The sequence below is a fragment of the Zea mays genome, chromosome 1 (genome assembly GCF_902167145.1).
Source record: "Zea mays cultivar B73 chromosome 1, Zm-B73-REFERENCE-NAM-5.0, whole genome shotgun sequence".
Classification (NCBI taxonomy): Eukaryota; Viridiplantae; Streptophyta; class Magnoliopsida; order Poales; family Poaceae; genus Zea; species Zea mays.
The window spans coordinates 244,233,446-244,305,534 of NC_050096.1; the positions used below are offsets into that span (position 1 = coordinate 244,233,446).

Consider the following 72,089-nt stretch of genomic DNA (forward strand, 5'->3'; position numbering starts at 1 on the left):
TGCATCAACTAGGGAATCTATCCTTGGTAATAGAAACTCATCTTTCGGACAAGCCTTGTTGAGATCAGTAAAATCAATACACATCCTCCATTTGCCATTGGCCTTTTTTACCATAACAGTGTTGGCTAGCCATTCTGGGTATTTTACTTCTCTGATGACTCCGGCGCTGAGGAGTCTTTTTACTTCATTCCGAGCACCTTCGGCCTTGTCATCAGACATCTTCCGAAGCCTCTGCTTTCTGGGTCTGAAGGATGGATCAACATTGAGCGAGTGTTCAATAACATCCCTGTTGACTCCGCAAAGATCATTAGCTGACCATGCAAAAACATCTTTGTTGTTGAACAGGAACCTTATCAAGGTTTTCTCCTGTTCTTCGGACAGTTGAGAACCCAATAGCACCTTCTGCTCTGCTATGTCATCGCATAAGAGCATGGGCTTCGGCTGATCGGCCGAAACAGCTTTCTCCCTTCTGTACTTGTATTGCTCACAAGCTTCAGGTCCATCTATGTTATGGATTGCTTTTGAGTCTGTCCAGTTTCCTTCGGCCCTTCTGGCAGCTTCCTGACTTCCATGAATAGCAATGGACCCTTGGTCCGAAGGTATCTTCATGCAAAGATATGCTGGATGAAGAATTGCTTCAAAAGCATTGAGAGTACCACGACCAATGATTGCATTGTAAGGGTATTCCATGTCAATAATATCAAACACAACTTGTTCAGTCCTTGTGTTGTTGATAAATCCGAAGGTTACTGGCATTGTGATCTTGCCAAGTGCTACAATCTGCCTTCCTCCGAAGCCACAAAGGGGATGTGTGGCATCATGGATCTTGTCTTCGGGCTCTTGCATCTGTCTGAAGGCCTTGACAAATATAATATCAGTTACACTGCCTGTATCAACCAAAACATTGTGGACCAGAAATCCTTTGATCACACAAGAGATAACCATAGCATCATTGTGTGGGTAATCCTTGAGCTGAAGATCCTCTTGAGAGAAGGTAATCGGGATGTGAGACCATCTTGACTTGATGAAGGGTTCTTGTACCCCTACATGTTGTACTCTTCTCTATGCCTCCTTCTTCTGTTTCTTGTTAGCTGGCTCTGAGCATGAACCGTCTGTTATCGGGAGCACAAGCTTCGGGGCCGAAGCAACTCCAGCTTTGAACGAAGCCATCAGCTCAGCAAGTGGATATGAGTTCACTGGAGGTGGGCGCCAATGTTGGGGACTTGTTCTTAACTGCTATGAATTAAGAACAAGGCAACATAGAAATTTTTAAATGTTATAGTCCTTCGTCCTCCGAAGCATTATTTCCCTTGGGATATAATGGATTCCGGACAAAGGTTATGAAGGACATACCTTCATAATCGCAACAAATAATGAAGAAGGATTTATAAAATATGAAAAAAATAATATAAACACATTATTATTATTAAATCATTTCTATTTCATTATTATAGAAATGATAACAAATTACAAATGTATCTTCGACTTGAAGAAAAGCAAAAATACCAGCGTGAAGCAAAAGCAAACGCCCAATGCGTGATTACAGGAGAGCGTGAACAGTACAGGGGTACTGTTCACCTATTTATAGGCACACGGCGCAACCTGTGTATAATTACATTTATGCCCTTTACAATGAACTACAATAATGCCACAGAATATCATGGGTCTTTAAGTCATTTCATCTTTAAGTCGGTTCATCCCTTCGTCTTGAGACATGTCACTGTGCCGAAGCTTTATAGGTGATAGCTTCAGCGCTGCTTTGGAGAGGATCTGCCGAAGGTGTTTATTTCTTTAGGATTTTCGGCTACGAAGCATACCCCCAACACCCAGTGTCGTAGGCTTCCCGCACTGTGTGGAGTCTGGGGAAGGGTATCTTTAAGCGTCAAGCCTTACCCGCATAATATGTAGAGGCTGGAACTCGAACCCGGGACCTTCCGGTTACAGACGGTAGGCTCTACCGCTGTATACCAACAAAAGTATCTCTACAGATTATATGCTTTTCAACGTCCTGTTTAGTTCCCCAGAATTGTCAGGAATTGAAAAGTAATCTAATAATAAAATGAAAAACACTTTCTAGATATATGTTTTAATTTATGGATCCAAACAGGCAGTAAAGGAAATCCAATTCAACAAGTGTCTTCTCTCATTAATATACCATTATATTTGTAAAAAAGCTGCCACCGATAAATGGTGTTTGCAAGTAGTGTTAGTCCACCGGCAAGATTGATAGGTCAAAAGATGTTCCGGTAGCAAGTATCCCACATCCACATGAAAGATACTCGGTAGAGAGTCCACTTGGCCCGGAACAGCCCCGTTTCATCCGGATATATTTGGTTCAGATTGAAACAGGAAGTATCCAAAAATGGTTGTTCGGATATGGGCAATTCAGAATAAAACCAAGTCATTTCAGTCCTTTTCACCCTCTCAGTAGTTTGGATTGGATCCACACCTACAAGCCTCTGGAATCAAACCAAATCAGATATTTTTACGTTCTAGTGAACCACCTCGATCCACTTCATCCGGCGTAGGAATGAAAACATGCCTGTTTTCGAGTTGGAAGAAACGAACGAGCCCTAAACTGATCATATTCCAACCGGACTTCTGGCAAACGAGTAGGCTGCAAGAGGGCATGACCAGCGTCGGCAATGAAGAAGAGCATCCGGATCTGCTTGCACTAGAATGGATTCAGCTCAATGCTTTGTTAGTTGTAAATCAAGCCCAAGTTTAGCTGAGTCTGCATGTTTTGTTCAATATGAGTTCTCTGCATCTTGTTACTCGGTGAATAAAAGGGGCAAGAAAAAACACAGAAAAGTTGCTTCCAGTTTGCAGCGCAAAACTACCGTGTACTCTGTGTGTAGGGTTGAAAACGAAAACAGTAATTTTCGGGGTACCATCTTCGAAATGTTACCGAAATTTAGGACAAAACAAACTGTTATCGGAAATACAGAAACGAAATTGATAGAAAACATTAACCCACACAAACACTGCCGGAGTCGAGAACGTCAACCCACGCAAACTTGAACGCCATACTAGAATACACAAGTTTTTGGTGCAGTTCTAAACTGCGCTTTTCTTACTGTATTTCTGATAAAACTGAATGAAAGTTTCTTACAGCGACCTTGCCATCCGACGATCTAGGCCCAGCACAAGCTCTACTCCACCACTAACTCCCTACAAACGCGCTCGTGCACTGAACGAGCTCAACGGAATGACAAACTGAACGGACAGAACAAGTAAAGCTAAGTGACTGACGAGACTAATACTGAAACTTAACGACTTCATGTTACTGACAAAAACCATACACACATGGAAAGGAGTTTAGAGAAAGCTATTAACACAGTACCATCTGGGGGGGGGGGGGGGGAGGAGGACTAACAAAAGGGAAAAGGCAATGAGAAATTCAGTTTACTGTTGAACGGGTCATGCAGGAGTACATTATTCATATCAAGACTGTATAGACTGTACCAGTACACACGTTTAGGTTATTCATATTAAGACTGTTCAATCACTCCGTCTAAAATAAAATGGTGCATCATGAGTCCATTCCTCAAATTTAGTGAAATGACTTCAATCCTCATGTTAGTGGATATGTATATTCGTATAACTCAACATGCTAATTGCATTTCAAGATGAAACAAAGATGTGTTTTTCCTTGATAATAATACTTGAAGATGTCTTTTGCTACAATAGAATGTTTGTAATTGAACTTGAGGCCTATAGTTCTACACAGTAGTCACATAAAAATATCCACCATAAGACCGTAGATTAGAGAGAAGCAACCTAGAATCCTAGTCATATCAATACCTGTAAATAAAAATTACATTGTCAATATCAAATAGATAAATATACTTCCAAAACACCATGCATGGCGACTAATAGTTCCAACTTAAACAATCAGTAAAAGTGTTCATCCTGAGAACAAAAGGACATATTTCAATTTTTGAACCACATGCATATATGGCTATATGCTAACTGATAAAACAACTCCTCATGCTGCCATATCATGTATGAGAAACAGCAGAAGATTTCAGTTAAAAGGTACAGCAGTGAGACCCATTGGAACAATAGTGAAGTCCGATTCAAAATTATTCATTGATATCTTAATATCTGAAGACCTAATTCATTTTGTGGCTGAGAAACCTTTTGATTTGGAGCCAAAATATGTTTGGACCTCATGCTTTCAGAAATGCTGCTTGTTGCCGGTCTTCAGGAGTGGTACTCTCAGCAGTTTTAGAATCACCATGGGGAGCATCAAATCCCTGCGAACCATTAGATGGGCCATATCCAGGGTTGTATCGATAGAAGCCATTGTTATTTTGGAAATGTGGCATACCAAAACTTCCCTGGTGATGTGGTAACTGAGATTCATATGACTGCGCTTGAGGACCACCATATCCCAGTTGCCCTTGGGTTGATCCATAATCTCTTGAGCTCCAGCGGGTGTCATATGAGGGTTGTCTTGAAGCCACATGTGCAGGTTGTGCTACTTGATTTCCAAATCCAACCTGTTCTTGTTGGGGCTCAAAGCGATATCCTGACTGAGGCAATTGGGCACCATACCCAACTTGTGGTGGATGGTTGCTAAATTTTGGTTCTCTCTGGGGAGAGCGAAACTGAACATGCTGATTTCCTATGTTGCTATATCCTGGTTCACCCCGAGAAGCACCAAACTGTGGCTGTGGTGTCTGTACAGGCTGAGGTGCACCATATCCAGGCTGCGCTTGAGGAGCACCGAAACCTGAATTCCATGATCGAGATGAGCCAAACTCAGGCTGCTGATTTGGAGTGTTACTAAGTGTGGATTGTTGTGGCTGAGAGTGAAGAAATTCAGGTCCCACCGCTGGAGCAGAGCTAAAGCCAGGTTGTTTTATTTGAGCAGCACCGTCTGCATTGCGAGAGTGATACTCAGTCCTAGGCTGATACTCTGTTCTAGGCTGAGGTGTTGGCATAGGTTTTTCTTCAAAAGCTTTCTCAATTTCTTCCTGTCGACCAGCCTCCTTGAAAAAGTTAACAACAGACTCACGGAACCCTTGAGGAGGCACAATACCACCTCTTGCCATGTCCATCACTAGGCCCCTTGCTTGATCCAAGTCCTCTTCTTTGCACAAGGCTTTGACAAGGATTTCAAAAGTGGTCATGTTTGGTTTGATTTCCTTGTCAGGCATCCTCCCGTACACCTTCAAGGCGTCATCAATACGGCCAGCTTCTGTAAGCCCTTCAAACATGCGGTTAAAGAAACCAATATTGAACTTTGGCCCATGTGGTTTCTCATCTGCCATTTTATAGAAATATTCCAGTGTATCTTCCACATAGCCTTCCTTGAAGCATGAGTCAACAAGGTAAGTGTAGGTGTACACATCTGGAAGTACTGACTTCTTCTCCATCTCCTCAAAGAGCTTTTTTGCCTCAGCTAGCATCCCATTCTCACAGAGTTTGCCAATGATGTTGTTGAAGCAACCAACGTCCATTTGGACATTCTTCCTGGGCTGGCGGTGGAAGACCTCAATCGCCTCCTGAAACTTGCCCTCCCTGAAGCACTGGTTAACCATGACATTGTAGGACTCTGCGTTGATGCCGATGAAGCTTGGCGGGGTGTGGTTGTCAATCATGGTCTCCCATAGGTCGTTGGCCTCCTTGTGCTTGCCGTGCTTGAAGAGTGTCTCGAGCAGCACGTTGCAGGTGGCCGGCGTCATCTTGAAGCCCCGATCAAGAAGGGACTGGTAGTTGTCCATGGCCTCCTTGTCCTTGCCCTGCCTCCAGTAGCCCTCCATGAACGTGGTGTGTACAACACCGTCATAGACAAGGCACCTCTCTGCGAGCTCGTTGAAGAGCTCGAAGGCCCTGTCCCAGTCGTTGAGGTCGATGTAGCCAGCGATGAGGTTGTTGTAGACGAGTGAGTCGGCGCCAGCGCTGCGGCTGAGCATCTCGCGGAGGAGGTCAAGGGCGTCACCGATGCGGCCAGCAGCGACGAGACCCTTGGTGAGGTGGCGGAAGGTGACGGCAGAGGGGGAGAAGGGCGCAGACGCGAGCATGTCTTGGTAGACCTGCAGCGCGGTGTCGACGCGGTCGGCCTCGCAGTGTGCGAGGATGAGGGTGTTGTAGGAGACGATGTTGGGGACGATATTAGAGCGGCGGAAGAAGAAATCAAAGAGGGCGACAGCGTCATCGTGGCGGGCGGCGCGGACCATGGCCGCGGCCACGGCGTTGGAGGTGAAGACGGTGGGCCGGACGCGCGAGGAGACGGCGGCGCGGGCAGCGGCTGAGGCGCCGTCTAGATCACCAGAGCGGATGAGGGACTGGACGCGGTTGTGGAGGCTGAGGCGCGGGCCAGTGAGCGCGGAGGTGGTGTCTGGGAGGCGGGGCGCGTTGGGGTCCCGTGGGGGAGGTGGCCCGCGGCGGAGGGCGTTGATTGGAGGCTCGATGCGGAGACGGCGCTTGCGGCGGCGGCGCTCGGCGGCGGCCTCCTCGGCGGACGAGAAGGCGAAGTGGCGGCGCCCCATGGGGGTGAGCAGCCCCGCGAGGGTGGGTGGTGGTGAGGAGCAGATGGCCGGAACGGGCGAGGGGTGGAGGTGGGAGAGGCGACGGAGGAGCAGGACACGACGGTAGAGCGTCATCTCTCCTTTGGAGGAACGAGCGTTGCGCTGCCTTGGTGGGCGCCGGCGGCGGCGAGGGAAATAATGAAGATGATCAGCTTTGGGAGCGCCCTGCGCTTGCAACAAGCAAGGGCAGCCGGTAAAACCCTCGCTGCCTCACGCTGACGGCTCACGGCCTCACGGGAGCTGGGCCGCATGTGCCAGCAAAACCTCTATGGGCTGTGTCGGCTATTTCTTCGTTACGGCCTACTCCGGAGCCGACCCAAACGACCTGCGCAACGAGACGGCATGCCGATGGATTCTCCTGTCTCGCGTTCTTTCCTTCTTTTCTGTCTCTACCGCTATAAAACACCATTTTGTTTTTGCTATCCACCGTCGTTTCTTTTTACAAAAAAAATATATTTCTTTCTAGTCTAATTCCCGTTCTAAACACATACGTCGTCGTACGTGAGGTGTGAAAAAGTATGTAGGTGTGAAGAAGTATGTAGGGTTGTTTCTCCCGTGTCCTGTTGTTATCCTATAAATAAATCATAAGAAACCACCCAACACGTTTCACATGGCACTGTTGGACGGCAGAAAAGGACGGGTGGACCATCCGGCCCTGGGGTCGGACATCCGTGGTCCGGACAATCCGCACTGATGGTGCGGACAGGCCGCGCACACGTACATCAATTAGGGTTATAAGTTTCTTGCGGGATTTGTTAGTTAAAACCACGGATTTAGCTTGGGATACGGATTGTAACGGGTCAGACTTCCTCTCTCTCTCTATATATATATATCTATATATATATATGGAGGACAACGACCGATTAATCTTCAACAATCGAATCAATCATCAATATATTTCTTGTTTCACCCTGTACATTAGTAGTAGTTCTAATTTAGCCTTAGCTTAGCCCTTCTCCATCCCAAATTCTCCACTTCTCTTCGGCTCTACGTCGATTAGATGTGTCTAGGGTGGCCTGCCGACCCTAAACAAGGCCTAGGACCTCTCTCTAGATGAAGAAAGCACGATTAAGAAAGTCAAGCAACAAGAGCAACAAGAAAATCAAGAGATCACACTCTTTCTAGACTTTTCAAGGCACTAATCACTAATGATCACTAGTCGTAGTGATGGCACTTAGATGAGTTTTGGAGCTCTTGTATTGAAAGAATTAATGGGATGCTTGAATGGATTGAATGGATGTGGTTGAGATTGTATTTATAGCCATCAACCACTTTCTAACTGTTGCCCACTTTCTGCCAACTGCGGACGGTCCGCGCTCCTGGTCCAAACAGTCCGCCACTGCACATCAACTGCTAAAATCACAACGATCAGCAGTAACGGCTATATCAACGGCTATAAGTGCATTAATTGTGTCATCAAATGTCCGATAAAGCAGTTGTGGACGGTCTGGCCGTGCACCCGGGACGGTTCGCGAGGACACTAAAAATGAATTTTAGCGAACTTGACACCTTCGAGTTTCTCTGGTTTTCAATGGGCGGATGGTCCGCGTCTGAGGCCGGATGGTCCGAGCTTGGTCCTGGACATTGCTCTCTTCTCCTTCAGACACTCCATAGTGTAAATGCGAGTTTTGCATAGTTCTTGTCCGAGGCACACCTTGGTGTCGCGGACGGTCCGTGCATAGGTGAATACTCCAAAAAGCTTCTCCTGTCAGGAATAATCTATGGTATTCCGAACGGTCAACTTAGAATTGAGATAGATGGACTTATGCACCTGAGAATTAATCAACTAGGCAAACTAGTTAGTCCATAAGATTTGTGATGGCCGTCAAGCAGCAAAATCAATTATAGAAAATGGTTAAGGCCATTTCCCTTTCAGGAAGTCCACGCGACTCAACTTCGTGGGGCGAATGATGGTGTTGTCCTCTTTAATGTCGATATCTTTGTTGTCGTCGTTCGACCCCTTAGTACGGTCCGCAACAGCGCCTTTAGCTTGTGATGTAGTGGCTTTGGTTGCCACAATTGAGCCTTCAACCTTCATCTCCTGGGTTTCCTAGGCAAGCATTAAGGCTAGCTCAGGGACTAGCTGCTCTCCGACCATCTCTGTGAAGACAGAGTTTGTTCCGCGCTAGCTAAGGCTAGTTTCAAGGCAACTTGAATACCACGGTGTTCTTCTTTCTTAGACTTTCTCCTGTTTGCGAGGAATCTCCACAACTTGGAGCCTCTCGCCCTTACAAGTGATGATCACAAAGAAGCACGGAAGTAAGGGAGGGGAGAGCAACACACACAAGACTCAAAGCGAGAGCACAATCACGCACACAAGTCACAACTCGAGCTCAAAACACAACACAAGGAGTTCTCAACTCAAATGGAGCTCAAGTCACTATCTCAAAGAATTGAATGCGTGAGAATGGAGTCTTGGAGTCTTAAGATCTTTCTTGTAAGCTTGGGTGCATCCTCCATGCGCCTAGGGGTCCCTTTTATAGCCCCAAGGCAGCTAGGAGCCGTTGGAGGTCAACAAGTAAGGCAATTATTGCCTTCTGTCGGGTCGCGCACCGGACAGTCCGGTGCGCCACCGGACAGCCACTGTAGACGGTCCGGTGCGGATCTGTTTCCTTTCCTGGCGCAGATGACCGTTGCAGCGCCGAGCTGGTTGGCGCACCGGACACTGTCCGGTGCACACCGGACAGTCCGGTGCCCCCTGCCGACCGTTGGCGCGGGCCACGCGTCGCCCGCGGATTGCGCGGCCGACCGTTGCGCTGGTGGCTGTTGGCTCACCGGACAGTCTGGTGAATTATAGTCGTACGCCGCCTATTTCTCCCGAGAGCAGCCTGTTCACCGGAGTTCAGCCTAGCACACCGGACACTGTCCGGTGCACCACCGGATAGTCCGGTGTGCCAGACCGAGCTGGACTTTGGTTGTACTCAGCTAACTCTTTCGCATTTCTTTTCTTCTCTTCTTTTCTCTGTTTCCAGCACTTAGACCATATATGTTAGTACAAAAAAACCAATGTACTAAGTCTAGAAACATACCTTCTCTTTGTTTTGCACTTCTCTCTTCATTTAGCACAAATGAACTTAATTAAATGTGTTGAGCACTTAATCACCAAAACATACTAGAAATTGTCCAAAGGCACATTTCCCTTTCAATCCCCCCCTTTTTGGTGATTTATGCCAACACATCAAAAAGCAATGCAAAACATGCAACATCGATTCAAATTGAAGACCAAATTGTTTTTTATTCTAATTTGGCATATTTGGATCAATCTTTGCCACCACTTGGTTTGTTTTTGCAAATCAAATTCATTTTCCTATCTCTAAGTCAAACTTACTTGTTTGGACATTAAGAGAGATAATCTAATGGAAAAATGGTCGAGTGCTAAAAACTCCCCGTTTTCCCATAATCATAAATTCTCCCCACAAGAGACCAAATTTTGACAATAAGAGTGTTTTGACAAATCAAAAGTTCTAACTCTACTATTTTCAAAATTCTCAAGTGGTAGCTGATCCATTTGCTTTGGCCTTAATTTCTCCCCCTTTGGCATGAAGCACCAAAACGGGATCATTATTGGCCCTTTAACCCCATTGCCTCAAAAATGTCAATTAAGAGCAAAAAGGCAATAAGAGTATAAGAATGAACTTGGAGGTAAGGACACTAATACCGGGGTGCAGTGGAAGTCTTTGCATGGTCCAAGTTCACCTTTCCCTTTCAAACACAAAGGTTAGTCTTCAAAGGGTCAAGTTGTAGCACTTCTCCCCCTAAATATGTGCATCACGCACACATGGACTTGTGAGGTCCGAGGATTCCTTGCACAACTTGAGCACCATAAATAAACAACAACTCTCATAAATGCATAAAGTAACTTGATCAAAGGCATAAAACACATGTATGCTATAAATCAATCCAAGTTACGCGAATCTAAGACATTTAGCTCACTACGCAGCCTGCAAAAGGTTTTTTCATCTAAAAGCTTGGTAAAGATATCGGCTAGCTGGTTCTCGGTGCTGATATAGAACACTTCGATATCTCCCTTTTGCTGGTGATCTCTCAAAAAGTGATACCGGATGTCTATGTGCTTAGTGCGGCTGTGTTCAACAGGATTATCCGCCATGCGGATTGCACTCTCATTGTCACATATGAGTGGGACTTTTCTCAGATTGTAGCCAAAGTCCCGGAGGGTTTGCCTCATCCAAAGTAGTTGCGCGCAACACTGTCCTGCGGCAACATACTCGGCCTCAGCGATGGATAGGGCAACAAAGGTTTGTTTCTTAGAACTCCAAGACACCAGGGACCTTCCTAGGAATTGACACGTCCCTGATGTACTCTTCCTATCAACCTTACATCCAGCATAATCGGAGTCTGAGTATCCAATCAAGTCAAAGGTAGACCACTTTGGATACCAGATCCCGAAGCAGGGTGTAGCAACTAAATATCTAAGAATCCGCTTAACGGCCACAAGGTGACATTCCCTTGGATCGGATTGAAATATAGCACACATGCATACGCTGAGCATAATATCCGGTCTACTAGCACATAAATAAAGCAATGACCCTATCATTGACTGATATGCCTTTTGATCAACGGACTTACCTCCTTTGTTGAGGTCGACATGTCTGTCGGTTCCCATTGGCGTCTTCGCGGGCTTGGCGTCCTTCATCCCAAACCTCTTGAGAAGATCTTGAGTGTACTTCGTTTGGGAGAGGAAGGTGCCGTCTTTGAGTTGTCTCACTTGGAACCCAAGAAAGTATGTCAACTCGCCCATCATTGACATCTTAAATTTCTGTGTCATCACCCTGCTAAACTCCTCACAAGACTTTTGATTAGTAGAACCAAATATTATGTCATCGACATAAATTTGGCACACAAAAAGGTCACTGTCATAAGTCTTAGTGAAAAGAGTGGGATCGGCTTTCCCAACCTTGAACGCATTAGCAATTAAGAAATCTCTAAGGCATTCATACCATGCTCTTGGGGCTTGCTTAAGTCCATAGAGCGCCTTAGAGAGCTTAAAACGTGGTCGGGATACCTGTCATCCTCAAAGCCAGGGGGTTGTTCCACATACACCTCCTCCTTGATTGGCCCATTGAGGAAAGCGCTCTTCACGTCCATCTGAAACAACCTGAAAGAATGGTGAGCGACATAGGCTAACAAAATACGAATAGACTCTAGCCTAGCCACAGGAGCAAAAGTCTCCTCAAAATCTAAACCTGTGACTTGGGCATAACCTTTTGCCACAAGTCGAGCCTTGTTTCTTGTCACCACCCCGTGCTCGTCTTGCTTGTTGCGGAACACCCACTTGGTTCCCACAACGTTTTGCTTTGGACGTGGCACCAGGCTCCAAACTTCATTTCGCTTGAAGTTGTTGAGCTCTTCCTGCATGGCCAACACCCAGTCCGGATCTTGCAAGGCCTCTTCTACCCTGAAAGGCTCAATAGAAGAGACAAACGAGTAATGCTCACAAAAAATAGCTAATCTTGAGCGAGTAGTTACTCCCTTGCTTATGTCACCCATAATCTGGTCAACTGGGTGATTCCTTTGAATCATCGCTCGGACTTGAGTTGGAGGGGCCTGTGGTGCTTCTTCCTCCATAACTTGTTCTTCTTGTGCTCCCCCTTGATCACATGCCTCTTCTTGATGGACCTATTCATCATCTTGAGTTGGGGGATGCACCATTGCTGAGAAAGAAGGTTGATCTTGCTCTTGTTGTTCTTGTGGTCGCACATCTCCAATCGCCATGGTGCGTATTGCGGCCGTTGGAACATCATCTTCATCTACATCATCAAGATCAACTTGCTCTCTTGGAGAGCCATTAGTCTCATCAAATACAACATCGCTAGAGACTTCAACCAAACCCGATGATTTGTTGAAGACTCTATACGCCCTTGTACTTGAGTCATATCCTAGTAAAAACCCTTCTACAGCTTTGGGAGCAAATTTAGAATTTCTACCTTTCTTCGCTAGAATGTAACATTTGCTTCCAAATACACGAAAGTATGAGACGTTGGGTTTGTTACCGGTAAGAAGTTCATACGAGGTCTTCTTGAGGAGGCGATGAAGATAGAGCCAGTTTATGGCATGGCAAGCTGTGTTCATAGCTTCCGACCAAAACTGCTCATGCGTCTTGAACTCTCCAAGCATCGTCCTTGCCATGTCGATAAGCGTCCTGTTCTTCCTCTCTACCACACCATTTCGTTGTGGTGTGTAGGGAGCGGAGAATTCGTGCTTGATGCCTTCCTCCTCAAGGTACTCCTCCACTTGCAGATTCTTGAACTCGGACCCGTTGTCGCTCCTTATCTTTTTCACCTTGAGCTCAAACTCGTTTTGAGCCCTCCTTAGAAAGCGCTTTAGGGTCCCTTGGGTTTCTGATTTATCCTACAAAAAGAATACCCAAGTGAAGCGGGAAAAATCATCAACAATTACTAAACCATACTTACTTCCCCTGATGCTAAGGTAGGCGACGGGTCCGAAGAGGTCCATATATAGTAGCTCCAGTGGTCTTGATGATGTCATCACATTCTTGTTGTGATGAGTGCTTCCCACTTGTTTTCCTGCCTGACAAGCTGCACAAGGTCTATCTTTTTTGAAACATACATTTGTTAGTCCTAACACATGCTCTCTCTTTAGAAGTTTGTGAAGGTTCTTCATCCCAACATGTGCTAGACGGCGATGTCACAGCCAGCCCATACTAGTCTTAGCGATTAAGCATGCATCTAGATCGGCCTCCTCTTTCGAAAAATCAACTAAGTAGAGTTTGCCATCTAGTACACCCTTAAACGCTAATGAACCATCACTCCTTCTAAAGACAGATACATCAACATTTGTAAACAAACAATTGTAGCCCATGTGGCACAATTGACTTACAGACAGGAGATTATAGCCTAGCGACTCTATTAAAAATACATTGGAAATAGAGTGCTCGCTTGTGATGGCTATCTTTCCCAAACCTTTAACCTTGCCTTGGCTCCCATCTCCAAAAATAATCGTATCCTGGGAATCCTTGTTCTTGACGTAGGAGGTGAACATTTTCTTCTCCCCCGTCATGTGGTTTGTGCATCCGCTGTCGATAATCCAGCTTGAGCCCCGGGATGCATAAACCTGCAAGGCAAATTAGGCTTGGGTTTTAGGTACCCAACTCTTGTTGGGTCCTATAAGGTTAGTCACAATAGCTTTTGGTACCCAAATGCAAGCCTTGTCTCCTTTGCATTTGGATCCCAATTTTCTAGCAACCACTTTTTCATTTTTACATGAAAGTACAAACGTAGTGTTGCAAGGATGAAAGACAGTAGTAGGTTTATTACACATTTTCCTAGGAGCATGAGACACAAAATTTATCCTAGGCCTACCATTAAAATTAGAACTTGAAGCAAACATATCATGTGACTCACAAGCATCATGATCATATCTCCTATTATGACTAGCAATTTTCCTATTATACATGAAAGCATGATTCTTTTGATTACTACTAGTCATAGGGGCCTTCCCTTTCTCCTTGTGGGGAATGGGAGCCCTTTGGCTTGTTAAGTTATTGACTTCCTTTCGAAAGCCAAGTCCATCCTTAATTGAGGGATGTCTACCAATTGTGTAGGCATCCCTAGCAAACTTTAATTTATCAAAATCTATTTTGCAAGTCTTAAGTTGAGCATTAATACTTGCCACTTCATCATTTAATTTAGTAATGGATGCAAGATGTTCATTACAAGCATTAGTATCAAAATCCTTGCATCTATTGCAAATTACAACATGTTCCACACGTGAACTAGATTTATTAGCTACTTCTAGCTTAGCATTTAAATCATCATTAATACTCTTTAATCTAGACATAGTTTCATGACAAGTAGATAATTCAGAAGATAGCATTTCATTTCTTTTAACCTCTAACGCAAGTGATTTTTGCACACTAATAAACTTATCATGCTCTTCATACAAAATATCCTCTTGCTTTTCTAAAAGTCTATCCTTTTCATTTAAAGCATCGATTAACTCATTAATTTTATCTACTTTTGCTCTATCTAAACCCTTAAATAGATCGGTATAATCTACTTCATCATCACTAGAATCATCATCGCTTGAAGTAGTATACTTAGGGGTTTCTTGAATGCTTACCTTTTTCTCCTTTGCCATGAGGCAAGTATGGCGTTCGTTGGGGAAGAGAGAGAGGACTTGTTGAAGGCTGAGGCAGCAAGTCCTTCGTCGTTGCCTCGTCGGAGTCGGAGGAAGAGCAGTCCGAATCCCATTTTTTGCCAAGATGCGCCTCGCCCTTCGCCTTCTTGTAGGCCTTCTTCTTCTCCCTCTTCCCGCTCTTTTCTTGTTCCTGATCACTATCATTATCGGGACAGTTTGCAATAAAGTGACAAGTCCTACCGCATTTGAAGCAGGAGCGCTTTCCCCTTGTTTTTGTTCTTGTTGAGGTACTCCTTGCGTCCTTTAAGAGCGGTCTTGAAGCGCTTGATGATAAGCGCCATTTCACTCTCGTTGAGCCCGGCAGCCTCTACTTGTGCTACCTTGCTTGGTAGCGCCTCCTTGCTGCTTGTTGCCTTGAGTGCAACGGGCTACGGCTCATAGATGGGCATGGGGACGTTTAATGCATCATCAACATACCTTGCCTCCTTGACCATCGTGCACCCGCTCACAAATTTTCCGAGTATCTCCTCGGGCATCATCTTTGTGTACCTAGGATTTTCACGGATGAGGTTCACAAGATGAGGGTCAATAACAGTAAAAGACCTGAGCATAAGTCGGACGATGTCGTGGTCCGTCCATCTCGTGCTCCCATAGCTCCTAATTTTGTTGACCAGGGTCTTGAGCCTGTTGTACGTCTGTGTTGGCTCCTCTCCGCTGATCATAGCGAACCTTCCCAGCTCGCCTTCCACCAACTCCATTTTGGTGATCACGGTGGCGTCATTTCCCTCATGTGATATTTTGAGGGTGTCCCAGATTTGCTTGGCATTGTCCAAGCCGCTCACTTTGTTGTACTCGTCCCTGCACAAAGATTCTAGCAAAATAGTGGTAGCTTGTGCATTTTTATGAATTTGCTCGTTAATAAACACAGGGTTATCCGTACTATCAAATTGCATTCCATTTTCAACTATCTCCCAAATACTAGGATGGAGAGAGAATAGATGACTACACATTTTGTGACTCTAAAAAGAGTAGTCCTCTCCATCAAAGTGTGGAGGTTTACCAAGAGGAATTGAAAGCAAATGAGCATTGGAATTGAAAGGAATATGAGAATAATCAAATAAAAAATTTGAATTAACCGGTTTCTTTTTCTCGTCGTCGTCGTCTCTCGGTGAAGAAGAAGATTCGTCGCTGTCGTAGTAGACGATCTTCTTGATGCGCCTCTTCTTCTTCCCGTCCTTCTTCTTGTGACTCGAGCCAGAGTCAGTGGGCTTGTCATCTCTTGGCTCGTTGAAGATTGACTCCTTCTCCTTATCGTTGACCACCATCCCCTTTCCCTTAGGATCCATCTCTTCGGGCGATTAGTCCCTTACGTGAAGAGAACGGCTCCGATACCAATTGAGAGCACCTAGAGGGAGGGTGAATAGGTGATCCTGTAAATGTCAAATACTAATAACCACAAAACTTTGTTAAGTGTTAGTACGGCTAAGTAGCGAGCTCTTGCGAACACACAAGTAATCACAGAGAAGCAATCACAAGAGACACGTGAGTTTATCCCGTGGTTCGGCCAAGTAACACTTGCCTACTTCCACGTTGTGGCGTCCCAATGGACGAGGGTTGCACTCAACCCCTTTCAAGTGATCCAATGATCAACTTGAATACCACGGTGTTCTTCTTTCTTAGACTTTCTCCCATTTGCGAGGAATCTACACAACTTGGAGCCTCTCGCCCTTACAAGTGATGATCACAAAGAAGCACAGAAGTAAGGGAGGGGAGAGCAACACACACAAGACTCAAAGCGAGAGCACAATCACGCACACAAGTCACAACTCGAGCTCAAAACACAACATAAGGAGTTCTTAACTCAAATGGAGCTCAAGTCACTATCTCAAAGAATCGAATGCGTGAGAATGGAGTCTTGGAGTCTTAGGATCTTTCTTGTAAGCTTGGGTGCCTCCTCCATACGCCTAGGGGTCCCTTTTATAGCCCCAAGACAGCTAAGAGCCGTTGGAGGTCAACAAGGAAGGCAATTCTTGCCTTCTGTCGGGTGGCGCACCGGACAGTCCGGGTGCGCCACCGGACAGCCACTGTAGACGGTCCGGTGCGGATCTGTTTCCTTTCCTGGCGTAGATGACCATTGCAGCGCCGAGCTGGTTGGCGCACCGGACACTGTCCGGTGCACACCGGACAGTCCGGTGCCCCCTGTCGACCGTTGGCGCCGGTCACGCGTCGCCCGCGGATTGCGCGGCCGACCGTTGCGCTAGTGGCCGTTGGCTCACCGGACAGTCCAGTGCACCACCGGACAGTCCGGTGAATTATAGTCGTACGCCGCCAATTTCTCCCGAGAGCGGCATGTTCACCGGAGTTCAGCCTGGCGCACCGGACACTGTCCAGTGCACCACCGGACAGTCCGGTGTGCCAGACCGAGCTGGACTTTGGCTGTACTCAGCTAACTCTTTCGCATTTCTTTTCTTCTCTTCTTTTCTCTGTTTCCAGCACTTAGACCATATATGTTAGTACACAAAAACCAATGTACTAAGTCTAGAAACATACCTTCTTTTTGTTTTGCACTTCTCTCTTCATTTAGCACAAATGAACTTAATTAAATATGTTGAGCACTTAATCACCAAAACATACTAGAAATTGCCCAAAGGCACATTTCCCTTTCAACAGTGTGTTTGAAGCAAGCTTCGAAGGCAGGGCAAACTATTGTAAGCAAAGAGAGTGACACAACGTATGTTGTGCCAACGATTACGGGCATCACCCCTTTTATACGAGAGATTTTTTAACTAAACTATTTTACTCACTGAGCACTTGACCCCACTAATCAGAAGTTGTCTAAAGTAACTTTTCATAACGAGTTTTGGGAAGGTGTTTTTCGAACATTCGACGCGAGGCCTCCCAATCATATTTTCTGTGTCTAAGATCGTTATGAAAAATGAACTCATTCCACAAGGGGCTACTGTTCGGGGCCTATATTGCCAAAAATCCTCAAAATCCTTTGTTTACAGGTCAAGTGTGTTTCAGGCACTTTAGGAAGAATAGACGATGCCAACCTTCAGCCAAAGCGGCTAGCGAAGAGCATGCCAAGGCCGCTAGCTTTGGCGTCAAAAGGCTTCACACACGAAGTAGAAAAGGAGAAGAATCGAAAGACTTGTGCTGCAAAAAAGAAGGAAAGACAGTATTGCCTCGATGTTACTTGTCAACCATATGTGTAAACTTTGTGGGCATACTTGTAATTTCATAAGAAGTTGTACCTCTCCCTTATAAATAGATGAAGGGTGCCATGCATAAATTCACCTTTTGAAGGCCCATAACTTCGTTTAGCTCAGCCTTTGAAGTACCTTCGCGCTATCTCTCGTGTAAAGCCAAAGGTATGTTTGTAATCACATGTTCATTGCAAAAGATGAAATGATAAGTGTTGAGACATAAAGATGAGTAACATGTCTTACTTTTTGTTGTTCATTTCCTATACCCATTATCACATATTTATTCCCATCTTATATCTTCTCCCTTGAATTATGTCACACCCGAATTTAAGGACAAATTCAGATGCATCTCACATGTGTGCCAGGATTAGGTTTCACACATATGACGACTCAGTGTACATAAAAAATATCACATCTTTATTACTTAATATAATTTCTATACAAAATAACTAAATAAAGTATACCATATGACAACAACGATCATCCATGACCATAGTTGACTAGAAGACAATGGTCTAGACCTCTTCGAACTCATCTTCACAATCCTCCTCTTGGCGGTACCTATTCTTGATCTGGTGTGATTATAGCAAGGGTGAGCTCCCATACGATCATCGCTCAGCATGTGCGGGAAAAAGTGTTGTGTAAGTCTTACCAAAGAATGTGGTTGAGACTGAGCATTGCTTTTAATTTTGTTACTGAAAAATTTATTAGCAGATACTAAATATAAGTAAATACCATCCCAATTAAATAATAGATCATAATGAAATATCCCACAATGCAATGCAAATGCATGACAAGTTAGATTTAATTCCATAATTTACTCATGTGAGGGTCCGAGCCGCTCATGACTGTGATCACGGCTGATATAGCAATTTTGCACTCTGTAGAGGTTGTGCATCTTTACCGACAAGTCATGTTCCCTTTCTCTCCTCGAGTTGATTGGACCCTTAAACACTTCAAAGGTGAGTTAGCGAGGGCGCACTACGAGACCTTTACAAAGTTCCACGAAACCCGCTATAGTTTTAGGCAAAAAGAAGTACACGAATCCCTCATCCGAAAAGCCATCTCAGCTTGATCGACCTGAGAACCTCCCTATACATTACAGCGATTCACTCCCCGCTTGCCCCTTTCGATAAGGTAAGCCCTTATTAGCTTTATAATTAATTGGCCAAGTTCATCACATTCTACCCTTGTGGTAGCAATGTTGTCTCGGGTGGTTGCTCCATGTTCCAATTAACAAAATGATCTTATCATGCATAATAATAACAAGACACGATCCTAATAAATAAATATAATATTAATCCCAAAACCAAGTAGAGCAATAGCAGGACTATCCAATAATTCATTTGTATGCAAGGTGTAAGGTAAACAAAACTATGTAACCTATTAGGTTGCCCAACAATTTATGCAGCGGCGATTAACAGAATCATAAATATTATTAGGTCAAAGAATATGATTAAGTACACAACTTGTCTTTTTGGTGCAACTCCAGTTACTTCTCAAAGTTGGGTACAGATTCCTCGTAAACTCTTTTCTAGTTATAGTAATACATACAAATAAGCAAATAATGAATACAAATAACTTAAAACAAACATGGAATCAAACTACGTAACAATATTCTACTTGGCCCTACCTTCAACCGAAAGAATTCATCATCCATACAGATCAGCGCGGCTTGACACAGTTGTCTGAACAACACCTGCATACCCCTTAGAGCATCTACAAGAGACTAGCAAAATGACTCGTTAAACTAAATTTTAGCTACTCAACAACAAAATAACTCTCCAACATATTAGCTATCTGACTCGGCAATCTATCCGACTCTCAAATTTGCTCCCTCACTAGCCAAATTTGGCTAGCCACCTGACTAGTTAAACTAGATGAATAATCTGTTGGAATAGAGATACTACAAATAGAGCATAATCTTTATAAAAAAGTAAATAGAGAGTCAAATAGAGAGACAAAAATGAAGAGTCTATTGGAGATGCTCTTAGCAGCAAAAGGTTTTCTCCAAATTGCTGGGCCTCAACTACCGTGTGGTGTATAAGCGTGGTTCGTAGAATCGTGTGGCAGACGCATTGTCCCGTAAAATTTCTCATGAGCTTCATGTGCAGCTCTGTCGTGTGGCGGACTCTGTTGATTTTCGGTGACTTACATGAGGATGAAGAAATTGTTCGCCTGGCAGGGCATGAAATCTGCGGTGCTTCAGTTTGTTCGTGCCTGTACCGTCTGTCAGCAAGCCAAACCGGATCGCTCCCGTCTTCCTGGGTTGCTCCAGCCATTATCGGTACCCAGCTCAGCGTGGCAGGTTGTATCAATGGATTTCGTTGAAGGTTATCCTCCTTCAATCGCGTGCTGGTCGTGGTGGATTTCTTCACAAAACATGGTCACTTTATTCCTCTTCGCCATCCGTTCTCGGCAGCTAGTGTGGCCAAGCTCTTCATGCTGCATGTCTATCGCTTACATGGGATGCCATCTTCCATTGTCTCCGACAGAGATCGCATTTTCACCAGCCAGTTGCGGCAGGAGCTCTTTAGCCTGGCTGATGTGCAACTGCGCATGTCATCCTCGTACCTTCCGCAATCTGACGGCCAAACCGAGCGGTTGAACCAGACGATGGAACCTTCTTGCACTGCTTTGTCAACGCTTGTCGACCAAGTGGGCTTCCTGGATTCATCTTGCAAAACACTGGTATAATTCTTCTCCACATTCAGCTACTGGTGACGAGAATCAAGAAGGGTAATCAAGAGTTTTTTAAGCTGGTGACTCTGAGATGTACACAGGGACAGACCAACGTTAGGGTGAGCGGGGTACGGGCTCCCACTCTTTTTTTTTTTGGTTTAGTGGACCTTCTAACTCATTTACTGTAATTACAAAGACCCATTTATTAGTAACCCTCTATCAAGGCCCCACTCATATTTTGGGCTAGAACTGGATGTACACTTGATCTTGATCAGCATCCACAGGCCAGTGACAATGTTATTAAGTAGCAGTATTTATCAGTGTCAACTACTCTTGTAGCTGCACACAAGCCTTCACGAGAGTTTGGCGCAGGACAAAAGATGGGAGTATACTTATATATAACAGTGCCTCCTTATATTGCTCAGACACAGAATCCTGAATTGTATATATAGGGTAACTATATTGATGTGGAGTCGTGGAGACGGCTCAGCTCTCCTCTGCTCGTTCGAGCTTCCTCTTCCTCTTTACTTTATTTTAGTGGTACTCTTCACTCCTTTGCAGCTCCAGCTATCTCTCCGGGCACACGTACTGGGTCTGGGCTGCTTGCTAAATGCTAATCCATTCTGGCCCACCGCAGCGCTTGTTAGGCTTTCTGGCCCGATGGGCCATTCCTCGTTGAATTACTACTATTTCAGATCGGATCAGAAACTTCATTCTCGCCATCCTTACCGCCATCAGCAGATACATCAACTTCAGCTTCAAGAGACTTGCCTTCTTCAGTCATCGACCCCTGCGCTGTGGCGGCCGGGTGGTCTTGGTGGTGCGACGGCAGGGCCGAGGGTGGGATCTTGGCGAGGTGCCTGTTGTTGTTAATCCAGTTCTTAAAGACGCGCTGGGTGACGCCGATTTGGGCGCAGAAGGCGTCGACAGCTTCCGCGCCGGCCTTATGGACGCGCCACCTAAAACGCTGCGCGAACTCCAGCATCCGCTCCTTCTGTTCTGCCGTGAGTTTGGTCCAGACCCGCTTCTTGCGTGGCGCCGCCAGCGGCGCGGAGGCCGGCCCCACGGCCATTAGGATCTTTACCTTGTTTTCTGTTCCACAGTCTCCCAGTCTAGTCTCAGGCGACGTCTCGTCGCTTGAACTCACAAGCTTCGGCAGCACCGCCTCGGTGCTCTTGCCATCGTCGTGCTTTTTGAGGTTGACCGGCCGATGGTTGTGGTCAGCACCGAAATAAACAACTGCTCCAAGCCTCCAAGCACACCGGCAAAACAGTTCAAGATCAGGAAGGTGAAATGAAAACTAAGTGCCAAAATCTGTCATGCCCACAGACCACTCTAGCCTTTAAATTACCCATGAAACACTTAAATTATGCAAGTTTTCTCTTTCTTGCTAATCCCAGGGGGCAGTTCCAATCACTGATTGGTAAACTGACTGCGGCCTTTCTTTCGTTCCTTTAAAGAAAATTTCTTGCTTTTCTTTATAGAAAATTATAGCTAAAATCTTCAGTCTGTAGATTTTGTTAGACGTTACCAATAAACATTTGTTTATGCATTTATGGCATTGCTCCAAGACATGATTATAATATCTTCCATTTCTGGGAAATCTAGAGTTTAATATATTTAACCTAAATTAAGATTCTACAAAGTGACGTACCATCATATGCTACTTCAGAAAGCTTAGCAAGTGCATCCAAAAGGTCCTTTTCTTGGTCCTGATTCAAGACACAAATGTCATCAAAGCACAAGAAATATTTGGGATAAGAGCAAATGAATGTAAACATTGCACTGCCATAATGAGTTCAAGGGGAATCTCACTTTAAGTGTCAGTTTTGCTTTCTCTAAATTAGCTGAATCTGGATTTTCTTTAAATATCCTTTCAACCTACAATCAAGAAGATGGCTAAAACTCATCAAACAATGACAGAAGAAATCCTTGTCAGATGCCTAAACCTCATTAAACAAAGACACAAGAATCCTGGTTAATTTAAACTTTCACATAATGGAAATTTTTATGTGACTAATTGATCTAATGCCAATGGTTACACAAAGGCGGCTAATAAGAATAAATTCAAGACAATGGTATTATTAATATGGATAAAGGCTATATATGGAATCGTAATTTGTGAGACATGTCACATGACATCACAACGTCAAGAAAGAAAGATTAATAAGTAATTGGACTATTGAAGGAGTCCTGCAGCCAAATTATGTATTTGGACCACAAGGAAGAGTAGTGTACCTTATTTAGAAGGCTAGCAGTTAGGCAAAGCTTAATTATTTCAGAACCATGTTCTAAATCTGAGTCCTTATTCTTAGCCTTCTGGTACTCAATCTCATACTTCCTGTCCACAACACCCAGACTCTCAGATACACTCATCTCAGGCGCTTCAGATTTCATTTTCTCTGATTCTTTCCTAGCATGGTCAACACTTAAAGAACTTTGACCAGCATTCAATCGGCTGTGCTTTTCTTGAAAAATGGGAGATGAAACGCATCCAGACTTCACTTGACAGCATAACGTCTCACAATCAAGTGTATCAGCAGTGCAACCGTTCTGCCAACATGTAAAATCCACCAAAAGGCTTTAATTTAACAATTTTGACAATAAAAGTGTATTAGCGTATAGACAACTACTGTCAAAGATGTTATCGAACTACGAAGGCATAAAAATGTCTTTTTTCGTCAGTTACAGTCACACAACCACAAAATGGGCATGGTAATGAAGAATAATAGATGGTTTTCATCATGATAGTGTCCATGTCCTGTTCAACATCATTATGGTTCAGCAACTTTTCTACATATGGATAAGATAGCTATAGAAGAAAACAATATAATGCATATGCACAATTCAAAGTTGAATGCAAATGTTCTTTAAAAAAGAGAAACATTTCATACCACCATCATCGCACAAACTTCCACAGGTAACTGATTGGAAGGGCCACATTTTAAGTACGCTGGTGCATGCCCATTCACAGTTTTCAACCTTTTAGCAGACACCACTGTGCGGGATTCAAAATTAGGTCCTTCTTTGGCTCCATTAGAGCTATCTGATAACCCAATGTCTCTGTTCCATTAGCTATCACAACAAATGAGCATCAACTCATTTATTTGTGAAAAAAATGATTTATATGGGGGAAAAAAGAAGATTTACACCTTGTGGAGGACATTGAATTCTCTGATATTGGTGATTGCTGTATCAAACTGAGGCAGCTTGTGGATGAAGTGCAAACCTCACCAGTTGAGCCAATCTTGTCATGAAGCATAGCATGCACATCAAAAGCAGGATCGTTCTTTGTAACAACAGATAGCTTTGCCAAACTAAATTTCCTGCTCAATAGGAAATGTTAGGCATGTGAAACTGCAGGGAAGAAAATGCATTTAATAAACATACACTTCGTACTGAGAACAAACGACTAGACATGCTCACCTCAAAGACTTGATATGCTCATTTACACTGGCTTTCATAAGAATTTCTTTATATTCACCATGCGATATTCTAAGTTCATTTTTTAGTTCAGATAGAATCTTGACCTGTAACTGTAAAAATGTATTGGTAAAGAGAACTGAAAAAAGCAAGCATGTAAAAGCTTGGCCTGGATCATAATCTATCCAAATTATAGTTCAGTTTGACTTTGTCCTAAGTCAAACCTCTCTAATTTTGACCTTATCTTTAGAAAAATATGTTAACACCTCAAGGTTCAAATAAATGAAATTTCAAAATATGTTTCATGGAGAATTTAATGTTGTAGATGTTGGTGCTGTTTTCTATAAACTTGCTCAATGTTAAAGAAGTTTGACTTGGGAGGTGAACTATAATTTGGAACCGAGGGAGTATAATAAAAGAATATACAATTGATCCGACAATTATATCATCTATGATTCCTTTACTTGTATTTGGAGCTTATAGTAAAAGGAGGTATATAGCTAACAGATGTACCAATGAGAGGTGGTTTGTCACAGCACAGAAAGCTCTTAACACTGCTGCATATGCTGATCGCTCCAAGCAGTGAATCTGAAACACAGTATCTCGGGTATCTGGTAGGACGCATTGAAGATCTGGAAAATCCTTTATAACTTCAGTACTGCAAGTGTTTCTTTTGGAGTGCAAGCTGGCACTGACAAGAAATGCGATAGTCCATATAAATTGTTTTGTAGTATATCTAATACGGTGGTAAGAATTTGCTTAGCTAAGACAAGGAAACAGGAACATGTAGATATATGTCTAGGATTCTAGGCCACACAGAAACATGAACAGTACTAGATGCCAACACATAGCATCAAAAATTTCAAAAGGATAGAAATCTAGAGCTGTGGAACAGATAAGTCTTTCAATCAGCATATATGTTTTATTACGAGAAACAATACTAATTACTAACTATTTCACCTGAAAGACTTGATTTGCTTATTTGATCTGGCTTTCACAAGACATTCTGCATGTTCCGTCTGCAATATTTTAAGCTCATTTCTAAGTTCAGTGAGACATCTTTCTTTGCCCTGTAAGAAGGCAAAGGTTAGTAGCATGTAACACACATATATGTAGAATTGTAGATGGAAAAGATACTGAATAAGCTACTGTGCATATTCTAGAAAAAATTATATCCATTGAAATTCACCTCAACAGTACAGTAGCTACACATACTCATAAAAAGGAGGATTAAAGGAAACTAAAGGGCATGAAAACTAAGGTTTCAACAAGATAACCTCAGAAGTGACATAAAAACAAAAGTATCTATCACGTTACCATGTCATGATATAGAGTAGCAGATCACAATATTTCCTACCGTATATTATTTGTTTAGTAATACTTCACAGCTGAACCTATAGGAGTGAGGAAGTACCATTGAGAGAACGTCTGACTGAGCACAGAATGCTCTCAGCACAGCAGCATACGCCGATCGCCTCAAGGAGTAAATCTGAAATGCAGCATCTGTAGCATTTGATATTACACATGCAACTTGTACAGAATCCTCCATAGCTTCAGTATTATGAACGACGCCTCTTCAAACCAACACTGCAACATGAACCCCTCGATATCAATTGATGTATGGTGACTGATAAGCATTGGGATAACTCAGGACAAATTGGGCGCTGGGATGCATTGCAATACTCATGTATTACACAGAATGAAAGGAAAATCGTGTTTATAAGAAATGTTTCTGGATTAATAAATAATTCTACACGTTTGTGGAGGGAGCAACAAATATACTGAATCAGGACAGTTCGTTCTGCTGAAAGGCAAACTGTAGTTGTTTTAGAATATGCGTTGCTCAGCCGTATCCAGCATTCCACAAAACCATATCAATGCATCTGCTCTGCTCCTCTCGTTCCCCCCATTCAGAAATCAACATTCCTATTCTGTTGCAGTGAAGCCACTCGCTAGCTGTTTTCAAACTGAATGAGGGGAAATCTACAATGAGCCGTTTCTGTCTCTAGCATCACGCAACACGGCACCAACGCTACACGATCGCGCTATCTATACAGAGGATAATATCACCCCCAAAGCGCCACCAAATGCACATCAACAAGATCTTAGAACCCGATAGGAAGAAGGAAAAGCATCGGAAGTGCCCAAATGAAAGGGAATAGGAGCGATCATCGCACCGTACAGCGTTTACACCCGGCAATCGAAGCAGAGGCCGTCGAAGGTGAAAACAAAGGGGAGGGACGAAGGTGTGCATGTACCTGTAGTCCACTAGTCCTGTACACGAGGGCGGACAGGGCGACGGCGAGGTGGGGGGAGTGGGACAGAACGGAATCAGCGGTCGAAGAGGAAAGGCGAGCGGAACTGCGGGAGGCGGGGGAGGGCTGACGCTTCTTAGTTCCTCCCCTTTTGGCCTTTTCGTCCCGAAGACGATTTCAAAATTTTGAAATGGCCGCTCTGAGCGACGCGTGTTCTGTTAGACAGACCTCCTTTGGATCCTCGCCATTTAGTTTGAAAACTCAAATTTTTTTAGAATCCTTGTCATTTTTAGGGTAGCAATCGTCAAGAGATGTTTTATAAATAAGATATTTAGTTATTTATATGAAATTTTCTTTCCTTGGATTTGCCTCCACTTACTTCCAAACTAGTCCATAGACATTATTTATTTCCTTATTTATCCAACTATTCATGGTGGACTACGCGAGTATTTGTTTCTATAAACCGGGAGCCATAGCTTATATATATACTAGGTCCGTGCCTGTGCGTTGCCACAGAAGTAAAAAATAGTATAAAACATAAACATCACTTTGATATACAAAATATGTGTGGTAAAATGTCACTGTATTAAGGCAGGGATGGGTTAGTTTCTAGCACGAGTGCAACGTCCAAATAACACAGAAGGATCTAGTAAGCCAGTATAATGGATCGTTCCCACAAAAAATAGTCATAAAATAAATTTAATATCAAAATGAACATATGATTCACATACCGAATATGAATGGTAACACTTCAAACAACAACAACAATAACGTGATGATAAAATTGCCTCGAGGTTGGATTTACAACTCTATTGCCATTCATGTTTTGAACATGTTATGTTTCACTCAGTCGTTCTAATTATGGTAGGTTTATGAGCAACAGATCTCTGAATCCAACCACCACATGATGACAAGAGTAATATAGATAGTTGTACCACAAGTTCTTGTGTTCACCAGACCAGGTCACTTGTTTTCTGAAAAACGGAGCGAAACAGTGGTCGTGAGACTGGTATGTTGGCCACCCGACTCCAGTTGTACCATAAATCAAGCACAACATGACAGCATGTTGAAAGAAGAGAAGAGGCCATGTTACCTAAATCTGCAGAAGTAGATGACTCACATAAGAAACGAATTCTGATCTTAGGAACACAGAAAACATATTAAATACTATATGCACCTTGGTTTGTTGGCTTTGCTTGTTATCTTATAAAGATTAAAAATTGTTGTGTACTGGATACTTGTTAATCTGAGCAGAAACGTAACACCCAACTCAAAACAATGAAAAGAGCAGAGAAGTCTCAGTACCAACAGATGAATTACTATTGTACCTATATGGCTGAAGAAAGAGTAAAGGATGGATGGATATGTTTGCTCGCAGTCTCAAACTCTAACACGCCTTGTATCCGAGGGAGCAGAAGGGGAAGGAGTCCGAGAGGTTGAAGAATGATGCACATAAGCTAAATGGAGTCATCTTCAGTCATATGCATACCTGCATAACTGAACAAAATAGGAATAGGTAGTCGTTCATACATGAAGATGATGCAGTCATCTGCAGACCTGAAGAATGATGGTCATAAGATGTACATATACAAGCAAATGCATAACACAAATAGATATGTGTCTGCAAATAGCATTCAAACATGAAATATAAGTTATGACCAATCATACCTGATGCATTGTGTATGTGTTGATATAAAACTGCAGCTCATGTATGAACAACGTAATCATTATAAGTAGCCTAAGAATTGTCACTACCAAGATATTGATGATTTGCTAATTAAAGACAAACCTCAAAACCATATACTTAAGCGATTATTTGCAACAATTATAGACCATTATTTCCTCTAGGCAGACCCATTCTCTCAACCAAAACCTAGAAGTAGTAAAAAACTGGTTAGCGAACATAATGTCCTATTTCTAGACAACAATCTTGTCTTGATTAGCATTGGACCAACACATGTGAGAACACCAGTTTTAGCTTGTCAGTTGTACTATACATAGGAGGCTGTTTGCAGCCTGATGATCAACTACATTTGTAAATGGTGAATCAGAGTTAACTAATAAGTATTGAAAGATTGAAAAATAGTAGAATGCGAATAACATGTATAAGTTTTAGCAATATTCACCTTTAGAGTTGCATCTGTCGTTATTCCAGTGGCGGGAGCGGGCAGGAGGTCTTATTGATGGAGGTTGTCTCCCCCGAGAGCGAGCCCTACTCAAGGCAGAGCATGGAGGTCAAAAGCTTGGCAACGTGCCTTGCGCGAGTTTTCGGCAGATGCAGACCGATGAGTATTCTGTATGTGCCATTGAATCAACAGAAAAAAAGGAAAATTATCTTTCATGAATCATGAGCACAGTGCTTGCAACAACGTACTTGAGTAGTTCCTATCCTCGTTAGTGGCTTAGTCCTTACCAGCTTACCGAGTGGCCATGGTTATAAATATCGTCCCTTAACCTGTACCAAGACATTAGAAACATCTCGTCAATATTAAGAACCAATCTGCTAAAATTTTCTGGTAAATGCAAAGGACCAATTCTAATCATGAGTATCAATAATACATGCTAATCATCAGTATGCTACTCTTGATTCATCTGACCATAAATAAATTGTGAAAAATAAACATGTGCTAGAAAACGGACGATAAGCTGTACCAAACAAAAAATGGAAAAATATAAATATGCTAGAAATGGGAAGATGGGCTTAAACATAGTGGTAGATGATCTCCCGCTTCCTAGGTAGATAACATACCTGTGAGGGATTAAAAGTGATAGTCGCCTAGAGGGGGGGTGAATAGGGCGAAACTGAAACTTACAAATATAAACACAACTACAAGCTGGGTTAGCGTTAGAAATATAAACGAGTCCGCAAGAGAGGGCACAAAACAAATCGCGAGCAAATAATGAAGTGTGACACACGGATTTGTTTTACCGAGGTTCGGTTCTCTCAAACCTACTCCCCGTTGAGGAGGCCACAAAGGCCGGGTCTCTTTCAACCCTTCCCTCTCTCAAACGGTCCCTCGGACCGAGTGAGCTTCTCTTCTCAAATCAAAGCCGGGAACAAAACTTCCCCGCAAGGGCCACCACACAATTGGTGCCTCTTGCCTTGATTACAATGGAGTTTTGATCACAAGAACAAGTGAGAAAGAAAAGAAGCAATCCAAGCGCAAGAGCTCAAATGAACACGGCAAATCACTCTCACTAGTCACTAGGGTTTTGTGTGGAATTGGAGAGGATTTGATCTCTTTGAATGTGTCTAGAATTGAATGCCTAGCTCTTGTAAGTGGTTGAGAAGTGGGAAAACTTGGATGCAATGAATGGTGGGGTGGTTGGGGTATTTATAGCCCCAACCACCAAATGTGGCCGTTGGGAACCTGTCTGTTCGATGGCGCACCGGACAGTCCGGTGCACACCGGACAGTCCGGTGCCCCATGCCACGTCATCACTGCCGTTGGATTCTAGCCGTTGGAGCTTCTGACTTGTGGGCCCTCCTGGGTGTCCGGTGCACACCGGACATGTACTGTTTGATGTCCGGTGCACCGGTATGGGCGTGCCTGACGTCTGCGCGCGCTGCGCGCGCATTAAATACACCGCAGGGAGCCGTTGGCGCCGCAGGGAGCCGTTGCTCCGCTGGCACACCGGACAGTCCGGTGCACACCGGACAGTCCGGTGAATTTTAGCGGAGCGGCTGCCGCGCGAACCCGAGGCTGACGAGTTCCGAAGACCGCGCTTCCTTGGAGCACCGGACATGTCCGGTGCACACCGGACAGTCCGGTGAATTATAGTGCGCCGGCTTCCAAGAATTCCCGAGGGCGAAGAGTTTGAGTTGATGTCCTCTGGGTGCACCGAACACTGTCCGGTGCACACCGGACAGTCCGGTGCCTTCAGCCAGAGGTGCCCTCGGTTGCCTCATTGCTCCTTTGTTGAATCCAATACTTGGTCTTTTTATTGACTGAAAGTGAACCTTTAACACCTGTAAAATCTATATACTTGGGCAAACTAGTTAGTCCAAAGATTTGTGTTGGGCAATTCAACCACCAAAATTATATAGGAACTAGGTGTAAGCCTAATTCCCTTTCAATCTCCCCCTTTTTGGTGATTGATGCCAACACAAACCAAAGCAAATATAGAGATGCATAATTGAACTAGTTTGCATAATGTAAGTGTAAAGGTTGCTTGGAATTGAGCCAATAAAATTTCTTACAAGATATGCATGGAATGTTTCTTTCTTATTTAACATTTTGGACCACGTTTGCACCACATGTTTTGTTTTTGCAAATCCTTTTGTAAATCCATTTCAAAGATCTTTTGCAAATAGTCAAAGGTAAATGAATAAGAGTTTGCAAAAGCATTTTCAAGATTTGAAATTTTCTCCCCCTGTTTCAAATGCTTTTCCTTTGACTAAACAAAACTCCCCCTAAAAGAGATCCACCTCTTAGTGTTCAAGAGGGTTTTTATATACTATTTTTGAAATACTACTTTCTCCCCCTTTTGAACACAATAGGATACCCATTGATAAATACTTTTGGAAAGCACTAAGTTTTTGAATTTGGTGGTGGTGCGGTCCTTTTGCTTTGGGGTCATTTCTCCCCCTTTTTGGCATGAATCGCCAAAAACGGAATCATTAGAGCCCTCGAAGTAATTTCTTCCCCTTTGGTCATAAGTAAATGAGTTAAGATTATACCAAAGACGAAGTCCTTTTCTTTGATGCTCATTTCTCCCCCAAAGAATAGAGAGATGGTTGGAGTGATGGCGAAGGATGAGTTACGGAGTGGAAGCCTTTGTCTTCGCCGAAGACTCCAATTCCCTTTCAATATACCTATGACTTGTTTTGAAATGGACTTGAAAACACATTAGTCATAGCATATAAAAGAGACACGATCAAAGGTACATTTGTGAGCTATGTGTGCAAGCTAGCAAAAGAAATTTCTAGAATCAAGAATATTGAGCTCATGCCTAAGTCGGGTAAAAGATTGTTCATCAAGTGGCTTGGTAAAGATATCGGCTAATTGATCTTTAGTATTGATGTAAGAAATCTCGATATCCCCCTTTTGTTGGTGATCCCTAAGAAAATGATACCGAATGGCTATGTGCTTAGTGCGGCTATGCTCGACGGGATTGTCGGCCATTTTGATTGCACTCTCATTATCACATAGCAAAGGGACTTTGGTTAATTTGTAACCATAGTCCCGCAGGGTTTGCCTCATCCAGAGCAATTGCGCGCAACAATGTCCTGCGGCAATGTACTCGGCTTCGGTGGTGGAAAGAGCGACTGAATTTTGCTTCTTTGAAGCCCATGACACCAAGGATCTTCCCAAAAACTGGCAAGTCCCTGATGTGCTCTTCCTATTAATTTTACACCCCGCCCAATCGGCATCCGAATAACCAATCAAATCAAACGTGGATCCCCGAGGGTACCAAAGCCCAAACTTAGGTGTATAAGCCAAATATCTCAAGATTCGTTTTACGGCCGTAAGGTGGGATTCCTTAGGGTCGGATTGGAATCTTGCACACATGCAAACGGAAAGCATAATGTCCGGTCGAGATGCACATAAATAAAGCAATGAACCAATCATCGACCGGTATCCCTTTTGATCCACGGACTTACCTCCCGTGTCGAGGTCGAGATGCCCATTTGTTCCCATGGGTGTTTTGATGGGCTTGGCATCCTTCATTCCAAACTTGCTTAGGATGTCTTGAGTGTACTTTGTTTGGCTGATGAAGGTGCCCTCTTAGAGTTGCTTCACTTGAAATCCTAGAAAATACTTCAACTCCCCCATCATAGACATCTCGAATTTCTGTGTCATGATCCTACTAAACTCTTCACATGTAGACTCGTTAGTAGACCCAAATATAATATCATCAACATAAATTTGGCATACAAACAAGTCACTTTCAAGAGTTTTAGTAAAGAGTGTAGGATCGGCCTTGCCGACTTTGAAGCCATTAGCAATAAGGAAATCTCTAAGGCATTCATACCATGCTCTTGGGGCTTGCTTGAGCCCATAAAGCGCCTTAGAGAGCCTATAGACATGGTTAGGGTACTCACTGTCTTCAAAGCCGGGAGGTTGCTCAACATAGACCTCTTCCTTGATCGGTCCGTTGAGGAAGGCACTTTTCACGTCCATTTGATAGAGCTTAAAGCCATGGTAAGTAGCATAGACCAATAATATGCGAATTGACTCAAGCCTAGCTACGGGTGCATAGGTTTCACCGAAATCCAAACCTTCGACTTGTGAATACCCTTTGGCCACGAGTCGAGCTTTGTTCCTTGTCACCACACCATGCTCATCTTGCTTGTTGCGGAAGACCCATTTGGTTCCTACAACATTTTGGTTAGGACGTGGAACTAAATGCCATACCTCATTTCTAGTGAAGTTGTTGAGCTCCTCTTGCATCGCCATCACCCAATCCGAATCTTGAAGTGCTTCCTCCACCCTGTGTGGCTCAATAGAGGAAACAAAAGAGTAATGCTCACAAAAATGTGCAATCCGAGATCGAGTAGTTACCCCCTTATAAATGTCGCCGAGGATGGTGTCGACGGGGTGATCTCGTTGGATTGCTTGGTGGACTCTTGGGTGTGGCGGTCTTTGCTCTTCATCCTCCTTGTCTTGATCATTTGCATCTCCCCCTTGATCATTGCCATTATCTTGAGGTGGCTCATCTTCTTGATTTTGTCCTTCTTGAGCTTCATCCTCATTTTCAGTTGGTGGAGATGCTTGCGTGGAGGAGGACGGTTGATCTTGTGCCTGTGGAGGCTCTTCGGATTCCTTAGGACACACATCCCCAATGGACATGTTCCTTAGTGCTATGCATGGAGCCTGTTCTTCACCTATCTCATCAAGATCAACTTGCTCTACTTGAGAGCCGTTAGTTTCATCAAACACAACGTCACATGAGACTTCAACTAGTCCAGTGGACTTGTTAAAGACTCTATATGCCCTTGTGTTTGAGTCATATCCTAGTAAAAAGCCTTCTACAGTTTTAGGTGCAAATTTAGATTTTCTACCTCTTTTAACAAGAATAAAGCATTTGCTACCAAAAACTCTAAAGTATGAAATGTTGGGCTTTTTACCGGTTAGGAGTTCATAGGATGTCTTCTTGAGGATTCGGTGAAGATATAACCGATTGATGGCGTAGCAGGCGGTGTTGACCGCTTCGGCCCAAAACCGGTCCGGTGTCTTGTACTCATCAAGCATGGTTCTTGCCATGTCCAATAGAGTTCGATTCTTTCTCTCCACTACACCATTTTGTTGTGGCGTGTAGGGAGAGGAGAACTCATGCTTGATGCCCTCCTCCTCAAGGAAGCCTTCAATTTTTGAGTTCTTGAACTCCGTCCCGTTGTCGCTTCTTATCTTCTTGATCCTTAAGCCGAACTCATTTTGAGCCCGTCTCAAGAATCCCTTTAAGGTCTCTTGGGTTTGAGATTTTTCCTGTAAAAAGAATACCCAAGTGAAGCGAGAATAATCATCCACAATAACAAGACAATACTTACTCCCGCCGATGCTTATGTAAGCAATTGGGCCGAATAGATCCATGTGGAGTAGCTCAAGCGACCTGTCGGTCGTCATGATGTTCTTGTGTGGATGATGGACTCCAACTTGCTTCCCTGCCTGGCATGCGCTACAAATCCTGTCTTTCTCAAAATGAACATTTGTTAATCCTAAAATGTGCTCTCCCTTTAGAAGCTTATGAAGATTCTTCATCCCAACATGGGCTAGTCGGCGGTGCCAGAGCCAACCCATGTTAGTCTTAGCAATTAAGCATGTGTCAAGTTCAGCTCTATCAAAATCTACTAAGTATAGCTGACCCTCTAACACACCCTTAAATGCTATTGAATCATCACTTCTTCTAAAGACAGTGACACCTACATCAGTAAAAAGACAGTTGTAGCCCATTTGACATAATTGGGAAACAGAAAGCAAGTTGTAATCTAAAGAATCAACAAGAAAAACATTGGAAATAGAATGGTCAGGAGATATAGCAATTTTACCAAGTCCTTTGACCAAACCTTGATTTCCATCCCCGAATGTGATAGCTCGTTGGGGATCTTGGTTTTTCTCATATGAGGAGAACATCCTTTTCTCCCCGGTCATGTGGTTTGTGCACCCGCTGTCGAGTATCCAACTTGAGCCCCCGGATGCATAAACCTACAAAACAATTTTAGTTCTTGACTTTAGGTACCCAAACGGTTTTGGGTCCTTTGGCATTAGAAACAAGAACTTTGGGTACCCAAACACAAGTCTTGGAGCCCTTGTGTTTGCCCCCAACAAACTTGGCAACTACCTTGCCGGATTTGCTAGTAAGCACATAAGATGCATCAAAAGTTTTAAATGAAATGGCATGATCATTTGATGCATTAGGAATTTTCTTCTTAGGCAACTTAGCATGGGTTGGTTGCCTAGAACTAGATGTCTCACCCTTATACATAAAAGCATGATTAGGGCCAGAGTGAGACTTCCTAGAATGAATCTTCCTAATTTTGCTCTCAGGATAGTCGGCAGGGTATAAAATGTAACCCTCGTTATCCTGAGGCATGGGAGCTTTGCCCTTAACAAAGTTAGACAAGTTCTTAGCAGGGGCATTAAGTTTGACATTGTCTCCCCTTTGGAAGCCAATGCCATCCTTGATGCCAGGACGTCTCCCATTATAAAGCATGCTACGAGCAAATTTAAATTTCTCATTTTCTAAGTTGTGCTCGGCAATTTTAGCATTTAGTTTAGCTATATGATCATTTTGTTGCTTAATTAAAATCATGTGATCATGAATAGCATCAATATTAATATTTCTACATCTAGTACAAATAGATACATGCTCAACAATAGATGTAGAGGGTTTGCAAGATTTTAATTCTACAACCTTAGCATGCAACATATCATTTTTAGTTCTAAGGTCAGAAATTGTAATATTGCAAACATCTAGTTCTTTAGCCTTAGTAATCAACTTTTCATTTTCTACTCTAAGACTAGCAAGAGAAATGTTCAATTCTTCAATCCTAGCAAGCAAATCATCATTATTATCTCTAGGAGTGGAAATTGAAACATCACAAACATGAGAATCAACCTTAGCATTTAAACTAGCATTTTCATGTCTAAGGTTGTCAATCATTTCACGGCAAGCGCTTAGCTCACTAGATAACTTTTCACATTTTTCAATTTCAAGAGCATAAGCCTTTTTAACCTTAACATGTTTTTTGTTTTCTTTAATTAGACAATCCTCTTGGGAATCCAAAAGGTCATCCTTTTCATGAATAGCACTAACCAATTCATTCAATTTTTCTTTTTGAGCTATGTTAAGGTTGGCAAAAAGGGAACGCAAATTATCTTCCTCATCACTAGCATTGTCATCACTAGAGGATTCATATTTAGTGGAGGATTTAGATTTAACCTTCTTTTTGCCGTCCTTTGCCATGAGGCACTTGTGGCCGACGTTGGGGAAGAGAAGTCCCTTGGTGACGGCGATGTTGGCGGCGTCCTCGTCGTCGGAGGAGTCGCTTGAGCTCTCGTCGGAGTCCCACTCGCGACAAACATGGGCATCGCCGCCCTTCTTCTTGTAGTACCTCTTCTTTTCCTTTCTTCTCCTCTTCTTGTCGTCGCCTCGGTCACTGTCACTAGATATAGGACATTTAGCAATAAAATGACCGGGCTTACCACACTTGTAGCAAACCTTCTTGGAGCGGGACTTGTAGTCTTTCCCCCTCCTTTGTTTGAGGATTTGGCGGAAGCTCTTGATGACGAGCGCCATTTCCTCATTGTCGAGCTTGGAGGCGTCGATTGGTTGTCGACTTGGTGTAGCCTCCTCCTTCTTCTCCTCCGTTGCCTTGAATGCAACGGGTTGGGCTTCGGATGAGTCGCCAAGCTCGTTGATTTTCCTCGAGCCTTCTATCATGCACTCAAAACTTACAAAATGCCCGATAACTTCCTCGGGGGTCATTTTAGTATATCTAGGATTACCACGAATCAATTGAACTTGAGTGGGATTAAGAAAAATGAGAGATCTTAAAATAACATTTACCACTTCGTGATCGTCCCACTTCTTGCTCCCGAGGTTGCGCACTTGGTTCACCAAAGTCTTGAGCCGGTTGTACATGTGTTGTGGCTCCTCTCCTTTGTGAAGTCGGAACCGACCGAGCTCCCCCTCGATCGTTTCCCGCTTGGTGATCTTGGTGAGCTCGTCTCCCTCGTGCGCGGTTTTGAGTACATCCCAAATCTCCTTGGCGCTCTTCAACCCTTGTACTTTGTTATACTCCTCTTTACTTAGAGAGGCGAGGAGTATTGTTGTTGCTTGAGAGTTGAAGTGCTCGATTTGGGCCACCTCATCCTCATCATAGTCCTCATCCCCTACGGATGGTACCTGCGCGCCAAACTCAACAACATCCCATATGCTTTTGTGGAGCGAGGTTAGATGAAATCGCATTAAATCGCTCCACCTAGCGTAATCTTCACCATCAAAAGTTGGTGGTTTGCCTAATGGGACGGAAAGTAAAGGTGTATGTTTGGAAATGCGAGGGTAGCGTAGGGGGATCTTACTATACTTCTTGCGCTCTTGGCGCTTAGAAGTGACGGAGGGCGCATCGGAGTCGGAGGTAGAAGTTGATGAAGTGTCGGTCTCATAGTAGACCACCTTCCTCATCCTCTTGTGCTTGTCGCCTTTCCGATGCGGCTTGTGGGAAGAAGATTTTTCCTTCTTCTCTTTGTGGTGAGAAGAAGATTTCTTCTCCTTCCCTTTGTTGGAGGAGCTCTTCTTCTTCTCCCTCCTTTTGGTGCGGGACTCTTCCGATGAAGTGCTCCCGTGGCTTGTAGTGGGCTTTTCGCCGATCTCCATCTCCTTCTTGGCGTGATCTCCCGACATCACTTCGAGCGGTTAGGCTCTAATGAAGCACCAGGCTCTGATACCAATTGATAGTCGCCTAGAGGGGGGGTGAATAGGGCGAAACTGAAACTTACAAATATAAACACAACTACAAGCTGGGTTAGCGTTAGAAATATAAACGAGTCCGCAAGAGAGGGCGCAAAACAAATCGCGAGCAAATAATGAAGTGTGACACACGGATTTGTTTTACCGAGGTTCGGTTCTCTCAAACCTACTCCCCGTTGAGGAGGCCACAAAGGCCGGGTCTCTTTCAACCCTTCCCTCTCTCAAACGGTCCCTCGGACCGAGTGAGCTTCTCTTCTCAAATCAAAGCCGGGAACAAAACTTCCCCGCAAGGGCCACCACACAATTGGTGCCTCTTGCCTTGATTACAATGGAGTTTTGATCACAAGAACAAGTGAGAAAGAAAAGAAGCAATCCAAGCGCAAGAGCTCAAATGAACACGACAAATCACTCTCACTAGTCACTAGGGTTTTGTGTGGAATTGGAGAGGATTTGATCTCTTTGAATGTGTCTAGAATTGAATGCCTAGCTCTTGTAAGTGGTTGAGAAGTGGGAAAACTTGGATGCAATGAATGGTGGGGTGGTTGGGGTATTTATAGCCCCAACCACCAAATGTGGCCGTTGGGAACCTGTCTGTTCGATGGCGCACCGGACAGTCCGGTGCACACCGGACAGTCCGGTGCCCCCTGCCACGTCATCACTGCCGTTGGATTCTAGCCGTTGGAGCTTCTGACTTGTGGGCCCTCCTGGGTGTCCGGTGCACACCGGACATGTACTGTTTGATGTCCGGTGCACCGGTATGGGCGTGCCTGACGTCTGCGCGCGCTGCGCGCGCATTAAATACACCGCAGGGAGCCGTTGGCGCCGCAGGGAGCCGTTGCTCCGCTGGCACACCGGACAGTCCGGTGCACACCGGACAGTCCGGTGAATTTTAGCGGAGCGGCTGCCGCGCGAACCCGAGGCTGACGAGTTCCGAAGACCGCGCTTCCTTGGAGCACCGGACATGTCCGGTGCACACCGGACAGTCCGGTGAATTATAGTGCGCCGGCTTCCAAGAATTCCCGAGGGCGAAGAGTTTGAGTTGATGTCCTCTGGGTGCACCGGACACTGTCCGGTGCACACCGGACAGTCCGGTGCCTTCAGCCAAAGGTGCCCTCGGTTGCCTCATTGCTCCTTTGTTGAATCCAATACTTGGTCTTTTTATTGACTGAAAGTGAACCTTTAACACCTGTAAAATCTATATACTTGGGCAAACTAGTTAGTCCAAAGATTTGTGTTGGGCAATTCAACCACCAAAATTATATAGGAACTAGGTGTAAGCCTAATTCCCTTTCAAAAAGCAATGGAGATCAAAGTTATGAGCTTGTAAGAGATCAATGTCGGTACAACTAGGGGAAGGGGAGAGTTGCTAGGAGATGCATGCATCGAATACCAGATAATTGCTTATGTGAGAAAAATTTTATGGTAAAAATGCCCTTGAATATAATCAGGTAATGGATAGCCTAGTCTGAAAACAACTAATCAGGTTGTGACCACTTTTCTCTAGTATTTATACCTCTATTTTTTCACAGTTGCAACAACATGGTGTCCTGTCATGCTCATGCAAAGGGCAATGCTTCTGACCCTAGAATGGATGGGCTTTGTACTCTATCAAGCCACTCCTTTTCGTTGGGATCTGTACAAATACTAATGCATATGCAATTTATCAGTATGTGGTGCAGATCATTCAGGTTTCCGAGGAAGCCTTACAAACTGAAGGGAGACATCACATTTTGGATGATGCAGCTCTTTGTAGCACAACTTGTGGTACAATTTTGTACCCAACAAGGTGTCCGTGACAAATACAAGAAAAAAACAAAAAGTCTATAAAAAATCCACCAAACTAACAAACACGAAACGGGAGGCACGACGAAACCAGGACTTAAACATCACAATATAAAGCGCATGTCAGCCTTATATTGTTACTTTAGTATTCCTATGCATTATTATAAAGTGCCTATCAGTTTTATATTTTATTCTGTATCGGCCTTACATTGTGAAGAAACTATTGTTACTTTAGTATCAAAACCTAAGAAACACACCTTATAATCCCTGCAGAAAAAATGCACATCCGCCAACTAAATTTCAGATTCGTATGCATTATTATAAGTAGTAAATCTAGTATATAATATGTATCTGAAGTACTCTATAAGTGGAATGATCGGTCCAAAAGGCAAAGCATTTCATATAAAGATTTAGTTCCACAGTTCTGCATCCCCAAATAGCATCACATTCCAAAAGGCAAAGCATTTCATATAAAGATCTAGTTCCACAATTCTGCATCCCCAAATAACATCACAATATAAAGTGTCTGGTTTCCTACCTAGATTTTCTTAGGTTGTAAGCATACTAGATCATTAAAGCAATTATGTGGCTAGAGTCTTACTGATAGTAAGGATTCAAGGGAGGACCTGGATGTTTAAATACCTTGGTGTATGGAGTCAAAACAGAGCTGTGTACCAGCCTTCGAAAATGAAAATCAGCCACCAGACAACAGTTTCAGGTTCCATGTTCTTTCAGATTTTCACAATATAGAGGAATTGATAATAATGAGCAAATACATACTGTCATGCAGAACACCCTGCACCCTTCGTAACCTCAAGTAAAAAAGAAGGAAAAGAAAGAACTATCAGTAATCAAAATGTGCCATCAATTACAATTTGTATGCGGCCAATTTAACATGTGCCTTTTTTATATATGAAAAATGGCCCAGCTGAACATCATTTGTACGATCTACGTCGTGAAACAAAATCTAAAACTTCATTAGGCTTTTTTGTTGCAGTGTTATCTTTCTATAGTACAACCTAATTTTACACAAATTAGATTGAGATATCTTACACTTACCAGACAGTGAGCCCTCAGTGTGTAGTAACCCTCAACACATATGCAGTCATCAGAGATATATCACACATCCCTCAGTGTATAGTTGCATACAAAGCTGGAAAATTTCAGTGTGGAAAGGGCCCTCAGCTAATTTATTTTCATCAAGTGATCTAGTATCTAGCTCAATAATTTTCCTTATAGCATCACAGGGCAAATTAGGTACATCACCTCTTTTGATCAAAAGGAACATCGCAAATCAGTTATCAGGGCACAATTACATGTTAGGGCAACCATCAGTGCACACACACCACATATGCAGTAGAGCTCTTTCTGTCAAATGTATAGTTCAGCTCTTTCACAAAGACAACTCCCACATATATCACACATCCCTCAGTGTGTAGTAACCCTCAACACATATGCAGTCATCAGGGATATATCACACATCCCTCAGTGTATAGTTGCATACAAAGTTGGAAAATTTTAGTGTGGAAAGGGCCCTCAGCTAATTTATTTTCATCAAGTGATCAAGTATAGTATCTAGCTCAATAATTTTCGTTATAGCATCATAGGGAAAATTAGGTACATCACCTCTTTTGATCAAAAGGAACATCTCAAATTAGTTATTAGGGCACAATTACATGTCAGGGCAACCATCAGTGTGCACACACCACATATGCAGTCGAGCTCTTTCTATCAAATGTATAGTTCAGCTCTTCCACAAAGACAACTCACTCATATATCACACATCCCTTAGTGTGTAGTAACCCTCAACACATATGCAGTCATCAGGGATTGCATCATAGGGCATCGAGTATAGAACCAAATTCCTCATCAATTAAGGAGACTAATTTCACGTCTTAATACATGAGAGGAGGCTGATGAGTGCAAACCTAACAGGGAACCAGATTGATGGGAGGTTAGGGCGAGGGAGAGGAGAATGCCGAACTGTCGAGGATAATAACCAGCACCGATGGTCAGATCCATAAGATACCACCAGGGTCGGAGGGGGGAGGGCACAACAAGCGACGGTGTGGGGGAGGAGACCCCACGAATGGCCAGTGACGGTGGGGAGAAGTGTGGCATCCACCTTAGTGAAGTCGAAGCGCAACTGCTTCATGGGGTGTTGAGGTCTCGTGTGGCCGGTGTCCTCCCCATCGGCATCCCGACGTTGTTGAGGGCGGAATGGGGAGAGGAGTAGGACGACTCACCTGTGCCTACACACGACTCGAGCTCTTCTGGTCGTGGATCGAGGGGGTTGTGGCTGGTGCGGAGCCGCATGGTTGTTGTTCCCTCGCATCGTGCCGGGGGATGTGGCGGATGTGGATCTGGAGCCGCTCGGTCATGGCTCCCGAGCATAACGCCGAGGCCGAGGAGGCCGGGGGGTTGCGGCGTCAATGATGGGGTCTGGGGAGGCGCTGAGGACGCGAGGATGGGCGGCAGTAGCGTTCTCGATGTAGGGGCGAGCGCGGCGGGGATGGTGAAATTGACGTGCTACACGCGCCACCGCGTCCGCCTCCTCCTGGCAGGGGGCGCATGTGCGGGGATCGATGTGGGGCGCCGACGACGAAACAGGCGCGGCAGATGTGGATCCCCATGACCCCATCAACGAAACGGGCGCTTGATCTCGGGACGCGGCGCGCAATCCATCAATGGCTGGGCCGCGGCGTGTGGCGTGGGATGGCCGGGCAGCGATCTGGCGAGAGAGGACGAGGATTGCGGGAGAGAAGAATAGAACGACAGCATTGGGTGGGGGGACGCACGCGGCAGGTAAGCAGCCGGGAAGAACCTATGCGGCCGATTTGGGGACTGCGGACGCGTGGATTTGCGGGCGCGACGGCTGTGCTCATGCGTGGTTCTAGGGTTTAGGGTTTTACCGAAGATGGAGGAGGCAAGGCCACGACAGAGGTCATGACGTGCATGGCGGAGATCCGCGGGCGAGCAGGGAGATCCTCATGCAGGGAGATTCGCGGGCGCGGTGGAGGCATGCGGCACGGCGGGGGCGCACGGAGCTGCGGACGCCTTCGTTACAGTTGTAATGGAGCACCGTGGTCGCACCTTCCATGGAGAGCATGGGCGAGGATAGTGAGTCGGGGCAGGGTCGCTTATGGTGGGGCGAGGCTGACCAGGGGCGAGCATCGTGTCGATTGCGGGGGCGAGGAACACAGAGGCGCCTTCCATCGACAACGTGGGCGAGCATCTCGGTGGAGGGGGTCACGGGCGAGGAGAGACGGGTGGGGGCACGCGAATCACGGCGGCGGTGTCGCAGGTGCGGAGGCAGAACACGGGGTGTGGACGCCTACGCTACAGACATATAGAGTAGTAGAGATATATATGTAATCCATGTATGTGGGCAATCAAGTTGTGATTACCCAAATTCCTCAAACCTCCACTTCCTTCTTGGTTGATGAGCCGTCTTATGACCTATTTAGATTAGATGCACCCAGTTTTTAAGAAATTGGTTTATAAATACTGAGGTGGTTCCAAACATATTAGTTTATGTCCCAGTTTATAGAAACTAGATTACCGGTTTCTTAAATTTCAAGAAGCTAGCATGTTCTAGCTAAAACTAGTTTATGAAAACTAAGGTGGTTCCAAACACTATAAACCAGTTTCTAGAAACTAGAGATAGAAACTAGATTCTTAAAAACTAGATTGCTTCCAAACAAGTCCTTAGTCTATGCAAAACATTGTTTTGTACGGTAGATAACACTGTTTGTAGAGTAGAAATTGAATTAAGGGGTGTAATATGAAATGGGGTAGGTGAGCTGTTGGAGATAGCCTTAGAGAATTTCCTATAGGGGTCCTAAACTGTGACAATCAAGTTGATCTAGGTGATCATTTGAGAGGGTTTGATTGCAATCCTTGTCCAAAGGAGGACACCACAATGTGGAGGTAGGCTTTGGCTAAACCACGACATAAAAATCGTTGTGTCTCCTAAGTCATTTAGGGTGTGTTTGGTTGAAGAGTCAAATAGAATGGAGTGGTTTCATTCCAGTATTTGAGAATGGAGTTGTTCTATCCTGTGTTTGGCAAGAAGAACAGAGCCGCTCCATTCTTTGTTTGCTTGAAGAGTAGAATAGAGCGGAGCCGCTCCATTATTTGTTTGGTTGGAGAGCTGTATGAGTGTAGAGGGGAGGAGAGGGGAGAAGCGCTTGCGTCCGGGAGAGCGCTCGCATCCGGTTGTTTTTGTGGATCGAGAGCGTTCCAACTATTTATGGTAAATTTTCATATGGAGATCTAGGAGCCACTCCGCTCTTATTTTGTTAGAAACCAAACATCCAAAAAATTGGAATGGAGCCTCTCTATTCTCTCCCACTCCTCAACCAAACACACCCTTAGTTTATCGTGATTTTTTCTTCTTCCTAGTTCTCTCTACTCACTTGTATTATTGCTCTTAAAATCCTTCATATCTTGAAAGAGCAATCAAATGAAGGGAACTTTTCTCTCCTTCTCATCCAATCTAGGTTTTAATTTGCACTAACTTAATTATTAGACCAAATTTGTGTTATTTTTAGCTACTTTTGCAGTATCACCTATTCACCCCATAGGTGGTCTCAATATCAGGCAAGGTGTCAAGTGGGTTCTTGAGATGGTTAGGTTTGGGACACCACACTTGTTTTTGAGGTGGGGCTCTCGGAGGCTCCACAAGCACTCCAGATAACTTTTGGGCTGAAGCCGTCAACACTCATTGAGACAACAAGGACAATGCTTGATGAATACAAGACTCCAGATAACTTTTGGGTTGAAGCCGTCAACACTGCGTATCATGCAATTAATCGCCTCTATCTTCACAAGATTTACAAGAAGACTTCTTATGAGCTGCTCACTAGTAACAAACCAAAGGTTGATTATTTTTGGATTTTTGGGTGTAAATGTTTTTATTCTTAGCAAGAAAGCAAAAAGCTCAAAGTTTGCTCCTAAATGAGACGAGGGCTTCTTGTCTAGTTATGCATCGAATGCTTACGGATATTGTGTTTTCAACAATACCACCGATGTTGTTGAAATTACGATAGATGTGACATTTGATAAATCTAACGGCTCACATGGGCATGTTGCTAATGAGTTGACTGGAAATGAAGTACCACCCTATGAAGCCATTAAGAAGCTAGCCATTGGTGAAGTGAGACCACAAGAAAAGAATGAAGATGAAGAATTAATTTAGATGACTAATGAAGTTGTACATGGAGATGCAAGGATGGAGGATGACCAAAACACCACACAGGCAAATCCTCCAACCTTAAGTCATTCTACTCGAGATGAAGTCAGTCAACCACAAGAGATGCAAGAAGCAGATGTACCTGAAGAAGCAGTAGCTGAAGAAGCTCCACAAGAACAAGAGGATGATGGACCCATTCAATGCCAATGTCAAGTACCACATCCTCGTGTTCATCAAAGCTTGCAAAGAGATCATCCTATCGACAACATCTTGGGTAGTATCAAGAGAGGGGTATCAACTCATTATAGATTGGCAATTTTTTGTGAATTTTACTCGTTTTTTCCACTCCTGAGCCACTTAAGGTATAGGAAGCTTTAGAAGATCCAGATTGGTTGATAGCTATGTGAAAGGGAATTAGGCTTACACCTAGTCCCTAATTAATTTTGGTGGTTGAATTGCCCAACACAAACATTTGGACTAACTAAGTTTGCCCAAGTGTATAGATTACACAGGTGTAAAAGGTTCACACTCAGCCAATAAAAAGACCAAGTTTTGGATTCAACAAAGGAGCAAAATGGGAACCGAAGGCCCTCTGGTCTGGGAGCACCGGACTGTCCGGTGTACACCGGACAGTGTCCGGTGCACCAGAGGACTCCAGCTCAAACTCGCCACCTTCGGGAATTTCCAGAGGCGACTCCGCTATAATTCACCGGACTGTCCGGTGTACACCGGACAGTGTCCGGTGCGCTAAGGAGGAGCGGCCTCAGGAACTCGCCAGCTTCGGGAAAACTCCAACGGCTAGTCCGCTAAAATTCACCGGACTGTCCGGTGTGCACCGGACTGTCCGGTGCAACCCCGGAGCAACGGCTATCTCCGTGCCAACGGCTCTCTGCCGCGCATTTAATGCGCGCTCTGCGCGCGCAGATGTCAGGCGCGCCCACTCCGGCACACCGGACAAGGAACAGTAGATGTCCGGTGTGCACCGGACACCCAGGCGGGTCCACAAGTCAGAAGCTCCAACGGTCAGAATCCAACGGCAGTGATGACGTGGCAGGGGGCACCGGACTGTCCGGTGTGCACCGGACTGTCCGGTGAGCCATCGAACAGACAGACTCCCAACGGCCACTTTTGGTGGTTGGGGCTATAAATACCCCAACCACCCCACCATTCATTGCATCCAAGTTTTCCACTTCCCAACTACTACAAGAGCTCTAGCATTCAATTCTAGACACACCAAAGAGATCAAATCCTCTCCAAATTCCACACAACGCCATAGTGACTAGAGAGAGTGATTTGCTTGTGTTCTTTCGAGCTCTTGCGCTTGGATTGCTTTCTTCTTTCTTGATCCTTCTTTGCAATCAAACTCACTTGTAATTGAGGCAAGAGACACCAATCTTGTGGTGGTCCTTGTGGGAACTTTGTGTTCCAAGTGATTGAGAAAAGAAAGCTCACTCGATCCGTGGATCGTTTGAGAGAGGGAAGGGTTGAAAGAGACCCGGCCTTTGTGGCCTCCTCAACGGGGAGTAGGTTTGCGAGAACCGAACCTCGGTAAAACAAATCCGCATGTCCCACTTGTTTATTCGCTTGTGATTTGTTTTGCGCCCTCTCTTGCGGACTCGATTTTATTTCTAACGCTAACCCGGCTTGTAGTTGTGTTTATATTTATAAATTTCAGTTTCGCCCTATTCACCCCCCCCTCTAGGCGACTATCAATTGGTATCAGAGCCCGGTGCTTCATTAGAGCCTAACCGCTCGAAGTGATGTCGGGAGATCACGCCAAGAAGGAGATGGAGACCGGCGAAAAGCCCACTACAAGCCAAGGGAGCACTTCATCGGAAGAGTCCCGCACCAAGAGGAGGGAGAAGAAGAAGATCTCCTCCAACAAAGGGAAGGAGAAGAAATCTTCTTCTCACCACAAAGAGAAGAAGGAAAAATCTTCTTCCCACAAGCCGCATCGGAGTGGGGACAAGCAAAAGAGGATGAGGAAAGTGGTCTACTACGAGACCGACACTTCATCAACATCGACCTCCGACTCCGACGCGCCCTCCGTAACTTCTAAACGCCAAGAGCGTAAGAAGTTTAGTAAGATCCCCCTACACTATCCTCGCATTTCTAAACATGCACCTCTTCTTTCCGTCCCATTAGGTAAACCACCAACTTTTGATGGTGAAGATTATGCTAGGTGGAGTGATTTAATGCGATTTCATCTAACCTCACTCCACAAAAGTATATGGGATGTTGTTGAGTTTGGTGCACAGGTACCGTCCGTAGGGGATAAAGATTATGATGAGGATGAGGTGGCCCAAATCGAGCACTTCAACTCTCAAGCGACAACAATACTCCTCGCCTCTTTAAGTAGAGAGGAGTATAACAAAGTGCAAGGGTTGAAGAGCGCCAAGGAGGTTTGGGATGTGCTCAAAACCGCGCACGAGGGAGATGAGCTTACCAAAATCACCAAGCGGGAAACGATCGAGGGGGAGCTCGGTCGGTTCCGGCTTCGCAAAGGGGAGGAGCCACAACACATGTACAACCGGCTCAAGACCTTGGTGAACCAAGTGCGCAACCTCGGGAGCGTAAAATAGGATGACCATGAGGTGGTTAAGGTTATTCTAAGATCTCTTATTTTCCTTAACCCTACTCAAGTTCAATTAATTCGTGGTAATCCTAGATATACTAAAATGACCCCCGAGGAAGTTATCAGGCATTTTGTAAGTTTTGAGTGCATGATCGAAGGCTCGAGAAAGATCAACGAGCTTGACGAACCCACCACATCCGAAGCTCAACCCGTCGCATTCAAGGCAACGGAAGAAAAGAAGGAGGAGGCTACACCAAGTCGACAACCAATAGACGCCTCCAAGCTAGACAATGAGGAAATGGCGCTCGTCATCAAGAGCTTCCGCCAAATCCTCAAGCAAAGGAGGGGGAAAGACTACAAGTCCCGCTCCAAGAAGGTTTGCTACAAATGTGGTAAGCCCGGTCATTTTATTGCTAAATGTCCTATATCAAGTGACAGTGACCGAGGAGACGACAAGAAGAGGAGAAGAAAGGAGAAGAAGAGATACTACAAGAAGAAGGGCGGCGATGCCCATGTTTGTCGGGAGTGGGACTCCGATGAAAGCCCTAGCGACTCCTCCGACGACGAGGACGCCGCCAACATCGCCGTCACCAAGGGACTTCTCTTCCCCAACGTCGGCCACAAGTGCCTCATGGCAAAGGACGGCAAAAAGAAGGTAAAATCAAGATCCTCCACTAAATATGAAACCTCTAGTGATGATAATGCTAGTGATGAGGAAGATAACTTGCGTACCCTTTTTGCCAATCTTAACATGGAACAAAAGGAAAAATTAAATGAATTAATTAGTGCTATTCATGAAAAGGATGACCTTTTGGATTCCCAAGAGGATTGTCTTATTAAGGAAAACAAGAAACATGTTAAGGTTAAAAATGCTTACGCTCTAGAAGTAGAAAAATGTCAAAAACTATCTAGTGAGCTAAGCACTTGCCATGAGATGATTGACAACCTTAGACATGAAAATGCTAGTTTAAATGCTAAGGTTGATTCACATGTTTGTAATGTTTCAATTCCCAAACCTAGAGATAATAATGATGATTTGCTTGCTAGGATTGAAGAATTAAACATTTCGCTTGATAGCCTTAGAGTAGAAAACGAAAATTTAATTGCTAAGGCTAAAGAACTAGATGTTTGCAATGCTACCATTTCCAATCTTAGAGATAAAAATGATATTCTTCATGCTAAGATTGTTGAACTTAACTCTTGCAAACCCTCTACATCTATTGTTGAGCATGTATCTATTTGTACTAGATGTAGAGATGTTGATGTTAATGCTATTCATGATCATATGGCTTTAATTAAACAACAAAATGATCATATAGCAAAACTAGATGCTAAAATTGCCGAGCATAACCTAGAGAATGAAAAATTTAAATTTGCTAGAAGTATGCTTTATAATGGGAGACGCCCGGGCATTAAGGATGGTATTGGCTTCCAAAGGGGAGACAATGTCAAACTTAGTGCCCCTCCTAAAAGATTGTCCAACTTTGTAAAGGGCAAGGCTCCCATGCCTCAGGATAACGAGGGTTACATTTTATACCCTGCCGGTTATCCCGAAAGCAAAATTAGGAGAATTCACTCTAGGAAGTCTCACTCTGGCCCTAATCATGCTTTTATGTATAAGGGTGAGACATCTAGCTCTAGGCAACCAACCCGTGCTAAGTTGCCTAAGAAGAAAATTCCTATTGCATCAAATGAACATGACATTTCATTCAAAACTTTTGATGCATCTTATGTGTTGACTAACAAATCCGGCAAGGTAGTTGCCAAATATGTTGGGGGCAAACACAAGGGCTCCAAGACTTGTGTTTGGGTACCCAAAGTTCTTGTGTCTAATGCCAAAGGACCCAAAACCATTTGGGTACCTAAAGTCAAGAACTAAAATTGTTTTGTAGGTTTATGCATCCGGGGGCTCAAGTTGGATACTCGACAGCGGGTGCACGAACCACATGACTGGGGAGAAAAAGATGTTCTCCTCATATGAGAAAAACCAAGATCCCCAAAGAGCGATCACATTCGGGGATGGAAATCAAGGTTTGGTCAAAGGTTTGGGTAAAATTGCTATATCCCCTGACCATTCTATTTCCAATGTTTTTCTTGTAGATTCATTAGATTACAACTTGCTTTCTGTTTCCCAATTATGTCAAATGGGCTACAACTGTCTATTCACTGATATAGGTGTCACTGTCTTTAGAAGAAGTGATGATTCAATAGCATTTAAGGGAGTGTTAGAGGGTCAGCTATACTTGGTAGATTTTGAGAGAGCTGAACTCGACACTTGCTTAATTGCTAAGACTAACATGGGTTGGCTCTGGCACCGCCGACTAGCCCATGTTGGGATGAAGAATCTTCATAAGCTTCTAAAGGGAGAACACATTTTAGGACTAACAAATGTTCATTTTGAGAAAGACAGGATTTGTAGCGCATGCCAAGCAGGGAAGCAAGTTGGCTCTCATCATCCACATAAGAACATAATGACGACCGACAGGCCACTGGAGCTCCTACACATGGATCTATTCGGCCCGATCGCTTACATAAGCATCGGCGGGAGTAAGTACTGTCTAGTTATTGTGGATGATTATTCTCGCTTCACTTGGGTATTCTTTTTACAGGAAAAATCTCAAACCCAAGAGACCTTAAAGGGATTCTTGAGACGGGCTCAAAATGAGTTCGGCTTAAGGATCAAGAAAATAAGAAGCGACAACGGGACGGAGTTCAAGAACTCTCAAATCGAAGGCTTCCTTGAGGAAGAGGGCATCAAGCATGAGTTCTCTTCTCCCTACACGCCACAACAAAATGGTGTAGTGGAGAGGAAGAATCGAACTTTACTGGACATAGCAAGGACCATGCTTGATGAGTACAAGACTTCGGATCGGTTTTGGGCCGAGGCGGTCAACACCGCTTGCTACGCCATCAACCGGTTGTATCTACACCGAATCCTCAAGAAGACATCATACGAACTCCTAACCGGTAAAAAGCCCAACATTTCATATTTTAGAGTCTTTGGTAGCAAATGCTTTATTCTTGTTAAAAGAGGTAGAAAATCTAAATTTGCTCCTAAGACTGTAGAAGGCTTTTTACTAGGGTATGACTCAAACACAAGGGCATATAGAGTCTTCAACAAGTCCACTGGACAAGTTGAAGTTTCTTGTGTCGTTGTGTTTGATGAGACTAACGGCTCTCAAGTAGAGCAAGCTGATTGTTGGGGACTTGTTCTCAAATGCTATGAATTAAGAACAAGGCAACATAAAGTGTTAAATGTCAATGTCCTTCGTCCATGAAACATTATTCCCTTCAGGATAATGGGCCTTGGACGAAGGCTGATAAAAGCATAATTACGAAGCTTAAGTCTTCGTAATAAAATTTCAGTAAAAATTATAAGATAACATAAAGAGGTATAAAAGGGATAAATACATCATAGATAAATTACATTGTATCTATTTAATATATTGAGTCATTAAATACAATAATACCTTTGCCTTGGCAAAATGTTGGATTCCAAAAGATGCGATTGCAATCACCCGAATCCGTGAACAGTAATGGAATACTGTTCACTATTTATAGGCACAGGACGCAGCCTGTGAGGAATTACAAGTATGCCCCTTATAAAAGTTTACAATATTGACTCAGACCTTTATGGACTAAAAGGTCATTCTATCTTTAAGTCGGTTTGTAATACCGAAGCTTCACAAAGAGGAACCTTCGGCCATTTTATACAAACAGCTTCCGCCGAAGACTGCTTCTCCCTGTAAGACCTTCGGCGACGAAGCATAGGCCCAACACTGATCTTGATGAAATAGGTAATGAAGAGGCTCCGTGCATCGCGCTAAGGAACATGTCCATTGGGGATGTATGCCCTAAGGAATCCGAAGAGCTTCCAAATGCACAAGATCAACCTTCCTCCTCCACGCAAGCATCTCCACCAACTCAAAATGAGGATGAAGCTCAAGTTGATGAAGTAGAAGATCAAGCAAATGAGCCACCTCAAGATAATGGCAATGATCAAGGGGGAGATGCAAATGAGGAAGACAAGGAGGAAGAGGAACAAAGGCCGCCACACCCAAGAGTCCACCAAGCAATCCAACGAGATCACCCTGTCGACACCATCCTCGGCGATATTCATAAGGGGGTAACTACTCGATCTCGTGTTGCACATTTTTGTGAACATTACTCGTTTGTTTCCTCTATTGAGCCACACAGGGTAGAGGAAGCACTCCAAGATTCGGATTGGGTGGTGGCAATGCAAGAGGAGCTCAACAACTTCACTAGGAATGAGGTATGGCATTTAGTTCCACGTCCTAACCAAAATGTTGTAGGAACCAAATGGATCTTCCGCAACAAGCAAGATGAGCATGGTGTGGTGACAAGGAACAAAGCTCGACTTGTGGCCAAGGGGTACTCTCAAGTCGAAGGTTTGGATTTCGGTGAAACCTATGCACCCGTAGCTAGGCTTGAGTCAATTCGCATATTATTAGCCTATGCTACTTACCATGGCTTTAAGCTTTATCAAATGGACGTGAAAAGTGCCTTCCTCAATGGACCAATCAAGGAAGAGGTCTATGTTGAGCAACCTCCCGGCTTTGAAGACAGTGAGTATCCTAACCATGTCTATAAGCTCTCTAAGGCGCTTTATGGGCTCAAGCAAGCCCCAAGAGCGTGGTATGAATGCCTTAGAGATTTTCTTATTGCAAATGGCTTCAAAGTCGGTAAAGCCGATCCTACACTCTTTACTAAAACTCTTGAAAAAGACTTGTTTGTATGCCAAATTTATGTTGATGATATTATATTTGGGTCTACTAACGAGTCTACATGTGAAGAGTTTAGTAGGATCATGACACAGAAGTTCGAGATGTCTATGATGGGGGAGTTGAAGTATTTTCTAGGATTCCAAGTCAAGCAACTCCAAGAGGGCACCTTCATTAGCCAAACTAAGTACACTCAAGATATTCTAAGCAAGTTTGGAATGAAGGATGCCAAACCCATCAAGACACCCATGGGAACCAATGGGCATCTCGACCTCGACACAGGAGGTAAGTCCGTGGATCAAAAGGTATACCGGTCGATGATAGGTTCATTACTCTATTTATGTGCATCTCGACCGGACATTATGCTTTCCGTTTGCATGTGTGCAAGATTCCAGTCCGACCCTAAGGAATCCCACCTTACGGCCGTAAAACGAATCTTGAGATATTTGGCTTATACTCCTAAGTTTGGCCTTTGGTACCCTCGGGGATCCACATTTGATTTGATTGGTTATTCGGATGCCGATTGGGCGGGGTGCAAAATCAATAGGAAGAGCACATCGGGGACTTGCCAGTTCTTGGGAAGATCCTTGGTGTCTTGGGCTTCAAAGAAGCAAAATTCGGTCGCTCTTTCCACCGCCGGAGCCGAGTATATTGCCGCAGGCCATTGTTGCGCACAATTACTTTGGATGAGGCAAACCCTGCGGGACTACGGTTACAAATTAACCAAAGTCCCTTTGCTATGTGATAATGAGAGTGCAATCAAAATGGCCGACAATCCCGTCGAGCATAGCCGCACTAAGCACATAGCCATTCGGTATCATTTTCTTAGGGATCACCAACAAAAGGGAGATATCGAGATTTCTTACATTAACACTAAAGATCAATTAGCCGATATCTTTACCAAGCCACTTGATGAACAAACTTTTACCAAACTTAGGCATGAGCTCAATATTCCTCATTCACGCAATTTCTTTTGCTAGATTGCACACATAGCTCATTTATATACCTTTGATCATGTCTCCTTCATGTGCTATGACTAATGTGTTTTCAAGTCTATCTCAAACCAAGTCATAGGTATATTGAAAGGAAATTGGAGTCTTCGGCGAAGACAAAGGCTTCCACTCCGTAACTCATCCTTCGCCACCACTCCGCGCTTCTCTCCATCTTTAGGGGGAGAATTCCAAGCAAAAGGACTTCGTCTTTGGTATAATCTTAACTCATTTATTTATGACCAAAGGGGAAGATAGCACTTAGAGGGCTCTAATGATTCCGTTTTTTGGCGATTCATGCCAAAAAGGGGGAGAAATGAGCCCAAAGCAAAAGGACCGCACCACCACCTAAATCAAATTTCAAAAATTCAGTGTTGATTATTTTTTCAATTGGTATCCTATCATGTTCAAAAGGGGGAGAAAATAGTATTTCAAAATGATATATCAAAACCCTCTTGAACACTAAGAGGAGGATCCTATTTAGAGGGAGTTTGTTTTAGTCAAAGGCAAAGCATTTGAAACAGGGGGAGAAAATTTCAAATCTTGAAAATGCTTCTCAAAATCTTATTCATTTACCTTTGACTATTTGCAAAAGAACTTTGAAATGGATTTACAAAAGTTTTTGCAAAAACAAAACATGTGGTGCAAGCGTGGTCCAAAATGTTATATAAGAATGAAACAATCCATGCATATCTTGTAAGTATTTATATTGGCTCAATTCCAAGCAACCTTTACACTTACATTATGCAAACTAGTTCAATTATGCACTTCTATATTTGCTTTGGTTTGTGTTGGCATCAATCACCAAAAAGGGGGAGATTGAAAGGGAATTAGGCTTACACCTAGTCCCTAATTAATTTTGGTGGTTGAATTGCCCAACACAAACATTTGGACTAACTAAGTTTGCCCAAGTGTATAGATTACACAGGTGTAAAAGGTTCACACTCAGCCAATAAAAAGACCAAGTTTTGGATTCAACAAAGGAGCAAAATGGGAACCGAAGGCCCTCTGGTCTGGGAGCACCGGACTGTCCGGTGTACACCGGACAGTGTCCGGTGCACCAGAGGACTCCAGCTCAAACTCGCCACCTTCGGGAATTTCCAGAGGCGACTCCGCTATAATTCACCGGACTGTCCGGTGTACACCGGACAGTGTCCGGTGCGCTAAGGAGGAGCGGCCTCAGGAACTCGCCAGCTTCGGGAAAACTCCAACGGCTAGTCCGCTAAAATTCACCGGACTGTCCGGTGTGCACCGGACTGTCCGGTGCAACCCCGGAGCAACGGCTATCTCCGCGCCAACGGCTCTCTGCCGCGCATTTAATGCGCGCTCTGCGCGCGCAGATGTCAGGCGCGCCCACTCCGGCACACCGGACAAGGAACAGTAGATGTCCGGTGTGCACCGGACACCCAGGCGGGTCCACAAGTCAGAAGCTCCAACGGTCAGAATCCAACGGCAGTGATGACGTGGCAGGGGGCACCGGACTGTCCGGTGTGCACCGGACTGTCCGGTGAGCCATCGAACAGACAGACTCCCAACGGCCACTTTTGGTGGTTGGGGCTATAAATACCCCAACCACCCCACCATTCATTGCATCCAAGTTTTCCACTTCCCAACTACTACAAGAGCTCTAGCATTCAATTCTAGACACACCAAAGAGATCAAATCCTCTCCAAATTCCACACAACGCCATAGTGACTAGAGAGAGTGATTTGCTTGTGTTCTTTCGAGCTCTTACGCTTGGATTGCTTTCTTCTTTCTTGATCCTTCTTTGCAATCAAACTCACTTGTAATTGAGGCAAGAGACACCAATCTTGTGGTGGTCCTTGTGGGAACTTTGTGTTCCAAGTGATTGAGAAAAGAAAGCTCACTCGATCCGTGGATCGTTTGAGAGAGGGAAGGGTTGAAAGAGACCCGGCCTTTGTGGCCTCCTCAACGGGGAGTAGGTTTGCGAGAACCGAACCTCGGTAAAACAAATCCGCATGTCCCACTTGTTTATTCGCTTGTGATTTGTTTTGCGCCCTCTCTTGCGGACTCGATTTTATTTCTAACGCTAACCCGGCTTGTAGTTGTGTTTATATTTATAAATTTCAGTTTCGCCCTATTCACCCCCCCTCTAGGCGACTATCACTATGCAAGAGGAGCTCAATAACTTCACTAGGAATGAAGTCTGGTCCTTGGTGGAAAGACCCAAGCAGAATGTGATTGGAACAAAATGTGTCTTCCGAAACAAGCAAGATGAGCATGGCGTGTTAACTAGAAACAAGGCAAGGTTGGTTGCTTAAGGTTTCACTCAAGAGGAAGGTCTTGACTTTGGAGAAACGTATGCACCAGTGGCAACGTTAGAGTCAATTAGAATTTTAATTACTTATGCCACTAATCATGATTTCAAGCTCAACCAGGACGTCAAGAGCGCCTTCTTAAATGGACCAATCCAATAGACGGATAATGTTGAGTAATCACCAGGTTTTGAAGATTCTAAGAAGTTAAAACATGTCTTCCAGCTCCATAAGGCGCTCTATGGGCTCAAATAGCCGCCTATAGCATGGTATGAATGCCTTAATGAATTTCTACTCAAAAATAGCTTGAAGTAGGCAAAGTTGACTCTACTCTTTTCATTTGTAAAATTTGATCATGAACTATTTGTGTGCCAAATATATGTCGATGACATTATATTTAGCAGTACTGATAAGATTTTCTGTGATGAGTTTAGCAGAGTCATGACAAACAGGTTTGAGATGTCTGTGATGGGTGAGCTCAAGTTCTTCCTTGGATTTCAAATGAAATAATTGAAGGATAGAACATTCTTATGTCAAACCAAGTACATCAGAGATATGCTCAAGAAGTTTGACATGGAAAATGCTAAGCCCATCAAAACTCCCATGGCATCAAACGAGCATCTCGACCTCAACAAAGAAGGTAAGTCTATTGATCACAGATTATATAGGTGGTAGGTTATCTGCTATATCTTTGTGCATCTAGGCCTGATATTATGCGTAGTGTATGTAACACCCCGTCCAATCCCTAGACCTGCGATACTTACTCCTGGCAGCTCTCTAGGATTATATATCGTCCCCACAGACCAACATAGGTCTTTTGTGCGCACTTTGTCCTCACTCATGTGCACCCGAGAAAACTTCCTAGTCGGTCACACATCCCAAATTTCTCCAAGACAAGCCCACTTAACTTGGAGGTTCTTTTGAGATAGGCTTCCGAAAAAGAAGACACACCTTGTTGGTATGGATACTCTATTAATTCTATTAAGCCTTGGGCCAGGATATCACCATCCCAGGGGCTAGGATATCATAATCCACCCCCCTTAGAAGACCGACGTCCTTGTCGGTTAACCCCAATCTAGGAACATCCCCTCTTAACCACGTCTGTGTGTCTAGTGTCGTCATATGCTATATCATGTGACCACTCTGGGCCCATATGTGCCATGCGCCATATACCCCAACCCCTAACCCACACACGCCCGTGAAACCGCGAGGGTTGGATCTGATACCACTCGCAAGACCTCGTTCAATCCCTAGACCTGCAGTACTTACTCCTAGCAGCTCTCTAAGATCATATATCGTCCCCACAGACCAACACGGGTCTTTTGTGTGCACTTTGTCCTCACTCATGCGCACCCGAGAAAACTTCCCAGTCGGTCACCCATCCCAAATTGCTCCAAGCCAAGCCCACTTAACTTGGAGGTTCTTTCGAGATAGGCTTCTGAAAAAAGATGCACCTTGTTGGTATGTATACTCTATTAATTATATTAAGCCTTAGGCCAGGATATCACCATCCTAGGGTCCAGGATATCACAATGTATGCATGTGCGCGAGGTTTCAAGCTAACCCGGAAGAGTGTCGCCTAGTGGCCGTTAAGAGAATTCTTAGATATCTGGTTCACATTCCTAACCTAGGCTTGCGGTATCCTAAGGGATCCACTTTCGTTCTACTTGGCTATTCTGACTCAGATTATGCCGGTTGCAAAGTTGATCAAAAGAGTACTACTGGGACTTGCCAATTCCTTGAGCGGTCTTTGGTGTCTTGTAGCTCAAAAGAAACAAATCAGTGTTGCACTATCCACTAGCGAAGCTGAATACATATGTAACAACTCAAATCCTAGTTTGGGATTTATAAAAAGTTTCTCAAAAAGATTAAGAGATAAGGTGTCCCTTAATATAGGTTCCTCAGTTTTGAAGTTATTTTTTAAAAAGAGATGGGAATACTAAAAGGTTATCAGAGATATAAATCCCAAAACTTTTAAAACTAGAATTTAAACCCAGAAAAGAAAACCTAATCTATTTGTTAAATTGGAATATTCCTCCCATAAACTATGCAATTAGAAATACTATTCAAAATACCCAAGTAACTCTTATTAGAAAAATATATATTACCTTCTCTCAGAATAAGTAATCAACAAATATTCATTTTTGAAGTAACTTTTTATTCTGATCACACATTCAAAAATGATATTTCCGTAAAATCAATAATATGAGTTACTCTTTATTATTTGTTTTGGAGCATTTAATTAAAGGAATGTAATAAAAAAGTAAATAAATAATCAAATAAATTTTATTGCATTTGCATGCTGGAGTTTTGTTTGTGCATAAATTTGATTTGAAAAGTTAAACTCAGTGTTGAATTTGAATATCTTAAACTAAAATAAAATAGAAAATGGAAACTAAAAAGAAAAAAGAAGTTACCTGCGCTTTTGGGCCCGTTCACACCCGCCGGCCCATCTCTGCAAATATGCACCCCGGCCCAACTGACCATCCCGCACCAGCTATCCACATCAAGCGCTGACAGGGGGGTCCCACCCACAGCCTCACGCTTGGTGCCACTAACATAGCCTATGGGACCCACATGGCAGCTCCATCCCCTCCGCGCGATCACAACAAACCGGGATGCGATCTTAACAACTCCACACCAAGATTTCCTCGGTTGTTACTACCTCTATCCGGGATATAAAATCTGAGGCCTAGCACCTTGAATCCCAAGTCTCGGCCATGGTCCCGAGCACGCCAGAGCGCCACCACCAATCGAGCAGAGAATCACCGGGAGAGGGATGTTGGTCGCTGGCGCCAATCCACATGTTCACTGTCGCCGAGGTCTCAACGCATGGCTCTGGGGGCTCGCTGGCGTCCATTGTGTGCTTCTGTGGCCACACCTAGCGGGAAGGAGTCTCGGGTCGCGGTGGATTGCTCACCGAACTTCGGTAGTTCGGTGTGCACGTTCGTGCCACCCCACGTCGTGGCCGGGCGTCACCATTGTCCGAACAACTCTAGGTAAGACCCGAATAGTCTTGCCAATCGTGTTGCCCACCTTTTGCGCTCATATTCGTGGGGTTCCGTGCACTTGAGGGCCAGGAGCTCCCCTCGCCAGTGATGCATCGCCTTGCGCGCTAGCGGCTCGCCGCTCGACACCTAGACAGTAAGAGAGGCTGTCGGCCACAGGCAGATCAGGCGGTAATGGCTAGGATTAGAATGCAAAATACCCCTTCACCACATTATATTTGAACCGTAGATGTTGGATTGGTAGGGCAGGAATGGAGCGAGGCGTGGTCGTGTGTGGACCGTTGATATGGGATCTAAGGGTGACGGTAGCATACCGGTTCATAACCATTATAGGACTAATCTGAGCCATTGGTTTCTGATCAAGCCGTCCCGAACACAAGATACTCCTTCGGCCGTAGACAATTGCAAAAGAGACCCTGTACTTTATTTGTTGGAGAGAAGGCCATCTACGCCCCTCGCTCGGTTTATTTATAACATAAACAAAACATGTCATGATAGTCGCAGAGCGGAGTCCACCTCAACCCCACAAAGGCTTGGAGGCAAAGGGATCGGTCGGTCCAGGCAGAGGCCACGACAAGATCCGAGGACCTGGCGCCCTGTGGCGAAGACCACAGTTAATACCCACACGTGTCAACGAAGTGGGCCCACGCGGCGCCCTGCTGGCTTATTTGAGCCCATGTGTAAGCCCCATTCTGGGGTAGGGTTGATGGTGTGCCGGTTCAGGTTGTACTTAACCATGCTGTAATGACCTGTAATGGCCCCCCTAAGGGAGGAATATTCTAGGGATAATGTAGGTAACCAGGGGCACAATTGTACTTATAAGGGTGAGATCGCCCTCCTGGTTACCTATAAATACCCCTGCATTGTACCTTGATAGGACACGCTGAACAACACTGTTGCCCTAATCCGTTGTGTTGCTAAACATCAAAGCATTCCTATTTTCTATTGCTTGGTCCCACCTGACCACGTGTTAGTCGGGCTCAACATTTGGCACCCACCGTTCGTGCTTCGACAAACCATTCCCGCGATGGCTCCCAAGAAAGCAAATTTGAAGGCTACCACCTCCCTGGACGACGCGGCAAAGGCGGTCCTTCTTGCTGAGAAGAAGGGCAAAGCAACCCTTGTTGGTGATGTCCCTCATGAGGCCCTCGAGGATGGAGCAGTCCACACCGAAGGCACCGTTTGCACGTGCAGCTCCGAAGGACTACCATAGGACCCTCTGCTAGGCTTCACCCCCCGAAAGCTGACGATATCATCGAGGACTGTGAAGTACTAGGCATCTGATCCGAAGACCAGCTCAAGTTGCAAGCACTCCGCATAAAAAACAATCACCTACAGAAGCAAAAGGAAATACTTGCAGCTAAGCGCGAGCGCATCAATATGCAGGCTAAGGTTAGGCAGATGATCCTAGATGAGGACTAGAAAGCCAGAGAGCTGGAACAACAGATCACAAAAATCTACGACAAAGACCCCCTTCACCAACGACAGGACCCTGTGCACCACCTCCGCATGGAAGTCCCGACACCAGCTGCTTTCCCGGGGCTAAATTACCTTGACGAATGAAGCACTCTTGCTCCACAACTCCAAGCCTCACCCTGGCCCCAAAGCTTCAGGGCAGGTACCTACCCAAAGTACAATGTCAGTACAGACCCGACACATTACATTATTAGCTACCAAGTTGCAGTTGCATCATCTGGGGGAGATGACACCACCATGGCCAAATCTTTCATCATAGCTCTCGAAGGCCCAGCCCTCACATGGTACACAAGACTGCCACCATTGTCAATTGGCTCATGGAAAACACTTCACGACAAATTCTTGTCGAATTTTCAAGGGTACAGACCCGAGACAGACGCTCTGGTAGAGCTATCACTCTGCGGCAAGAGGAGAAATGAACCCTTCAAGAGTACTACAAGAAATCCCTCTTATTGAAGCCACAGCTGCCTTCGGTTGATGACCATATAGCTATTCACTATGCAATCAGCGGCCTTCGGGTAGGCGTCTTATACAGTCACTATATAAGGAATCCACCCAAAAACCTGCACGAGTGAGAGCACCTAGAGGGGGGGGGGGTGAATAGGTGATCCTATAAAAAACAGCTCAACAAAACAAACTTGGACTAATATTGGATTAGTAAAAGCAAGAACCAATTTCGAATGAGGAGTATGAGCGGAGTAAACTTCTTCAGTTAATTGCTCTTCACTAAGTGTGTATTAAACTTAGAGCAATAATGTAAGTGAAGTGGATAGAGAGAAAATCACAGTAGGATAAAGACAAGTGACACAGTGATTTTTATCCCGTGGTTCGGTCAAGTAGGATACTTGCCTACTCCACGTTGTGGTGTCCCAACGGACAAGGGTTGCACTCAACCCTCTCAAGTGATCCAAAGATCAACTTGAATATCATGGTTCTCTTTATCTCAACAATATCCCGTTGTGAGGAATATCCACACAAATGATATCGAATGAACACAAGAGTAAGGGGGAATAAACACACACACAAGAACTAGAGTTGCAGCAACAAGACGCACACAAGACAAGAAAGAGCACACGAAACAACACATAGGAGTTGCAACTCAAAGAAGTTCTCAAATCTCTATGACAATGGAACAATTGCATGTTTGTGAAGTCTCGGCGTTGTAGAATGTTCAATGGGTGCTTGGTGTGAAGCTCCATGTGCCTAGGGATCCCTTTATATCCCCAAGGGACCTAGGAGCTGTTGGAGCTCCATTTGGTAGGCTTTGGTTGTCATCTGTCCGTGGGCGCATCGAACAGCCCGGTGCACCACCGGAGAGTGAACAGTGTTCGATTTTCTTACTTCTTTGGCGAAGCCGACATATGCTAACCACTGGCCCCATGGCACACCGGACAGTCAATTTGAAGACCAATTAAATTTTCATAGGATTTGGCATATTTGGATAATTTTGCCATGACTTGGTTTATTTTTCGCAAAACAAATTCATTTTTCTATCTTTATGTCAAAAACACTTTGTTTTGACAAATCAAAATAACTTTCAAGACTAGTTTTGATCAAGAGTCAGAAAAAACTCCCCCTTTTACCTATAATTAGATTTCTCACCCACAAGAGAGCAGTTTTTTGCAATAAAAGGGTTTTGATCAAGAACCAAGTATACTTACACTAAAATTTTGAAATTCACAAGTGGTAGCTAATCCAGTTGCTTTGGCCTTAATTTCTCCCCTTTGGTATTAAGCACCAAAACAGAAGAACTATTTGGCCCTTTTTAACCCCATTGCCTCACAAAGATTGCAAGTAAAACCAAGGGCAATGAGAAAAACATAGATAGTGACTTGGAACAAGATACATTGATACCGAAATGCAGTGGAAGCCTATTTTTTGTCCAAGTCCACCTTTTCCCTTTCAATCCATCTTTGAGACTATATCAAAATCACTCAATCAAACACATTAGTCTCAAGGGTTCAAGTTGTAGTACATCCTCCCCCTAAACATGTGCACCATCTGCATAAGACTAGTGAGGTCCGGGGATGACTTGTACAACTTGAGCACCAAAATAAGTAAAGAAAGAAATGCTTAAAAGAACATGATCAAGGGCATAAGCCACATGTATGTTATAGATCAATCCAAGTTCTGCGAATCTAAGACATTTAGCTCACTACGCAACCTGCAAAACCTTTTCTCGTCTAAAGGGTTGGTGAAGATATCAACTAGATGGTCCTCGGTGCTAATATGACAAACATCAATATCTCCTCTTTGCTGGTTGTCTCTCAAAAAGTGATGACAGATGTCTATGTGCTTAGTGCGACTGTGTTCAACAGGATTATCCGCCAAGCGGATTGCACTCTCATTATCACATAGGAGTGGAACTTTGCTCAGATTATAGCCAAAGTCCCGGAGGGTTTGCCTCATCCATAGTAGTTGCGCGCAACACTGGCCTACGGCAACATACTCGACCTCAGCTGTGGATAGGGCAATAGATGTTTGTTTCTTAGAGCTCCAAGACACCAGGGACATTCCCAGAAACTAACAAGTCCCTGATGTGCTCTTCCTATCGACCTTGCACCCGGTATAGTCAGAATTCGAGTATCCAATTAAGTCAAAGGTAGACCCCTTTGGATACCTGATCTTGAACCAAGGCATATGAACTAAATATCTAAGAATTCGCTTCACAACCACAAGATGACATTCCTTAGGGTCAGATTGAAATCTAGCACACATGCATACGCTAAGCATTATATCTGGTCTATTTGCATAGAGATAAAGTAAAGAACCTATCATAAACCGATATGCCTTTTGATCAACAGACTTACCTCCTTTGTCGAGGTCCAAGTGTCCGTTAGTTCCCATTGGCATCTTGGCAGGCTTAGCGTCCTTCATCCTAAACCTTTTAAGAAATTCTTAAGTGTACTTCATTTGGGAGATGAACGTTCCTTCCTTAAGCTGCTTCACTTGAAATCCAAGGAAGTAGTTCAGCTCGCCCATCATCGACATCTCGAATTTCTGCATCATTACCCTACTAAACTCTTCACAAGACTTTTGATTAGTAGAACCAAATATTATGTCATCGACATATAATTGGAAAACAAACAAATCACCATTACAAGTCTTAGTAAAAAGAGTAGGTTCCGCTTTCCCGACCTTGAAAGCATTAGATATGAGAAAATCTCTAAGGCATTCATACCATGCTCTTGGAGATTGCTTAAGTCCATAGAGTGCCTTAGAGAGCTTGTAAACATGGTTGTGATACCAGTCATCCTCGAGTCCAGGGGGTTGCTCCACGTACACCTCCTCCTTGATTGGTCCGTTGAGGAAGGTGCTCTTCACGTCCATTTGAAACAACTTAAAAGAGCGGTGAGTAGCATAGGCCAATGATATGCGAATTGACTCGAGCCTAGCTACAGGAGCAAAAGTCTCACCAAAATCCAAACATGCAACTTTGGCATAACCTTTTGCCACAAGTCGAGCCTTGTTTCTTGTCACCACCCCGTGCTCATCTTGCTTGTTGCAGAACACCCACTTGGTTCCCATAACATTTTTCTTTGGACGTGGCACTAGGCTCCACACTTCATTTCTCTTGAAGTTGTTGAGCTCCTCCTGCATGGCCAATACCTAGTCCGGATCCTACAAGGCTTCTTTTACCCTGAAAGGCTCAATAGAAGAAACAAAAGAGTAATGTTCACAAAATTAGCTAAACATGAACGAGTGTTTACTCCCTTGCTTATGTCACCTAAAATCTGATCCACTGGATGAGGATGGTGGCCCGGACTTGAGTTGGAGGTGTTGTTGTACTTCTTCCTCTTTATCCTTTTATTCATGTGCTCCCCCTTAATTCGTGCCTTCATCTTGAGGCACCTGTTCCTCATATTGAGTTGGGGGTTGCACCAGTGTTGAGGAAGATGGTTGAACTTGTTCTTGTTGTTCTTGAGGTCGCACATCATCTATTGCCATAGTTCTCATTGAGGCCGTTGGAACTTCATCTTCATCTATATCATCAAGATCAACTAGCTCTCTTGGAGAGCCATTAGTCTCATCAAATAAAACATCACTAGTGACTTTAACAAACCCAAAGATTTGTTGAAGACCATATATGCCTTTGTATTTGAATCATAACCTAGTAAAAACCCTTCCACAACTTTGGGAGCAAACTTTGAATGTCTACCTCTTTTAACTAAGATGTAGCATTTGCTTCCAAAGACACAAAAATATGACACATTGGTTTTGTTATCGGTAAGAAGCTTGTAAGACATTTTCTTGAGGAGGCAATGAAAATAGAGCCGGTTTATGGCATGGCAAGTTGTATTTACAGCTTCCGACAAAAACCGCTCTGGCGTCTTGTACTCTCCAAGCATTGTCCTCGCCATGTCAATGAATGACCCGTTCTTCCTTTTACTACACCATTTTGGTGTGGCGTGTAGGGAGCGGAGAACTCATGCTTGATGCCTTCCTCCTCAAGATACTCTTCCACTTGAAGATTCTTGAATTCAGATCCATTGCCGCTCCTGATCTTCTTCACCTTGCGCTCAAACTCATTTTGGGCTCTCCTTAGGAACCGCTTTAGTGTACTTTGGGTTTCTGATTTATCCTATAAAATGAATACCCAAGTGAAGCGCGAAAAATCATCAACAATTACAAGACCATACTTACTTCCTCCGATGCTTAGATCATTTTTGTCATCGAACAGTTCGCCGTTCATCGGTTTGTGAGACCTGAACTCGTAATCAACATAGTTTTGGTTGCGTTCTACCTATTCTTGCTTGTGTTCTTGATTGTGCTTGCAGGGATAAGCCTTCATGGCGAGGTCACTCGTGTGTAATAGGTGATAACCAGGTGTAGTGATTGTGAGGATTCATTTGCTCGTAGCCTTGGATCATCAACATCGAGATCTCCACCCAATAAAGTTATCATACCTCACGGAAGATTGGGCCTTGCCCTCTATCATGAGTGCTCTTTCAATGAGCTACTCTAGGAAGTGGCTAGGGCTAGCCTCATCGTCATTCTTTAGGACCCACTTGGGAGTCTGTGGTGGCCAATATAACTCCAACATCTAAACTTTAGGATGATCAAGGCAGAGTCAATTAAAATTATTATGAAACAACAAATCTGTCAAACATACCATGGCATGAGGGAGAATTAAGGAGTTTACCTTAGTAAGGCACCCTTGGAGCCAGTCGCCAACCGAAGATAACATCTAGTTTAGTTGGGCCTTGACTTGTGGCGCAAGGGTGTTCTCGGCCATGGACTAGGAGGAGTTGGATTTTGCATTGCACTCCCACACGTAATTCACCTTTTCATGAAGGGGAGGCACTCGACGCTAGACCTAGCTATCAACCACATGGACATCATCAAGACCAAGGGCTTTCAAATCCTGAATCCTCTTCATTGCCTCCATCACTGCCTCAACATGCTTTTGGTGTGGGGTCATTCATCCATTCCAAATGAGGAATTAGACGATGACCCAAGAATCCAGGAAGGTGAGGATCATGGTTTCTCACATAAAACCTGTGTTTGTGCCAATTTTTGTGAGATGTTTTAAAGGGATAATCAAGATATTGATGATTGGTGCATAACTAACCCCCCACACCTCCGACTATGTGAGGCTGATCCTTATTAGGTTGGGGGTAGAGGAAGAACAAATACTAGAAGAGGGAAAAGAGAGGAGGAATTCCTAAGAAGGACTCATAGAGGTATAGGAAGATTGAAATATGAAGAATGGAATTGGTATTGGGATGGATCAGTTTGATCTAATAGCAGTGAGGCAAATGATGGAAGAATTGTAAGGCTGGGAGGCCGAACCCATGATACAAAAAATTAGAAAAGGTGACGACTTGATTCATGTTAGATATAGGGAATGGATCCATAACTAAAAGTTACCATTGAATGAGTTTTTTCTCCTAAATCGGCCCCGCTACCTCTAATTTAATTGCACCAAAGCTATGAATTCATGCGGATGGGACACTACATGGAAGCGATCACTTGAATTGGTGGAAAAGTAGATGAAGCTAGGATCCTTTCAAAGGTTCATGAGATGAAGTGGCTATTGCAAAGGTGCATTGGAAATGTAGTATGCTGAAAAGTGACCTAGTGGTGGTCAAAGACCACTGGGAGGCCTTATTTATAATTGCTACAAAACTAAAGTGTCGTGACATTGTGAATTTGAAGCACTAAAAAGTTACATAACCAATAAGGAAGCTAGAGTGACATAATTTCTCATAATCAGAAGCACTAGTCCGGTGAAGAGATATAACCCTAAATAGAGAAAGCCCGATTCTATGGAAAACTTGAGTCTTATAGTCCTTTGGGAGAGACTTCATTATCACATGTACTACAAACACCTCAAATAGAGACTGTCCAAGGTACTTCTTTAACTTACTAATACTCGAGCTCATTTTGCGGATGTATGCTCGCACTCTAAAGGCATCATATCTCATATTTATAAAATCACTAACAAGTGTGCTAGCATACACTTTAAAGGACCTGATGAACTGGATAGTCACCTATTTAGTTATTCTCTAGCAGTTTCACACTCTAGTATAGACCCTCTTAATGTGTCTATAATAAGGCTCTTAATGATAACCAAATACTTCCTGTTTGATCTTTCTCATTTTATCTTCTTGATGCCATATTGCATTACATACTTTGTGCTCATACGGTGGCATACCCTCTTTAGGTTCAATGGGTTTCTCATTTTGGAGTGTATAATTGAGCTCACTTAGAGCTAACACCATGTCAATCTTTTCTCCCCAAATGAGGTAATTACCTCCATTTAGTGGTTCTATTTGCCTTAATTGTCTTAATATCATGACAACATGTGCACATTCGCAAGTAAAAACAATAAATTAGAACTATGATTTGGTAAATTTTCTAAAAGTAAAAACAATACTTGCATGAATTAAAATTCAACGTTGGTTAAATAATAATCATGTATCTAAGTATCTCTTTCTTCATTCTAAATTTCTATACCATTGTTAGATGAATATAAAATAGACTCTTATCCTAAAATGTGGAATAAAAGTACTCGACAAAGAAGCCTTTGCCGTGGGTGGCACTTGGCAAAGTCCTGCGTTCGGTAAAGACCACGTTTGTCGAGAGCAGGACTCTCGGCACAGAAATCTTTACCGAGCGCCAAACACTCGGCGAAGGCGGTGCTCGGCAAAGGCCGTCAGCAACCGTCTATAGCTGACGGCCGTTACCTTTTGCCGAGGGCTGAGCTTTGGCACTCGACAAAGATGCTTCTTTGGCGAGTGTCAACCGGCTGACACTCGGCAGAGAAAACTTTGCCTAGTGTTATTCTTGTTAATATTTTATTTACTACACCTCAATTCTCGGATATTTGTCGTCCGTAACCACGATAAATAAAAAAGAACGGAGAGAGTACTGTTTATTTTGTGGCAATTATTATATCACAGTTCAGAATCCATAAGAAAATGTTAGCAACACACTGATAATGGAGTTTTCACCGTCGAATATGCAGGAACCCGTGTAACATGTCATCAAAGAAGACGATAGAACCAAATACAAAAGTCTAAAACATGCATGCATTCTAGTGAATGAAAAGATCAACTCTCTAGCATGGACCTGTTTGGCACCAGCAGCACAACACAAAGTTCCTTGCTGTTTTGTTTTAAACTCTGATCTGCTGTATCTGATTTGGTTTCCCCCTTGCATCCCTTGGTATGCTTCATTTCTTTGTATGTTCTCAACCCCCCTCCTTCTCTTTAATTAAAAAGGTAGCGCGCCCACCAGTTGGTATGAACAACTGGCACCTGCTCCGCAAGAGGAAAAGGTCGGACCAGATGCTGTCTCTGTCAACAACGGCTTTGCTTAACAAACACTTATTTCTATTTCTAATCAACTAGCAAGTGTTGTGTTGGTATATACTTTATTTTGTGTGTGTACATATATTCAACCTCTACAGACCAGATGCTGTCTCTGTCAACAACGGCTTTGCTTAACAAACACTTATTTCTATTTCTAATCAACTAGCGCGCCCACCAGTTGGTATATACTTTATTTTGTGTGTGTACATATATTCAACCTCTACATATACTTCATCATGGATTTTCAGGTTCATTTCACTTACCAAGTCCCTCATTAGCAGAAGAAGGTTGAGATAAATATATTCAAACTTGAGTTCTATGTTACTGACTTCTGCAATAATGTATATCATGCAATTGCCCACCGGTAAGATTATATCTAGAAGTTCACCCATATGGTCACCCAAAACACAACTGCACTTCGTAGAGTAGAGTTTGAATATGAGTATAAGAATGGGTACTCTACTGAAGATAGCCTAACAACATAAATTGGTAGATTCTTGAACCAGGTTTGAAGGACCTTTTCTCCTATATCGTCCTTGGAAAATCATTAATCCACCTGATTGGTTACTCGCACCATTCCATTCAGAATCATCGCGTGCGTTGACTTTGGTTAAGCATCTGTTTGGTTGTCTGTACACGAGGAACGGTGACTGCATGAGTGGATGCAAAATAATTTATTCTGAGACTATTTATCTACATCTGCACATACGCCAGAAATGGCCATATCTGGCCGGCCAAACTCGCGTGGGACAAAGTGTGTGGACGCAGTAAACTAATCTGACGCATTGTTACCAAATCCTAGTGAATGCAATGTTAGCGATGATAGCGATTATCTAGGCGGCTAAGCCTATTGGGCAATGATAGCGATTATACAATTAGCTAGGCAGAGGACGACCTTTATTAAAAAAAACAAAGGCGTCTATATGATTACAAATAGATACCGAACCATATTAAAATAGACAAGGAGAAGAGAGCCAAGAGTAGAACTTTGTCCAGCCAGAAGATCTTCCGAAGTCCATTCACATTTGCACATTAATTGCAAAGTGGCTTTCTACGAAGGGGTAGCTAATATATATAAAATTAAATGACATGTGTACTTTAGTTTATTGCTGCATTCCAGCCATTTTTATGGGAGTTCTATGGCCTTAGCTCACAATCCCAGCCACCAGAAAAGGTAGAACAGAGAGTATACCGTCAGGGCGTCAGAGTTTTTTAAGGTTGTGGCCATGGAGTCATAGCCCGGTGAGCTGGGATTGACCAACACGACAGCGGCAGCTTTTCCTTCACTAGTCAGGGCGCGAGCGTGACGTCCAACTCGGTCCCTTAAATAACCATGTAGGACGATATCAACACAACATTTTGTCCTAGATCTCATACTTACACGCTTATAAAACTTAATTCCTTTATTTATAATTCTCACTTCTTAATAGATTAGTGACAACGATACATAAGACCAAAGCGTTACGACATCCAACCATGCTCCAATGATGAATTAATGACAACAAAACATATTTCTATCTCAGAGTAGAGAACTTATTCTTGAGAGAGATGGTTGCACTGACGATCCTTTAAGAGCATGTACAACCTAGATATATCTAAGTAACCCCTCCATAGAACCCAATATATTTATGTCTTGTATATTATTCACTAGAACTTCTTAAGATACGAATAATTTATGTGGGTTGTATGTGGTAAAACCGTATCTAGATTTAAAGAACCGTGCTAGAGACGTTCCTTTACCAAGATCCGTCTCTTATGTTTTTTTACATTTACCATTTTAATACCCCTTAAGGTACGAAGTATTTATGTGGGTTGTACATGTCCTAATCTAGAATCATAGGTGCTCCATTAAACCCACGATGACTACGTGTTTTCTAAAACACGCTCGGTGGAAGCCCTCTAGTGAGCAAACCCGCAAGCATTTGATAGGATGAAAGTTATATTTAGACTTAGAGAAGGCACGAGTGTCATGAAAAACTTACCTGCATCTCCATACTATTCAATAAATAAAAGACCTCTGCCTATCCATGCGTTTACACAACAGTAGAATATATGACCCACAATGGGTTTTAATCTTCATGAAGAATTGTTAGATGCTCAAATTTGATCTTGTTGGTCTGGACTTCAAAGTGAAACCGGGAAAAGAAATTCTTAGGCCTGAACAACACACTGAGCTCTGATCATGCTAACAACAACAACAAAAAAAAGCACCGCATTATGTGTCTCAATAGGGCAAATAGGTGCCCTGGAAATTGAACTGAAGCACTACCCTAAAGTCAAATCAGAATCTGTAGGAGTGACCATTATTAATTAACACCACTTTTAATTTTCTTCGTACTATTATCGACAACCAACTGGTCCGTCTGCTACGAGCTCAACAAAATCTTTTATCCGTTCTTCAAGCGTCATCATGGGTGAATTAAGGCAATCGTCTTTTCATCTTTTTTGCAGTTCCACTATAAGAAGAACAAAAAAAAAAAAAGATGTACTAGTACTGGCTTTAGCGTATAGTCATTTAGCATCAGGCAGCTACTACGGATGCGAAGTATCAAGCCATTGGAAAACAATAGAAAAAAAAGGATGCAGCTTGTACCTTAATTCCACGAGAAAAGCATCGGAATCTCAAGTCATGCCAACATGCTCACACATCAGAGTGACAGGTGAAACATTGCACACTTTAGGCGTTAATTAGGGGGTTATTGTTGTTTCAATGTGTTGCAGTCCTCCTCCTCCAATAGGCTTTTGCAGTTGTTGGCGGTCCTTGTCCTGAAATTAATGGAGTTACAATATTCCGCAACAGGTAATTCTCTACAATAGCATGATAATGACCTCGGCCCTTTGAATGCTTCTGCCCTATAGTGCGTCGACTGTGACTGTGACAATGTGACCCAGTACGTAAAGGCAATATGCTAGCTTTGCTCCGGAACACGCACGGATGCACGCTACACCCCGCGGTGGTCGTCAACCTTTTATATACCAAAAGCTACTACCACCAAACAACCTTTGCACTGCACACAACACGCGGTTGCATTCATGGAACCGTGCACAAGCAAATTCTACGTAGTACCGGACAAGCCAACCTTTTTCGTCATCCACCCAACCGGACAGAAGAGGCGTCTGTTTATTATATTTCTCTACATGCAAATAGCAATCAGGAAGAGGGGTTGGTCCGGTGGTGTAAGAGATCATCCAGAACGACTGACTGACTCTGCTTGTCCAAGTCGGAATGGAGAAGCAAAGATCAAGTCCATGGCCGTCGCCGTCGCCATCCGCCATCCGAGCAGGGCTCGTTCCAACAGCGGCCTGGGTCATCTCTATTAGGGGTCATCTCATTCGATTTTGTTACGAGATCAGGTTAGATGTCGCTATCGCTTTTTGATCGAGAGTGCAGTAACAATTGTATCACACAGCTATGGTGTAACGTTTGGTGCCGTTTAGTTCACAAAATGAATATAAATGGTAACAGTAATGGTTCGCTCTCTATTATCAGTGATAACAATATTTGTATAGACTGGTATCAATTTTTAGTATGTTATCCGATTACAGTTAGACTTAACACAACAACACTCCACATGACTTTCAGCGGCCAACCTTATTTTTGGTTCGGCCACCAAAAATAAGGGTTGATTTTCGGCGCCACACGGAAGCCGGCCGCCGAAAATAAGTCTATTTTCGGCGGCCACTGACACAGCCGGCAAAAATAAACTCTTATTTTTGGCGGCCGAAAATAGGGCGTTTTAAACAGTCGCCGACCTTCTTCTCCTTTCTTCTCTTCGTTTCCTCTCGACACGCGTTTTCCTTCCTATCCCTTAGGGATGGCAATTTTACCCACGGGTTCAGATATCCGACCCGTCGGGTACGGGTTTGGGCACAAAATTTAACCCGTGGGTCTTACCCGTACCCGACCCGATTTTATTACGGGTCAGGTACAGATTTGATTTCTTACCCGCGGGTACCCGACGGATATCCAAAAATAGTGATTTTAGATTTTCAACCTATCAGTACGCTAGCTAGCCGTCCACCCTCGATAGTTCATCCTACTGCCATCCCTCCCTGTCTGCTGATGCTTCTGATCTGGTTATAGTACTAGTGCCAGTATGTTTGATAAAGTGCCAGTACGTAGTACCAGTGCTATCTAGTACAAGTACTTGAGCTAAGAGTGTTAATACACCAGACGACTATGCTAGCTACTCTCTGATTTTGACGAGTTGGAAGTTTATTAACAAAAAACATTAGCAACACATGTCCAGGGCTACATCTACACGACTGCACTGTGCAACAACATTATGTGCCTCTGGTGATCATGGCGATGTGCGACGCTCAGAACTGCACTAGACTTCATTTAGGGAGAATGCACCAAGCTGCTATACCCGACGGGTACCCGATATCCGCCCGATACCCGATGGGTACGGGAACGGGTACAAAATTTTACCCGTGGGTATAGTCATGGGTGGATATGGATAATCCCCGCGGGGATGGTCGCGGGCGGGTATTTACTCTACCCGATCCAAAACCGACCCATTGCCATCCCTACTATCCCTGATTCCTAGCCGCCAGCCGCTCGCCGCCCCACCACCAGCCGCCCCCGCCCCAGCGCCAGCCCCGTCCCGTCGTGCCGCACTCGGCTCCCGGCCACCGCCACACCATCCTCCCGCCACCGTCTCCGCCGAGCTCTTCCCCATCAAAAGGTTAGTTTTTTTGCGTATTTTATTCCATATTTTCGGCGACCATTATTTAATTGCCGTCGAAATTAATATATATTTGTAATTGTGTTTGTTTGATTAGTGTGCGATTAGTTTTATTGTTTAGTTTGATTTCATTAATGTATTAGTGGTATATGTGGTTCAGTAATTAGGGGCAAATTGTATTTGTGCCATTACTTTCATATTAATATGTGGTACTATTATATTATTAGTTTTATAAGTATATTATATTGGTATGTAGTACAGTTGCATTATTAGTGGTATGTTGTACTTAGTCTGATTTGATTAATAGCATATCATTCTTTGTTTTATATACAAGTAATATATTGTTTAGTGACAACGAGATTATGCTGCCGAAATTTTATTTAGGTCCTGCTAGCTTGTGGGTTT

The 72,089-nt window shown here is 43.9% G+C and overlaps 2 protein-coding genes across 3 annotated transcripts; both read right to left on the reverse strand.

The window, feature by feature from the left end:
* Positions 1 to 3,851: 3,851 nt before the first annotated feature.
* LOC100191742 (uncharacterized) lies at positions 3,852 to 6,668 on the reverse strand. The gene has a single exon (NM_001137170.1). It carries the CDS (start codon positions 6,612 to 6,614, stop codon positions 4,173 to 4,175), a length of 2,442 nt encoding a protein of 813 aa, NP_001130642.1. The 5' UTR covers positions 6,615 to 6,668; the 3' UTR covers positions 3,852 to 4,172.
* Positions 6,669 to 20,916: 14,248 nt separating this feature from the next.
* Positions 20,917 to 26,356, reverse strand: LOC103643539 (uncharacterized). Of its 2 annotated transcripts, none has more exons than XM_008666710.2 (11): positions 26,227 to 26,356; positions 25,383 to 25,555; positions 24,929 to 25,038; positions 24,482 to 24,659; positions 23,972 to 24,081; positions 23,698 to 23,871; positions 23,440 to 23,608; positions 22,784 to 23,098; positions 22,361 to 22,426; positions 22,200 to 22,257; positions 20,917 to 21,784 (listed from the first exon to the last, which is right to left on the reverse strand). In XM_008666710.2, exons 2-11 carry the CDS (start codon positions 25,515 to 25,517, stop codon positions 21,237 to 21,239), a joined length of 1,863 nt encoding a protein of 620 aa, XP_008664932.1. In that variant the 5' UTR covers positions 25,518 to 25,555; positions 26,227 to 26,356; the 3' UTR covers positions 20,917 to 21,236. The 2 variants fall into 2 exon arrangements, with proteins under 2 accessions (XP_008664932.1, XP_008664933.1); XM_008666711.3 differs by having other exon boundaries at positions 23,972 to 24,075; positions 26,227 to 26,340.
* Positions 26,357 to 72,089: the final 45,733 nt, after the last annotated feature.

What these genes read in the sequence shown, in the direction of transcription:
- LOC103643539 (XM_008666710.2), bottom strand. Translation starts at nt 25,517, where the DNA reads ATGGAGGATTCTGTACAAGTTGCATGTGTAATATCAAATGCTACAGAT. An exon ending in AAGCAAATCAAGTCTTTCAG is followed by an intron (nt 24,660 to 24,928) that starts GTGAAATAGTTA and finishes ATTTCTTGTCAG; the next exon opens with TGCCAGCTTGCACTCCAAAA. An exon ending in AAGTTTGTGCGATGATGGTG is followed by an intron (nt 23,099 to 23,439) that starts GTATGAAATGTT and finishes ACATGTTGGCAG; the next exon opens with AACGGTTGCACTGCTGATAC.
- LOC100191742 (NM_001137170.1), bottom strand. Translation starts at nt 6,614, where the DNA reads ATGACGCTCTACCGTCGTGTCCTGCTCCTCCGTCGCCTCTCCCACCTC.